The sequence below is a fragment of the Lissotriton helveticus genome, chromosome 1_1 (assembly GCF_964261635.1).
Source record: "Lissotriton helveticus chromosome 1_1, aLisHel1.1, whole genome shotgun sequence".
In the NCBI taxonomy this organism is placed as follows: domain Eukaryota; kingdom Metazoa; phylum Chordata; class Amphibia; order Caudata; family Salamandridae; genus Lissotriton; species Lissotriton helveticus.
The window spans coordinates 1,208,128,060-1,208,200,148 of NC_136057.1; positions in this window are offsets into that span (position 1 = coordinate 1,208,128,060).

Genomic DNA, 72,089 nt, shown 5'->3' on the forward strand with positions numbered 1-72,089 from the left:
ATTGGGACTTTGAAAGTATTAATGACATGATGTCTGACCTAGTGATGTCTGCTAAATTTACCAAACATGATTATTTGCAGGGTTCATCTAATTATGACAGTATGTACTGCTACAACCACTATGGTAACCATTTTTTACATAAATCAGCACAACCTAGAAATGTTTTAAATTATAATCAATGGGAACATTGTGCAACCCCTCCAAAAGGAAGCTCAAGAACCTTTTATGACAAATAATTCATATTTTTCAGGGTTCAATACAAGTAAAGCTGAAACATTTTATTTCAAATTGTCAAATAGGACAGGAACAAAAACCATGCTTACAAACATGAAATTGATATATTCTGACTCATTTTTTGAACAAATGAATACATTTGGTTTTGATTATTGGGACAAAAATGTTGAAGTAAAAAGTGTTTGGGGTACAAAAGAATGGCAAGTACAAGGTATAGAATCATTGTTTAGAGCCTGCATGATCCCAGAACAAATTATATTCTTGAATGAAACTATTCAACAAACTACCTGTCTTGGATTAGCCAAAATCAAAGACTTAAATAAACCGTCTATTCCAAAACCAACAATGAACAGCAATAACTCTGCAGATGAAGAGATAGACGTAAACTTTGTATTAAACCAAAACAGAACAAATCCTGATTGGAAACAATGGTTGATCTGGCCCACAGATACTAATAACTGTCAAGACAGATTCCTGAACAAAACACAGGGGTTCACATTGACCAGGCCAGACCCTAGATATTCCCAAAGACAACACCCAGGGATAATCACCACCTACAGTGTGGGCAAACTCTGCCTTCAATGGCTACAAACTTCCACACTGACAGAGATTAAGCAACACCTAACTTTACTTACTGATGGTGCTGACTTGCGTGATTTCATTATGGGACCGCGCAAACAGCGTCAAAAACGCTTCATAGCAGCCTCTATATATGCAGCTTACAACGAGGCCTGGAAGATAACTCAAATTGAGACAGCAGAAAGTATACGGGAAATTGACCGTATTAATTTGGAAAAATCGCTTTCTGTAGTGGACAATGGGTTAATGACTCTGTCCTCCAGAATCTTTTCATTGGACAGCATTGTGTCATCAGCAATCGACATAATATCGCAAGACTTACTGTTGTTACAACACGGTCAGTCTCAATTGCGTTCTATTGTACAGCTTGGCTGGACGTTACAAAATCTGCGTTCAGGCTATGTTCCTTGGCGTTTAATCAACACAACGTCACTATTCAATATCTTTAACCTTACTGATAAACAAATCAGTATGGCACAGAAGGGTGCTGATTATACAATCCTGAGCATTAAGAAACTCGAGAGATTACCATTGACAATGTCAGAACGACCTGTCATTGAATGGATAATACATGGGATAATTAATATTCCGATATCTACTTTCAGGTTTCAATACTGCCAAAAATATATACAGGCTGGCATGTACGAAAAATTGGGTAAAGGGTACATTAAGACAACATGGAACTTGCCCTATTCACATGCATGTGTCAGTAATAAAGGACAGAAAGTGTTTCTTAGTGGCAATAATTGTGCGAGGTCACTAAGCGGTACACTTCTGTGTAATGGAATTAGTTTGCATGGAGCCTGTGAAGGGAATTCAAATAACCTTTCATGTCACCAGCTAGGCACACCTGCAACAGAGATAGAACCATTCTTTAAAAGACTCTATAACGGGAGTTACATTCTAATTGTGGATCGCAGATGTTGTAGTCTACTGCCCGGGGTTCCTTATCTCGTTAGTACGACTGCGAAGGTCATGTGCTGTGGACGCTTATTGTTCCCCAGCTCCTTTCCAGACAGGGAGGCAAGGGCATGGCCTAACTTGAAAATTACTTCTATTCGAGTTGATACTTTAAGCAGAATGAAAACAGTGCTTCTTCAGACGCCGACCAGGCTCACGTCATCAAAAGAAACGTATGATCTCCTAGTCGCAAGGACGACTGCAGAGATTCACTCATTATTATCAACTAATTCCCCCATACATTTCGCAGAAATCCTGAATGAAATCTTAAATATTTCTGATACCAGTGGAGTCTCAAATGTATTTAAGACAGTATTTTCGATGGCATTAACACCATTCAAAGCCATACTGGGTATTTTTCCAGACTTCGTCCATTCGATTTTTGGAGGAGTTCCCCTCATTTTGGGACTAATTGCAGGAATCCTATTCTTAGTCCTTATATTTCGTTATGGCAAACCATGTCACAGACAAAACACCCGCGACAAGGGAAGAAACAATCCGAGCCATTGGATACCGGGACCCGATATCAAAAATCCTGGGGCTAACCCGGCTTAGAGACCTGAACATGACTTGGTTTCTTTCATTTCGGTCGATATGGCAAAGATGTGTTTTACCTGTATTAAGGTGCATGCTGTGCGGAGAAGAATGCGTGTTGGACACCTGTCTGACGCTACAATCGGATGCGCCAATGGATGCAGAAACATTGTTGGGTCCGGTAAAGGCTCATGCATTGTGCTGCCCTCAACGGCTGCCAATCCTGATGACGGCATTCGTGGAAACTTCACCACTACGATTAAGGGGTAGTGAAGATCAAGATGAAAGCAGCATCGATCAGGTACAACCTTCTGTCAGCAATACTACTCAAAACGTCAATGGAGACAATCATGCACATGAATGCATGGTTACATCCTTTTCCGAGTTAGTGGAACTCTCACAGGAAGCTGTTGACAGGCTTTTTCAGCAGTCTCAATGATATGATGTTCTCACCAGAGCAGAAATAATGACTCTTGAACAAGCTAGCACACGGCGTTCCCGACACCTTGAATTTGGCCTTCAACTTTAATAATAAAGTAGCAAGATCAACTTTTCCTCCAGTCCACGGACAGCAATTTTTTTAGCAGCCCCAAAATATTTTTTTACATTTTACGGGACACTTTTTCTTCTGCTTAAAGTAAGAACTATTCTTAGAGAACTAATTTCTATTTTTAGAAACTTCATAGACATTAGCTGCCCGCTGGTATGTTCATAAATATTTTTGAACTGTGATGAAGTGGTCTCGAACTTTTCTTCTGTATTAAGAGCCATTTCATGTGTAATTCTAATATTCAATTACTAATAATGTATACATATGCGTGATTATTTTAGCATTATTCTACTGCTTGAGTGCATATAGTACATATGACTATTTTTTTCCCGTATGTTACATAATTTCAAAATGCATTATGTGTATTTTGGGGTGGTAAGGTATACACGATACTCTACAGTATGTTTTACTGTGCCTAGATTCGTAAATATGGCCATAGTTAGCGTGGAGTGGGTGTGATGTATTCCTATAAGTTCTGTATCGATCCCCCTATTCCTGACCCTATTCTGGTTAACAAATTAACTAGCAGCCATCCCATGATGCAGAAACCGTTATCTGATTACGCCAGACCACGGCACAGGAGCGCGTTATCTGATTAGGTCATAACGCTTGCCATCTAATTAGGCAAGCAATATTCCTCCAGCCCCTGATAAGGCATACGGAGTTCTCAAAACAAATCAAACCTATGACAACCTGGGAAAATCCCTGCGGCCATTGTTTTGATTTCTCAAAGAACTTCAGTAAAAGAATGTGCTAACGACCAGCTTGTATGACATCCTTATTGACGTATCTATGTCCATCCTTACGTCAATCTCGGCACCTTACAGGTATAAATATTACCGATATTGCCTTAAGCAAACACACGCGGTGGTGACGAGATCGGAGCAGCGAGACTTGCCGAAGCCCAGCAGAGAGCGAAGCCACCGGTGCTGCCCCGCCTTCCTGACGCGCTGAGAACGAGACGCTGCTTTCTCCTGCCGAGAAATCCAGCTCCGGCGCTTCCGAGCAGCCCTCGCAGGCAGCTTGGAATATCGAGACCTCAGACGAGAGATACTATCCCTCAACCATCCTAGATCTCAGGTACAGAGCTGAATAACCCCTTACAGAGAATTCTTGAGTCAGTCACTTGGCAAGACAAACTTAACTCAAACTGCTACTTTCTACTCCAGCCCACGTATTAGGCTTAGGTCAGGTACACCGGGGTAGGCGTGGTTAGAAGCACCAGTTGAGTACGATTAGTCGAATGTATATGTGTATGTATATATTTTATCCATTTTAAATAGCATATGGCTTAGAAACCATATCAATGTTTTTACAGTATTATTTTATAATCCTGCTTTTATTGTATGCACTTTACTTAACCATAAGTATTGCGATAATATCGATCCATTTCTCTTGTACGAGAAAAGAGACTGATCAATAAATAACATCTTTTATTGAACACGCCCGTCGCATCCTTTTCTCTACAATCTGGTGAAACTAAGAATGCACGTACTGACTGAGTAAAATAAGTTGTCTTTTGTTTTCACACGACTCTAGAGATACACTCTTGATTAGGGGAGAGCAAAGTTGTCATGTTCTATGGTTGTCAGAAACGACATCCCTTCTTGTCTATCCAGGGAGGTTCAACTCCTCCTTGCCTATTCGAGAAAGTTTCTAGTGAACTCTGAGCTAGCTGACAAACCCAAAACTTTAAGTCTAATATCGACAGTAGAAGACCTAGTTAACGTCTGGTCTAGGTATATACTATTGGAGGTATTATTCCAATGCGCAGAGCCTATTGGGATAATAGGAACTACACGCGGGGATAATTCCCCTGCTGTGCTGGGCGTTCCATTGGAACGGGCGTGGTTGTGATGAGCTCAGCTCGTCATGAGCACAGCGCCACCGTAATGCGTGACGAGCCAAGCTCGTCATGAGCACCGCGGCCCTTCACGTGCTCCCCTGCCCCAGCACAGAGGGGTTATTAGCCCCGCGGGGAAGGGGTTAAATAAACAGAACATCCTACAGGGGCCTTTTTACAGGGGCATTACAATAGCCAAAACATACCATGCAGTGCAGGGGAGGCCCATAGGTGCTGTGGTACCAATCTGGCACTGTGCAGGGTATATTATCACCCGGCCCACTAGGTCATTATTGACTCCAAATTGTGGGGGCCACCCGCCATGTATGTTGCAGGATAGCGCATTCACATGTCATCAGGCCACAGGTTGCACAGGGTGTTTGGTTTACCCCCAAAATGGTCACACATATCTGTATACAATGAAATATTTTAATAATTTTCCGTATGAGCCAATTTGTTGCAGTTAGTGCATAGATCCATAGTTCATACCAATGACTTAGGCCCTCATTGTGAAGTAGAGCCGACTGCCACAAACAGCCCATCAGTGGCAGTCCTCCCGACATACGGGTCATCGGTCCGACCACCAAATTACGATGCAGGTGGTCGGACCATTGGTAGATGGGGACAGACCGCCACCTCCGACAGGATCTACTGATCCAAATGGGGAGGCAGTTGGAATTGTGATCCTAAATGGAGGCAGTGCCTTGCTCAGGCATCGCTGTCAGGAGAACACTGCATCTTTCCGACTGCCTGTTCTTGGCAGTTTGAACACCTTGAAAAGGCAGCCTCAAAGTGACTTTAGTGGCCCCAAGCAGGGACCCCTTCCCCGTGGGCCACTGTAATGGGACCCTGGGGAGCACATGCAGTGCCCTACATACATTCATGTACCTATGTGCCAGGAACCACATTGTGGGTGCCTGGCACATGGTTCATGAATGTGCACAAAGTGCTCAATAACACTGCAGTTTGTGGTGCAGCCCTTTTCCAGACCCACAACACAAGCAGCATGTTGTGAAGCACTACTCGTCCGCCAGCATAGTGGGCACATTGTCATTAGTCAGTGGGACTGTCAACATCTTGTTGGGCAGTCCCCTGCCCGCAGCTGTGGCAGTCGGATGCTTGTCCAACTGCCATTGCAATCAGGCCCTCACTTGGGTTCACCTCATAGCCTACATTCATCATGATATGGGGCCTCATGGGTACCTGCGCATCCCTGAGAGTACAGCATATCGGTGAAATGTTTGCTCGGGCGATAGAGGAGCAATTGCCAAAATGGCATGATGGTCTAAAAAGGATGTTGTCATGAAACTCTATGTGCACATAGAATTGAATGGATGAACTTCAATCTGCCTGTCTGATGCACATTGATAGTGTATGCGTGCACATAGCAATGCATGGTCAATGTTGTGTGGCAGGTCCACACGGGCCATGGTGATTCATACCCCAGTACAGACTGATTAGGTATGAGTTGATGTGGGACATACATACCAATGCAGTTATATGCCTGACTTATGTCCTCATATACCCAATGTCCTATAATAGACATGCATCCATACCTATGTGTTAAATATTTCGCTGTTGATAGGTGGGGATATGGTTGGGTAGATTATTAAGTGGGTGGGGGGTTAATGTTTAGTATGTGTATATAAAAACACACAAAAATACAACATTTAAAAAAAATAGAAAATATATATTCAATATATATTACCTACTGGCGGTCGCCAGTAGGTATATATAGTTAGGATTTTTTCTCTATGGGATTTTTGAAAATTCTATGTCTAATAACTTTGGCGTTTGTGGACGGAATTGGCTGAAAGTTTCAGGAAAATGGAACATTCTGTTTCTGAGCAGCCCCTGAAAATTTGGGGGGGGGTTCGTCAAGGGGGGGCCGAGAAAAAAGGGGGGTCCCAAAACGTGTTTTTAACATTGAGTTTTCCATAGGGCGGTTGGCCTCACTTTTAGCCCGAACGGCTGAATGGATTTGCACGAAACTTGGCAAAATTGTAGGGACTGGTAGCCCGATGTGCCTTTGCTAGGTCTCAATATATGTGCTCCAGTGGATTTTGAGAAATTAACGTTCCAAAAAAGATATATATCTGTAACAGCGGACCGGGCAGCGCTCCAGTTCGCGTACTTTTCGCGTTACGGAGCTTTGTGAAGCGAAGCTGATTGGTTCTCCGGCGTCTGTAAACATTCCAAACAGTCCGTAGCGGCCGCCATCTTGTCTCTCGGTAGGATCGAGAGACGAGAGGAGGCCAAAGCGAAGGGGCAAATGACCATAAGGGGGCATAGTAGATCCTCCCTGACCCCCTAGGTTTGATGTGGAGGTTTTAAAAGGGCCCCTCGGGGCAAAAAAAAATAAAATAATAATAATCGAACGGCTGAATGGATTTGCACGAAACTTGGCAAAATTGTAGGGACTGGTAGCCCGATGTGCCTTTGCTAGGTCTCAATATATGTGCTCCAGTGGATTTTGAGAAATTAACGTTCAAAAAAAGATATATATCTGTAACAGCGCTCCGCTTCGCGTACTTTTCGCGTTACGGAGCTTTGCGAAGCTGATTGGTTCTCCGGCGTCTGTAAACATTCCAAACAGTCCGTAGCGGCCGCCATCTTGTCTCTCGGTAGGATCGAGAGTCAAGAGGAGGCCAAAGCGAAGGGGCAAATGACCATAAGGGGGCAAAGTAGATCCTCCTTGACCTGTTAGGTTTGATGTGGGGGTTTTAAAAGGGCCCCCCGCGGGGCAAAAAAAAAAATAATAATAATAATCGAACGGCTGAATGGATTTGCACGAAACTTGGCAAAATTGTAGGGACTGGTAGCCCGATGTGCCTTTGCTAGGTCTCAATATATGTGCTCCAGTGGATTTTGAGAAAATAACGTTCAAAAAAAGATATATATCTGTAACAGCGCTCCGCTTCGCGGAGATAACATTATCTCCCTATTACCTAGCTGTTGCTAACACCAGTTAGCGACCGCTAGTAGGAGATAGCGACCATCTTGGGCTCCACTTTGCATGTCAGTGATATTTATCACTAATGACATGCAAAGTGGGCATGTCAAGATGTTAGCGACTGGAAACAGTCGCTAACATCGCTATCTTCTATTACCAACTTTTGGAGATATTCGTGCTAAGCGCGAATATCTCTAAAAAGTAACACCTGCCCTGAGCAGTTCTTAGCCATGTTATCCAATGGGAGGTGGATAACATGGCTAAGAGCATTAGCTCGGTAATGCATGAATATCGCTGACTTTTCAGCGATATTAATGCATTGCGGTAGTTTTTCATCGCATTTGCGATAAACCTTGATAATAGCAAGGTTTATCTGCGATAATTTCTGACGATGCTTAGCGGTAAAAAATTCGTTGCTAAGCATCGTTAGGGATAAATATCGCTTAACTTTGGTAATATGCCCGAACGTCTGTTAACGTTCGATTCGAAGGAAATCAGGAAGTGTTGAAAAACATTGTCTGCGCCATCTTGCCTTTTTTCAAATGCCACACTTTTGTCGTGCACGGCAGCCATTTTAGATGCCTTGACCAGACCCACTCTCTGTACGCTGTCGATCCTTAGCATGGCTCCCCACCCTCGCAAGCATCTCCCCCAGGCACTGGTCACCCCCGCTCTCTGTCTTATGCATGGGTAATAAACCTCCCCCCATCTGCGCTGCTCTTCCCTGAGAATCACACCCTGTGCCCACCCGACACCTCCCTTTCGCCCTATTCACTACCGCACCCTCTGACACTCCTTTTCCTCTGTGTCCAATTGTCCAGGCCGGTCCTAGGCTATCAGCTAGCCCTGCAGATGTAGTTTATGGCCCCAGCTGTAAAGAATCACCCCTCTTCAAAGGAGTTATAGTAGATCAAGGCCCACACCCGATGAGATCCGTCACAGCACACGCGTTCCTACTATCTGAAAACCATCCTGTATTGTGATTGGGGAGGGGACCGAGCCTGAAGCGGAAGATTCCAGGGATGACTCTTTGTACATCAAAGTTTTTACAATTATGTGTCACATTAAAAATATATAGCACTCCAACAAAGTAGTAAGATTATAAAACTTTAATAACTTATAAATATATACAACAAAACAAAAACAGTAAAAACATTTAAACATTTTTAGGGAAAATGAAGGAAGTAGCGGTCGGCTGTGCGAATAGTCCCAACGTAGCACAACGTCCAGATTTCTGGACGGCACCCAGGTGATGTTGCCTGGGTGCCGCACTGATTTCGGTATCCGGCGTGGGGCGTCGCGGGGGGTGGGTCATCAGTAGCGGTCTGTTGTGCGGATAGTTCCAAGGCAGCAGAACGATGGCACCAAGGTGATGTCCAGTAAGTTGCCGCCCTCCGAATAATGGCGTGGGGCGCCCCAGGGGGGGGGGGAGGCGGCGTGAACGGGCCTCTCCAGGTGGAGTTTCGTCTGCTGTAGTGGGGCGCCCCTTTACCGTTTCAGTTGCCATTCCGTCCGCTTTTGGTCCACTGTGTCAAAAGCCGCAATTCAGCTGAGTTGCGCCCACTCTTGCGGTGCAGCGATAGGCGGCTGTCACAGGACTCTCAAAATGGCGGCAGGCTCTTTCCTTTTTGGGCCTGGTCCACTGAAATGGCCCTGGGACACCTTGGAAATCGCACGCTTGTCTGCTAGGTCTTGGACCCCATTCTCGAAAGCGTCCCCTCCGCCTTGAGGATTCAACAAAAGTTTTGGGGGCCCCCGACTCCTGCAGGCTTCTGGTGGGGAGCGGCTGCCATGATTGCTCGCGGAATGACCACGACGGAGCCACGAGATGGTGGTGCTTTCATGTTGACGCCAGCTTCAGTCTGAAATATCCAGAAACAAGGTGGGGCTTTCATCGTTTGGGGAAAAAAAAAGTTTTCATCCAATGAAAAGTGTTGTTTTTAGGTCATATGATCAAGCCTTCCATCATTAGGAAACCAAAAGTAAAATGAACCAATGAAAAGTTTTATAAACAAGTCACATGACCTGTTATGCGGCATAGGGTATAAAATGCGGAGAAAATACGTTGGCACGTGAGGCGGCGTCAGTAGCGGAACAATGTGCGAATAGGCCGAAGGCAGCACAACGCGCCAAGATCCGGATGGCACCGAGGTGGTGTCTAGTAAGTTGCCGCACTGGTGTGGCCATCCTACAATGCTGAAAGTCGGCGTGGGGTGCCCCGTTGGCCTGTGAGATGGCGTCAGTAGCGGACCGATGTGCGAATGGGGCCAAAGGCAGCGCAACAATATTTTCTGAATAGAAGACACTACAAGGCGCTGAGATGCGAAGATCCGGATGGCACCGAGGTGGTGTCTAGTAAGTTGCCGCACTGGTGTGGCCATCCTACAATGGTAAAAGTCGGCGTGGGGCGCCCCGTTGGCCTGTGAGATGGCGTCAGTAGCGGACCGATGTGCGAATGGGGCCAAAGGCAGCGCAACAATATTTTCCGAATAGAAGACACCACTAGGCGCTGAGATGCCAAGATCCGGATGGCACCGAGTTAGTGTCTAGGTTGCCGCACTGGTGTGGCCATCCTACAATGCTGAAAGTCGGCATGGGGCGCCCCGTTGGCCTGTGAGATGGTGTCAGTAGCGGACCGATGTGCGAATGGGGTCAAAGGCAGCGCAACAATAGTTTCCGAATAGAAGACACCACTAGGCGCTGAGATGCCAAGATCCGGATGGCACCGAGGTGGTGTCTAGTAAGTTGCCGCACTGGTGTGGCCATCCTACAATGCTGAAAGTCGGCGTGGGGCGCCCCGTTGGCCTGTGAGATGGCGTCAGTAGCGGACCGATGTGCGAATGGGGCCAAAGGCAGCGCAACAATATTTTCTGAATAGAAGACACCACAAGGCGCTGAGATGCCAAGATCCGGATGGCACCGAGGTGGTGTCTAGCAAGTTGCCGCACTGGTGTGGCCATCCTACAATGCTGAAAGTCGGCGTGGGGCGCCCCGTTGGCCTGTGAGATGCCGTCAGTAGCGGACCGATGTGCGAATGGGGCCAAAGGCAGCGCAACAATATTTTCTGAATAGAAGACACCACAAGGCGCTGAGATGCCAAGATCCGGATGGCACCGAGGTGGTGTCTAGCAAGTTGCCGCACTGGTGTGGCCATCCTACAATGCTAAAAGTCGGCGTGGGGCGCCCCGTTGGCCTGTGAGGTGGCGTCAGTAGCGGACCGATGTGCGAATGGGGCCAAAGGCAGCGCAACAATATTTTGTGAATAGAAGACACCACAAGGCGCTGAGATTCGGTTAGCACCGAGGTGGTGTCTAGCAAGCTATGCAGCTGAGTTGCGTGCGCACTTGCGGCGAATAGGTCGAAGGCAGCACAACAATGTTTTCTGAATAGGAGACACCACAAGGCGCTGAGATTCGGTTACCACCGAGGTGGTGTCTAGCAAGTTGCTGCACTGGTGTGGCCATCCTACAATACTGCTCCGAATAACGGCGTGGGGTGCCCGAAGGGGGGGGGGAGGCAGCGTGAACGGGCCTTCCCAGGTGGAGGCTCGTCTGCTGTAGTGGGGCGCCCCTTTACCGTTTCAGTTGCCATTCAGCTGAGTTTCGGCCGCTCTTGATGCTACAGCGACAGGCGGCTGCAACAGGACTCTCAAAATGGCGGCCTGTTCTTTGGATTTGGGCCTGGTCCACTAAAATGGCCCTGGGACACCTTAGAACTCGGACGCTTGAATTTTTTTTCCTTTCCTCTACATGCAAAAAAAGGTAAATGCCCGGTACGTTACACGCTTCATCTGCCACGATGTACTCTCCAGAGGAACCGAAAATAAATATAGTTATGGTAACTATACCATGCATCGTCATATGGAGAGGTGGCACCGATTAATTATAGTGCTGCATAAAAGAGAGATTTGGAGAAGAACCCCCGACCTGGCAGTACATTCATCAAAGAAGTGGCACTGACAGCATCAGAGGCAAGGGAAACGGTCCCAAATATTTAGAAGAACTTTGGAAAGATTAAAATGACATGTTTAGATTGTGGCAAATTAATTTCATGTGGACAGATGAGTGTTACTCTAATAAATACAGCATATGAACATCATCATAGTCGATGGTTGGTAGAGACATTTTGACTATATCCTGGACCTGCCCGTCCTCGCCCAAAATGGCGCCGGAATAAATGGGACTCGTAACTCCTTGTTGTGTACTTGTTGTAAAACTTTGATATCACGAGATACGTATGCAGTTTTGAAGCACATGGCAGGCGGGGACGAGAATAGATTGAATATTTCGACATCTCTATTGATATTAAGTTGTGATGTGTTATTGATTACTGTACTATTGAAAGTTCGAATTAACGTCACCCATGGTACTTGCCCGCAAATGTATATCTAGATAATTTTATTGTAACTGGCCCTGTCGTATTTTAATTATAAAATGTCCGTCCACCGATTCCGCAACTGTTAGACACCTTAGTTCTTGCAACCTAATGGCCCGCCCGTAACGTTTCTCTACAGTGTAAATGTCTCCTCATCATATACGATTACAGTTTGCTCCGTGGCCGGCGCACGTGGTTATAGGCCCGTATTTGTATACTGACATTTTCACAATAAAGGTTTTTAAAAGAAAACATGGTAGTAGTATTTACATTGGTAAAGTTTTTAATAATAGTCACTGTTTTAGAATCAGTAAAAGGCAAGTGAAATAAAGCAGACCAATTACATGAAGGGTAAAAGGTATAATACGCAGGAACGCAGTAAAGATAAATGGTCAAGGGCTGTTGTGTTTTCTACTCCTGCAACATAAAGTGATCGATAAGAATCTCATATTCAAGCGTATCGGCGACTAAGACAGCAGGTCGACCCTCTTTTGCTCAACGGCTCTGTCATGGGACGAAGAAACGCCCTTTTTCTCGAAAAAAGAATATATTTTACTTGCAGGACAGTTGTAAATTTTCCGGGAAAGTACATTAGCCTGGAACATTATAACATATATGTTTAAGAAAAAATAATGTTCGGAAGTAATAAAAAGCGTAATTTTAGGTCATATGACCAAGCCTTTCATCATTAGAATAAGAAAAGTAAAATGAACCAATGAAAAGTTTTATCAACAAGTCACATGACCTGTTATGCTTACGTTACGCGCTGCGCGTCGCGCCCCGGATCACTTCCGGATGCGCTAACGCGGCGCGTCATATGACGCATTACGCGACAACGCAGGTCCAGAATATAGTCGAAATGTCTCCACCAACCAGCGGTCGGAACACAACCCTTTTCAGCAGGCTAAATAGTTCTGTTAAATGACAACAGAACGGACAGGCAAGAAGAACCATCAGTCAAAGAGGGGAGGGCTAGTTCTTCTCTACCGGGTTACGTTGGGGCGCTACCGGAACTGATCGAATTGGTAGTCTACAGTGTTTCTGGATGTTTCAGACTGAAGCTGGGGTTAGCATGAGAGCACCACCATTTCGTAGCTCCGTCGTGGCCATTCCGCGAGCAATCATGTCAGCCGCTCTTTATCGTTATTTTGGGCGGGGTGGGTGGCGGAGTCGAGCTGTATTGCAGCCATCATGGTGTGGAGTTTAGTTCATCTCACTAGTTTCGTATTTGTCATGAGGGGTTGTTCCTAATGTTTCTATTTTAGCGAGGTCAAAAAGAGATCCCATTAGTGGCCTACTGATTTTGCTCGATTCCTTATGTTTTTTTACACGATTTTTCGTTATCTGCAAAGACTAAACAGAGTATTGCGACTCTGTGTTTGTTTGTAAATAGAGAATGAACCAAAGAGAACCAATTCTAAAACAGTAAATGCTTGGATAACAATCAATCAAATGGAGAGAGAAGCAGGCACGACGTATTACAACGGGGGCAAAGGCCTGCGTTAACTACCTTTCACTATCTGCAAAGAGAGAGTACTCCTAATAGAAATGAGGGGGGGGGCAGCATTCAAAGCAGATCAGTGTGCATAAACACGAAAATGTTTTTACTTACCACGTATTTGACATTCGACAGCTTATGATATTTGCTATTAAAAAACCATTGAAATTCACTGAAAAAACCATAGGTTATAGACCATATATAGTTAGGAATTAGCATTTACAAAACCTTAAAAATTCACTGAAAAAACCATAGGTTATAGACCATATATAGTTAGGAATTAGCATTTACAAAACCTTGAAAATTCACTGAAAAAACCATAGGTTATAGACCATATATAGTTAGGAATTAGCATTTAAAAAACCTTATTTTACTCACACAAAACCATTGAAATTCCATATATAGTTAGTTGCACTAACTATATATCGCGCACCCGCAATCCACTGCTGATGATGTCACATATTACATCATTCATGACATGGTCAGTGACATCACTGATGACATCACTGATGACATCTCAAATGACATCACTGATGACATCTCACTTGACATCAATGATCACATCACTGATGATATCATTCATGTGATAATACAATGCATCTCCTCACACTCTAATATAACCTCCGTTACACCCAGTGTTAAATAGAGAGTATAATTTTTGAAACCATTGACACACCAATACTAGTTACTACATACGCACTCACTGATTCCTATGTCTACACACACATTCACTCATACGATCATTCATACATACAATCACTCATCTTTACAACACTATCATATGCACTCATACACCTATACAGACACTCACACTCTGCCACTCATCCATGGAGTTACTCACACACCTAGTCAGTCCTGAAAAGAATCAATCACACTTCCATTTTCTCATCTATACAGTTAAACACAGAACACCTTACATTTTTTAAACATATACTAACACATACTTACTCTCTTATAGAATCACTGATACAAGTACACATTGATCTGCACAGAGTCACACACCTCCCAGCCAGCCATACACACACTCAGTCTCCCATACAAATACTTGTGCAACCAATCAATAACCCATATAGCTACTTATATAGCTACTGATCAACACATGCAGCAGCTTGCACAACAACAGACATACTGATGCACACTTTCAGACAGTTTAGTCACTAACCCGTGCATTCAGTAAGACGCATTTAATCACTCCCTCATACAGTCAATCACACACCTACTAAAACCCTTATTCAGACACTTATACATCCACTCATTCTTCAATATGTAAAACATATTTAAACTTTACAGAAACACATAATCACTGGATGTTGTCATCAGTGATGTCATCAGTGATGTCACTGACCATGTCATGAATGATGTAATATGTGACATCATCAGCAGTGGATTGCGGGTGCGCGATATATAGTTAGTGCAACTAACTATATATGGAATTTCAATGGTTTTGTGTGAGTAAAATAAGGTTTTTTAAATGCTAATTCCTAACTATATATGGTCTATAACCTATGGTTTTTTTTACGTGAATTTTCAAGGTTTTGTAAATGCTAATTCCTAACTATATATGGTCTATAACCTATGGTTTTTTCAGTGAATTTTCAAGGTTTTGTAAATGCTAATTCCTAACTATATATGGTCTATAACCTATGGTTTTTTCAGTGAATATGTATATATATATATGTGTAGGCTTTAATGGTTAAGTAGTTTGTGTATAGGCGTAGTCTATGTTGGTTTCACGTGCAAATGTCTATTAAGGGGGGTTGATGTTTAAGCTGTCTCTTGTGGTATATGTGTAGAGTAGGATAAGTTAAGGTGAGGTTGGTTAGGTTTGTTTTATGCTAGGATAGTGGAAAGAAATTTAGCATAGGTTAGTCTAGGCATTGTTTAGATAGGAATAGTTAGTATAGGTTATTTATTTTTAGATGTGAAGAATTTTTATGGTGTGTTAAATAAATATTTTTTTGCACTTTCATAGCTGCCCACTTATTAACTATGTGGCAGTTGTCATATCTACTTAGGTTGGGTTAAGTACATGCTGCAGGAATTCCTGCCAGCGGTATTATACATGTGTTACTAGGTGGAGCACCTAAAGAATAGATGATGTCAAGTTTGCAATGGAGTCACTTAAGAGATCTTCCAACGTGATTTTTCACCAAAAGTGGCACTTTTGCAGTGAATGGGCACATAGCCCAAAACAGGTCTTAACCTACTATGTGTGTAAGTGATGCTACATGTTTTGTACGGATGATTATGTCAACCTATTGTGACAGATCAAGGATGTGTTGAGTGCCACACTGCTGCCAGCCACTTAAACACTCTTCCTTGCACCGTTTTGTTGTCTCTTTGCTGTTTTTTGCTGGCTAGTATGTATGGTAGTACCCACCACATGGGCAGACACTTAATTCAGTCTTTCCGTTGACTGATTGCTGATTGTAGCACTTCATGCATGTGACTTTGGGTAACTACTTTCTAGTTTAGATGCACTTAAGATCACATACACGATTTTGCTTGGCCTGTGCAGATTTACCCCTGGGTTTTGAAACATAACTCACTTTATATAGTAAGTAGTGTCTTTAGGGAGAGCACATCCACCATGGTCTACTTAGTCCAATCATGAACGGACATACAACACACTCGTTTCGGTAATTAACATGTGAACCAAGCAGCAAGTGGCAGTCCTCGCGGCAACAACCCCAACATAGTTTGTGAGCTAATGAATGTCCAGACAGAGTCCATTGGGGACACATGTCATGAGACATGTGAAGTAGAGGAAAGATTCAGTGAGGAGGAGGAACAATTTGGCATTGAGGAATATAGACCACATTTATAGTCTACAAATGGGTAAGATCAAAAGGTGGGAAACCAAATAGAGGACAGTACCAGTTGAGAAGTACACTTGCATGGCATAAGCATAGGTTAAAAGGGAAACTGGCCATGTGGCACAGAGAAATGCTACCGGCCAGCTTTTTGGTGGAAAGAGATGAAGTCCACATCTTCATCCTCTGATGTGTGTGGTGCGTCCCGTGTAGGTGCCAGAGGCAACAGAGACACACACACACATCAGGAGCTGATGATGTGGATACCCTGTCCCCAGCAGCATTTTTCAGCACCAACAAGTAAGGCAGCACAGCACTAAGAAGGGCCTGCTAGATTGCCAGCACAGCAACAATGTTCCAGTACAAGTCACCCATTGTTTCTACGTGTGCTTCCACTCCATGGACTCCAGCATGTTGTGGATCACCCCAGCTGGTTGGAAAACTCACTGGTGCCACTTTGGCATGGCATTTGCTCATGCCCCTGCCTCATGACTTCAGCAATGTTAGCCAGGGACCGATCCCAGGCATGAAGCGGAGGATAGATTTCGCTCGGCCCTCCGACTCGCGCTTGTGTTAGACTCCTTGGTCCGTGTTGCAAGACGGGTCGTGTGGGTACATACTCCCTCTAGGGTACCCATCATGGTTTCCATCCACGCCGCGCCGCATCTGTCAGCTCCAGGTAGACTCCTACTGCACAGCATTGGAATTCAACTTGGCCATTCTCCGAGTCCAGGGCTGGGGGTGGGCTGGCTGGTGGTGTTTGATGGGTGATAGGCAGATCCTCCGAAGAACAAGTGACGCTGTCAGACCTTCTTGCAGCCGGAGACGGTGTCTGAATGGAGTAAATGATTTGCTGGAGGGTGTCTTGGTCGAGTGTTTGTAGACTGTCAACATCAGCAGGATCCTGATCCTGGGCAGGCAGCTGGTCATGAATTGTTGGTACATCCTTTGCAATAAAATAGATGTATGTTGATAGTAACATGAGAAATGTGCTTGACAATCAGAATTCCTGCTAATTCACTTTCAGGTCAACATTGATGCTTAGGACATCTGTTCCTCATAGATTTAGAGGATAAGGTACACTGTAGTTGGCATTCAGATGGCAGTATCTCTGCATTATTCACACAACCACTGTGTGACAAGGCTGACTTGTTGTGTCATGACACATATTGCAACACAGTTACAAAGCTTGCTGGGCCTGCCATTCCTGCACATGTGATATGAGGAAAGGTCCACATCTGCCTTGGTGATTTGTTTTGTTTTTCATGATGCCTATACCGATTATGTTTTGATGTATTGACACCACTACTGTGCATATTGCACCTAGTCCCCAGGGTACCTGCATTCCCTGTAACCAGTGCTCTGCCCACAGCTCCTGTGAAGGTAATGTAGTTTTGGTCATAAATGTGATTGGATCCTGCTTCTGCCTTCTACACAGTACACCATGACACTCTGCCTTAATGTGCTGTCTTGCATACTCATTGTGCTATCATGTGGCCGAGGATTGAGTTTTCACACATGTCCTACACAGCTTCCAACCTTGCTATACTGCCGGAATGTGTGAGGGCATGCACTTACCATGGGTTTTGTATTTGTGTATACTCATGTGAAACTAGGTAAAGTGTTAGCACTGACGCTCTGCCCATTTCATCACTGCCAGAGTTGGTTATCTATAAAGGATCACACATCATTTGACTCAAGACCTCTCACTTGTATGTATACATGCCTCCTCTGTGAATCCTGATTTTGGCCCAGGGACTCAACTTACTGCCACACACTGATGGAACCCAAATAATACATTAACACTCATGTGCCAACAATACCAACAATATGCATGACCATATCCAATGGACTGACATGGCTGGCTGTTTTTAAGGGCTATGGGTAAAGCTGTAACCCACATAGTAGTAGTACTGCAATTGGTGACATGTACCTACCCAGGTTTCCCATACAACTGGGTCCATTCACCTCTCCAGCCATCCCTGACTCCAGTCCTTTGTGGTGGCAAAATAGCTAATCTTATACCTTGACGGATCCATGTTTCCCATCCTCCGAATTTGACGTATGTGGCATGGTGAGACAATTTGCCTTCTGAGTCCCTCCAGCCACATGCTGCATCTTCACCCAGGGCCACATCACATGTAGGATGTAGTCCCACAATGGTCTAATCTCTGTCATCTCTTCCCAGCTGTGACACAAGTGTGACACTGTCAGTGTGCACGTGTCTTTGTTAGGCTACCTTGCAGTACACATATCCCTTCTCACCGCTTTGCTCCCCATTCAGACACAGTGGCAGTCCAACATGCTCAGCCAGCACCAATAAAGCACTGAACTGCCAGGGGCCCACCAAGGCCACACACCATCTTTTGTTTCAACACACAAGGTCCTCTGGTTTGCATCACTTACATTCACCCCCACACCCATTCTGATGTAGTTCATGACAGGACATCGACTGCTCCCATGGCAGCTGACACATGTGAAAAAAAGCCAAAAGTACTTTATTCCTAAGAAATATAATATTATGTGAAATATTACACACATTTCGAGTTCATAAAAGGAAATAGCAGAAAAAGAACACAATGTTAGTAGTTTAAAACAACAATGCAATATTGTATCCTTCAGCACAACGTGTAGATTATATAATTTTAACTATATAAACATTAAACAAATAAATGTTCCCAACCCAATTCATTCTATAATCCAAGCCTCACATATATTTAAAATCTTTCACTAAAAATAATCAGTATAAAAACAATTCCTTCCTTCCTAAATAGCATGGTAAAGTGCAATGTGAGTTTAACCAATATCATCAAGTCATTTGCTCACCCCAATCGGGATTTTAAGATGCAATATGCATAGCAGCTTTTCACAACCTTCCTATTTGGGTATCCACTATTTTACTTAACATCACCTTGCTGAGTGTAATTACATCCATCCAGACCTAGATCTCCAACCCTATGGGGAAGATAATGCCAGTTGAGACTTTAGGATTTTACATAAATACTGACCTACAGCTATAGCTTCTTCTCGGAATTTAAGGCTGTAAATTGGCTCTAGCCCGCATCCCGTATTTTTTAAACACAGGTCAGAGGTTCTTCTTTCTTGCCTCCATGAATAATACACAATCCACTAGTAAATGGCTCACTGAATATTTCCTCTCTCTCTCTTACAAGGGCACTGACTATTGTTCTTAGCAACCTCCGTTTTTAATCCTTTAATGCATATTAGAACTGAGGGTCTCTATTTGCCAGAGAAATGTACCTTTGTCCAAGTAGGGGCCATAGCTTCTAGTCAGGGTAAGGGAGATACACATTTTTGATAACCCCTGAGCACCCTCTTGGTAGATTTGCACAAGCAGAAAGGGTTATCCCAAGGGCAATGTGTAAAGTATTTGTACTCAAAACACACAGTAACACAGTGATAACACCACAAATAGACACCACACCAGTTTAGAAAAATAAAGTATCTTTATCTAAACTCAACTAGACCAAAACTAAATAAATCCAACATGCATGTAGTAAAATAGCTCTTCAAAATAATAATTCCAAGAATAAAGCTTGGAGAAAACAAATATCTCCACCTGGAGTTATTACGACTTTGTGACAGCAATAAATCCAAAGTATGGTGCCAACCGTGAGGTGTGTAGCATTGGGCACGGAGTCACACGGACCCCCAAACAAACAGTAACTTCAGATAACAAAGTCTATGCAGGTGAGGCGTCAGTGCCGAGGTCAAGATCGGCTCCGTGGCTGCCATGTGGGAGGCAAGGCATCATGTTACGCGAGCAGGCGATGTGTCCAATCCAGGACACGGGAAATCAGCTGTGTCAGTGGTGAGGCATCCATACCGGTGCGAATTCAGCGAGTTTGTGGAGTTACCCTCTGTGGTTATCGGTGCCACGATAACAGGATGCAGGCGCTGGCGATGATGGAGTCGGTGTTAGCGCTGGTGTTGGGAATTGCTAATAACTGCACGCATCTGCAGGCTTTGGCGCTGCGGTGCAGGCTGGGCGGTGCATCCTTACTTCACGAGCGGTGCCCCTGGCCTCGGTACAGGTTGTGGCATCATAGTGGATTCGCTGACAGCATCAGAGACAGGTTTACTTGCCTCTCTGGAACAGGCACCTCCTGGCAGGTCAGAACACTCAGCAATAGAGTTCAGGGGAGCTGGGGGTGAAGTTTTTGTGTCACTGGAACTTCAGAACAGGATGCCAGCACACATAGACACTTGGAGATTCTTTTTCAAGCAGGTTTACAACAAAGTTCCAGTCATTGTCCTTTCCTTTGTCCTTTCCTTGGCAGATACAGCCCCTGCAGGCCAACCCCACACAGCACACAGCAAAGGGACATTACTCGTCCAGCTCTTCACCGTGGCAAAGGTTCCTATTGATTCCCGAAGTGATCTAAAGTTTTGGAGTTTAAGGTCCACTACTTATACCCCATTTTATCTTCGTTCTTCTTTGTCAAAGGTCTCTGAGCTCTGTCAAAACTAGTTCTGTCCACACTGGTGCAGTATGACCACAGGGTGTGGAGGCAGCATTATGAGAGGGAGACAGGCCCTATTCAGGTGCAAGGAAAACTCCTCCCACTACTCTAAATGAAGCCAAGCCCCATTCAGCTCAGCTCTGAGTCATCCAGCATGGGCCAGGCAAACCTCAATATCCCTAGTGGCTGTCTACATTGAATGCACATCCTTGGCTCCTGTCACTCCATACCCTGACAGTCAATTTTAGAAACAGGCACAGAGGCACACAGAATGGTTTAACAAGAAAATGCCTAGTTTCTTAAAGTAGTATAAAACCCACACGGTTGGTGTGCCACTGTTTTTTAGCTCACTGCACCGTCCCAGTTCAGAACCTGGCTACATGCAAATTAGCCTGTCCCTGGCACAGTGCATCATGGGAACAGGGCAGACCAAACTACCAAAACAATTCTTTACTGGAAAGGAAACAAGCTTCCGGGGACCGGTTTCTGGCATTGCAGCCGTCTTCGGCCCGGCTTGCTTGAATCCTGATGGTGCAGTGAGCAAGGGACTCATGTCTGAGCATACCCTTCCACTCCTATAGTGGCCAAAACGATTCAGAAAAGGGGGTGGAGATGGACAGAGCATCTGAATTAAGCAGAACACTCATACCCAGTCAAAAGATCAGGGCTTGATCCATCACGGTTTTTGCAGTGCAGTGAGCTAAAAAACGGTGATGGATCAAGCCCTGATCTCTTGACTGGGTATGAGTGTTCTGCTTAATGCAGATGCTCTGTCCATCACCACCCACTTTTCTGAATCATTTTGGCCCCTATAGGAGTGGAAGGGTATGCTCAGACATGAGTCCCTTGCTCACTGCACCATCAGGATTCAAGCAAGCCGGGCCGAAGACTGCTGCAATGCCAGAAACCGGTCCCCGGAAGCTTGTTTCCTTTCCAGTAAAGAATTGGCTTGGTAGTTTGGTCTGCCCTGTTCCCATGATGCACTGGGCCAGGGACAGACTCATTTGCATGTAGCCAGGTTCTGAACTGGGATGGTGCAGTGATGTGGGATGAATCGTTTTGGCCACTATAGGCACTAGCGAGACAGCAGTTTATCGAAAAAATCATCATTGAATACCCAACTGCAGTGCCGTTATTGTATGTTGTATATAAACTGCTGTCTCGCTAGTGCCTATTGCATATAACTGTGTGTATTCTTTGTGTTCACTGTACATATTTACATGACTCTCACCCATACTGTTTTCAATATTTTAGTGCTATAGACGGTCACCTGAGGAAGGCCATTTGGCCGAAACGCGCGTAGTGAACTACCCCGCCGCATTGCCTCCATCATCTGTATTGTCTAGTGCCAATTGTTTGTATGTTTTGTGATTTTAAGAGCTTAACTATATGAATTGTTAATTACTTTACAAGAACAAAGAAGTAGTTAAAAGATATAGGTTAAGAAAATGTTATAATCAGATATGAAACCATTTTTTGAATAATAAAATTGAATAATCAACTTACCATCTGGGTGGCGAGTCTTTATATTGTTGGACGATAATATCCCATATTCTTATTGTGGTTCTTCTACATGGAATTCACCTTTCACTTAGCTATAGACTGTTTTCTAAATAATGGATATGGGAATATTAAATCTAAAAATTCTTCAAATAGTGGAGAGTGCTTATGAGCCATGAACATAATAGTTGCAGGGCCATTGGGGGTATTCATAACAGATTGGTCATTTACATAAGCCCAATACCTATATTTAAGTAGTTTAATATCAGATTTTAAAATAGAGTTGTGCTCATCCAACAAGTTCTGCATACCCAGTTTGGAAAACCATCCAGAAACAGATTTAACCCAAGGATTTTCCCTAGCTCCTTGAAGGTTGATTACCTCTACTAGAGAGTCTTTAAAGACTATAAGTTCTGGTGTAGACCATGGTCAGATCCAATATATTAAAGTTTTCAAAATGGCCTGGTGAGCAACTCGTTCTATTCGAACATCAAGATACATGGGGATTAATAGGGTACTAGATGGTAAACCTAATAGCCTTCTAAAAAAGCTGTTCTTGCCAATGGTTAACAACTGTAAATTACCATAACCCCATATCTCTGCCCCATAAAGAGCGGCACCCTGAGCTGTTGTTCAGTAAACTTCCACAGCAGGGGAAATAACACTCGAGTTTGTTTAATTGTAAAACCTTAAAATGGCATTGGATCTGTGTTCAGTAATTAGTTTTGATTTCTCCAATTGGTTTGCCCTTCCTAAATTGTCTTTAAGTCTGACCCCCAAATAATCAAAACAATGTACTATGCCAAGGGCCTCGCCCCCGGCATGAATACTACAACTTCCTTTTTTCTTCTTTCCAATAACCATGAACTTAGTTTATTTCATATTCAGTTCCAAGCCTCTCAAATTACAAAATTTAAAAAATGTATCAATTAAATTTGGAGGCCCATCGGAGATTTAGATATGAGGAGGGAATCGTCAACAAAAAGTAAAATAGGTATCTATTTATTATTTAGAATTGGAGAATCATTTTTACAATGTTCTAGGGTGCCCACAGCATCATTATTATATAGAGAAAATAGGGTGGGCGCTAGCACACAGCCCTTGCGAACTCCTCGCTCTATGGGAATATGATCCGTCAATTCTCCATTTGGACCCCAGCGGACCTGTGCAAAATTATTTGCATGTAATTTACTTATTAAATGCAATAGGTTGGCCGGAGCACCCATGTTTATCAGGGCTTGCCAAAGGGCCAATCGTGGTATAAGATCAAACGCTGCTCTAAGAGCAATAAATGCCACGTAAAGTTGTTCTTTCTGAAGTAAAACATATCTCCAATATAAAACAATACATCTAAAAATTTGATCTATTGTACTAATTCTTGGCCTAAAACCTGCCTGGAGAGGAGATAACATCTCTTGTGTATCAACACAATCCAAAAGTCTCATCAGAATTTGTTTCAAAAAAATCTTTTGGGCATTATCAATAAGGCTGATAGGCCTATAATTAGATGGCTCCCCCCAGATCACCTTTTTATGTATAGCTATAATTTCTGCTCCAAGCCATGAGTCGGGTACATTTTCCCCAGCAGCAATAGCATTACGTAACATATTAAGGTAGGAGGACCATATCAAAGGTTTAGATTTATATAAGTCCCAGGGTATTTTATCTGGTCCAGGGGCTTTAGCAGATTTCTGCAAAATCAATCGCTCTAATTGTTTCGCCTAAGCTAAAGACGATAGGAGGAGTGGGATCTAGTATAGGCAATACATTTAGAAAGCTAGTGCTATCAGGGACATGGGAGTCACCAGAAGCATAAAGCATTGTAAAATGAGATATCCATTTATCCGGGGAAATATTATATTGATGTAAATTAGGGTTTTCTGACTTAGTTTGGGTAACAAGGCGCCAAAAAAGTCTAATGTCATTCTTTTTCCCGGCATCCAAAATATCTTACCATAAGTTATTATTCCAATTTCTCTTGGCTTTAATCAAGATTGATTTGTAGTGAGATCTTGCTGCAGTGTATTTGTCAATGGGGAGAGATATGCTAATGGAGCCATTCATCCGTTTATTTGTCTCCCACCAAGTCTTGAATGTACATCTTTAAAGTAAGAGGGGGATTGAGATACCACTGGGGGCCACTAGAAGCAATTAAAAACAAAGCTTCCTCTACTTTTAAAAGGCCTTGAATGATGTGAAGTATTAGAGTCCAGTCAGATAAGAATCTTCTGTGTCATGGAAACTGCATCAGCCGAGACTAGAGCACAGGAGACAGGTGAAGCATGGGGTGTGAAGCCCTTATAGTGCAAAGCATATTACAGCACTTGGATTCAGGAAAGGAGACATCTAGAATTTAAGTAAATGGTCCATTTAAACTTTATTTGTTTTTCAGTCCCTGTGCTTTTATTGGACTGAAAAACAACTGCATCAGTGTCTCTTTTGAACTTCATGTGTTGTTTGTCCCCATTGTCCCTCCCCCTTGTCCCCTGTGTCTTCCTGCCTCCAGAATCTTGTGGGGATAAATCCCCTGCCTACCTAACAGTTCCTATGCTGATGCAACTGACATATGGCATTTGCGACAATGAGTGACCATGTCTTGCAGTTTTGGTGAGCCAGTGTGGATGGTAACCATCAGGTCCCACAGATGGTCCAGCTGCAAATGATAATGCGCCACGTTCTCTCTCTCTTATCACCCTGTTAAAAGTCCTTGTATGTATGTTTTTCAGGTGTTTCCAAATAGAGGATGTGCTTTGAGAGTACTTCTTCACCATACCACTTAACAGATTTTTGCTGCAATAAATGTATCTGACACATTTTGGAAGAAATGTATTTTCAAACATCTGAGAAATTCTTTGGAGGTGGTAGCTGTGTGAAAAGTAGACAGGTTTCAGGATGGTGTAGCTAAGGGTGTCCCTACATGTAAGTTGTGCCGTAAGCTGAACTGTGATGCTATGTGAGTACAAAAAGGGGTAGGCCCTTGAAAACTCAGGACCTGGGTCCGTGAAACAGTACAAAATAGGGTTGGTCCGAGTTAGAAAGTATTCAAACAGTATTTAGAAAGCCAGTTATTTGGTTGAACACACAATCAACGACTTCAATGTAATTTCCTTTAAAGTGCGTTATTCACAGAATTAAACTATTCGTTTCAACTTCATTGGCATTTATTCATGCAAAGTTTCAGTCAAATTGCAGCCAAAAGTTCATTTTGAAGAGATAATAAACATTACCATGTAATTGTAACATCATTACATTCATTAATTCAAACAAGTGCTCTCGGTGAAGAGGGGAGGGGTGAGTGAAGTGAGGGGGACACGGTAAAGGTGTAGTGACATCTTTATAGCATCATGTTGCAATTGAAAAAACCTTTACAATCAGATTAGTAAGCAAAGGTTCCCAAAGTTCATCACACATAGAAAGCGAGAAACAATCTCATATTTGAATCCTATGGTGTGAGGAGAAGAAGGCGTAGTTCTACGTTTCGACCCCTGATTACGCTAAAGGGTTGCTTCAAGCCTCATGTTGGGGTCTTCATCAGGAAGGACGGAGAGCCTATGGGGCAAGGTAAAAACTTATTTTAATGACTATAGGTGATTGTGCGTTTAAAAGTGGTGAAAGCGGGGATGTGGTAGTACCTACATCAGAGGACGGTCGGCATCTGTACCGTCTTAGAAGGGGCCATGACACAGCTCCCAAGGTTATCTGAAACACATTAGCACTAAACATCAGGGCGCTAGTATTGGAAAAAATTGCCAGGGGTAAGAGGACGCTTAGGTCGGGACTTACTTGTGAGACGTGCTCAATAGCATAGTACCGGAGTGCGCTGTGGGATCATTCCTCACGCCCGGGAGAATCAAGTGCTTCTTACTGTGGGGACAGAAAAGTTGCACGCTGGAGTTTATGATTGCGGGCATAAGTGCTAGGCTTTTTTCGCGAAGAGAATTAGGCTATGGGTGATCAATCCAAACCAAGAAGAGACTACAAGAAGCTAAGGATTACTGCATTACCTTAAAAACGGGACCTCAGTGGGTAGGTTACCGCTACAACGGCGAACTGCATCCGTGTGTACTCGCGGTGCAGCCGCTGGATGCCCGTAATGGAGAAAGGGGCTCGACGTCACCGACCAATCAGAGAGTCGGAAAGGCGTGTGCGCTCCAAAGCTCAGGGAGCGTCTAAGATAAATACAGTTTTGAGTTTGGATGGCAGGGGGGGACTCTAAAGTTACCATATGCCGTTTATGCGCATGGAAGGCGGCCGAGGCTAGAGGTGGGCTCCGGAGTAGCTACGTGGTAGGTTAGACTGTGATATCGAATTAAGCCACAATTGCGCCAGAGGTACAAATGACAGTAATCACAAGGCAGTCATAATTGCACAACAATATAAAAACAGTTATATACGGATGGTCATGGCAGCAGGCATCAATTGATCAGTTTGGAATTGTAGGCATTAAACTATAGCAAAATGAATGTGAAAGACAATAAATAATGTAACTACAATACTCAAATTTTGCCCAGAAGGGCGCTTTCTGCACAGAGAGGGGGGGGGGGGGGTTTGAGAAGGAAACAGGCTCTATACTGATATTCCATGTTCATTCTGGACACAGTCCAGCCATCTGGGAGAAATTGGCGTCGAGTTCATTCAATCCTCTCCTTATGGTCTGAAATTTCTGCATCCACTTACATTCTCTGGTGTTGAGGATAGAGGTCAGATTGCCCCCCCGTGGTCCCAGAGAGACTTTTTCAATTACTAGCCAACGTAGCGATTCTGGTGTATGGTTTTTTTCTTGGAAATGTTCAACCAGGGGTGCCCCCGTCGTGGAGCACCGGATTCTGCTGCAGTGCTGGAATATGCGATTTTTGACTTTTTGTATGGTTTGTCCCACATACATGAGGTCACACGGGCACAGAATTGCATAGATAACCCCGCTAGAGTTGCAATTTGTCAGAGACTTGAGATTGATTGTGAAATTGTTATATTGTATTTGTTTGGTCTCCCAGCACATCGGACATGCTTTGCACGAAGTACATTTGAAATGTCCAACAATTTCAGGTAACTTCCATAGGCTCTGGATCGTTGGTGCCTGTGGAGTCTCCAGCAGTGATCGTACCACCATGTCTCTGACGTTTCTGGCCTTTTTGAAGGCGTGCATGGGGGGTTCAGGGACTTCGAGAATGTCAGCTACCAGGCCCCAATGTTTGTTGACACTTTTTCTTATAATGTTACTCTGAGTACAGAACGTGGTAACGCATATCATGCGTTCATGTGAGGATGTTCGCTTCTTGGGTTCAAGTAGGGTTGATCGGTCCTGGAACCAGGCTCTCTTGCGGGATCGCTTCACTAGACGTTTAGGATAGCCCCTGTCTATCAGGCGATTGATGAGTTCATCTGATTCCTTAAAGAAATCTTCTTTGAGAGAGCAATTTCTGCGAAGGCGCAAAAACTGTCCGAAGGGTAGGTTGTCCCTCAGTCCCCTCGTGTGGTGGCTAGAGTAACGTAGGAGGGAGTTTCTCTCAAATGGTTTGCGGAAGAGGGTGGTATATAAGTATCCATCTTTCTCCTTGATGCTAATGTCTAGGAAGTCAATCGACTCTTTATCCATATGCATCATGAATTTGATGTCTTGAGATTGGTTGTTAAGCCAAAGTAGAAAAGCATGGCGGTTGTCTTCATCACCAGTCCATACCATGAGAACATCGTCGATGTAACGATGCCAAGTTGTGATCATCTCCCTATGTGGGTTGTGTGGTGAGAGGATGCAGTCTTGTTCGAATTCTGACATATAAAGGATAGCCAGGTCCGGGGCGAAGGCAGCGCCCATGGCTACTCCTTTACTCTGTATGTAGTAATTGTTCTGGAAAATGAAAAAGTTCTTGGTCATTGCAATTTCCAGCAATTCAGTCAGAAATTCCGTGGGTACCGGCATAGGTTGTTCCCGTCTATTGAGTATTCTCCTCATGCACTCCAAAGCTGGTCTCTGTGGGATGCTGGTATAAAGTGAGACGATGTCCATAGTGACCAGGATTTGGTTCTGTTTGTCAAATGTTTTCTGGTCGATGAGATTGATGACTTGCATAGTGTCTCTTAAGTACGTTGGAGTGGTTTCTGCTATTGGCTTCAAGAATGCATCAATATACTTACAGAGTGGTTCTATCAATGAGCCACAACCAGATATGATGGGTCGCCCTGGTGGTTTGCTGGGGTTCTTGTGTACTTTAGGTAGCACGTATATAGTGGGTGTCCTTGGTTGATCAACGTTGAGGTACTCGAACTCTTTCTTGGACAGGAATCCCATTTCCAAGGCTTTTGTTGTAATAGTTACAATGTCTTTACGTACTTCTCTGGTGGGATCCCTTGTCGTCGGTCTGTAGCTGACACCGTCAGTAAGTTGGGATAGAATCTCAGCTTTATAGTCATCCACATCCAGTATAACTATTGAGCCACCCTTGTCCGCTGGCTTTATTACCACAGACTTGTTGTTTCTCAGAGCTTCCAGTGCGCTCCTCTCCCCACCGCTGATGTTCTGTTTCACATATTGTTTTTTGTTGATGGTTTTGAAGACATCCCTCATGACTACACTTTCATAGGTTAGTATCTCATGGGATACTGATGCCATTGAGGGCATAAAGGTAGACGGTGGTCGCAGATTTGTAAAAGCAGTCAAGGCTGGAGTGGGTTTATTTTTAAAGAAGAATTTCAGCCTTAGTTTCCTGAAGAACCTTGTAAGTTCAGTTTGTATGTTGAACTTGTTTCTAACTCGGACCAACCCTATTTTGAACTGTGATGCTAGTCATTGTTTGCGTTGTGTCTGTCAGAACGTAAGATGTTGGACACATCTCCTGGTGGATTGCTTTGACATGTGTCCGCTTTAATCTCACCTAGGAGGAGACCAAATGTGCATCATCCCTTCACAGTGCTGGCAGACATGGAGGCTGAGGTCATACAGAAATTCAGTCTGGATCGAGACACCCTCCAAGACCTATGTGCTATGTTGGAGCCCCACCTGCAACCTCGCTGGACATATCCGGATGCATTCACACCAATGTCTAAGGTGATGGCTGCCCTGCATTTCTTTAGCTTCTGGATCTTTCCAGTACACGGTGTCCAGCGCAGGTGGGATGTCACAACCTATGTTCAGCATGGTGCTACGTGATGTACTGTCCGCTATGATGATCTACAAGGACAGATATATCAATTTTCCCAGGAGGCATGAGTTGGCGGCTGTGAAGGGAGATTTTTATGCACTTGGGCATATCCCCAATGTTGTTGGTGCCATTGACTACACACATGTTGGCCTGGTTCCACCACAGGCACATGAGCACATCTACAGGAACAGGAAGCATTTCCATTCCATCACTGTGCAAGTTGTGTGCCAGGCGGATATGATCATCTCACATGTCTGTGCCAAATTCCCAGGCTCGACCCATGACTCGTACATCATGCGTAACAGCATTGTGCCCCGACTGATGGATAATCTGCTTCCGGAGCATGCATGAATTTTGGGTGAGAACGAAGAGTCCACTAGAGTGCTGTGTGTATGACATGCTTTCCTCTGCCACAGTTACATTACAAAGTTGCTCTGTGTATCTCACACCTAGGTGATTCAGCATATCCCAACCTTCCTTCATTGCTGAGCCCACTGCGGAATCCCAAGACCCTGGGTGAAGTCTGCTACAATGATGCCCATGAGAGGACACATCGTGTGGTGGAGCGTCCTATAGGTCTCCTGAAGTCACGTTTCCATTGCCTGGACAAGACCGGAGGTGCACTGATGTACTTGCCCAAGAAGGTGTGTCAGATTGTAGTTGCATGCTGTATGCTCCACAACCTGGCCTTCGCAAGGAGATCCACCTGCTTCTGGATGCTTATGAGCAGCCAAGGCCGCTGCCTGCAAACCAACCCATGTCCAGTGACGAGGATAGTGGAGAGGAGGAAGGTGTTGACCTGCGTCAACAGCTCATCAACCGCTATTTCACCTGAAGGTAAGTGACAATGTACAACTGAGCCATTGCCTGCTGATGTTGTTGGCAAGGTGTATGTGACTGCAGCCTATTGTTGACTCAGTGATGGCTGCCAATGTTTCTGGGACAGGGTAGTTTGTCAAATTTCCAGGATGTTTATGTTGGTACTGTTGCTCATTGTGTGCATATTGGAGTACCTTCATGACAAGTGTTGTGTAATGGCTGTGATGCCAACACCTGACTAGTGAATAATGTTCTGTTGCGTTTTCCTAGGTCCCGTCAGCCTCTGCTCGCCTACATATATTCCATACTCCAGGTACATTGTAATCATGGTGAAGACTGCACATCCTGGAATAAACATGGTGCAGACACAACAACATGGGTGGGTGTGTAAGGAGTGTTTATTTACAATAGGGTCATGTGTCAGGGGGTGAATATTTAAAATAAGGTGATTGGTGAGGCGGTGAGTTGTCAGAGATGGTACATGAGACAATTGAGTAGTCACCACATTGATGTGGTGACCCAGTCCAACAGACGGATGCCATTCACAAGGCAGTGTTTGGGAAGGACAGTCTAAAAAGTGAATGCAGTAGTGAAGAGGGTTGTCATCATGGCTGGCTCTGTGACTGGCTCTTGGCAGCTGATTTTCCATGGGAACCTCCCTGGGTTTTCTTGGGTCGGCCCTTTGATCGTTTGGCAGGGGGGCCTCTGCTGCAGGGCCAGTGGGGTCTGAGGAATGGCCACAGGGAAGGATAGTGAACTGTCATCCTGCGATCCACCAGAGGGAGGTGGAGGTGTTGTTTGTGGCGCAGGCCTGTCCCTCAGTACTGCCACTAGCTGGCCCAAGATGAGCACATGCGGGTGTCATGGACCTCATCAGCAGAAGGAGCTCATGTGAATCTTCCTCAGCCCGGCCCGTTCGTCCCTGGGCCTGTTCATAGGCGCCAAGGACTCTGTTGATGTTGTCCAGGGCTTCGGTCCAGTGTCGGGTTGTCTGTGACTGACCCTTGCCCTCCCACCTGCCCTGCCGCCACGGACCTGTTGCCTCACCACTGTTGGCACCTGCATCCTCTCCCTGCCATCCTCAGTTGTTGGTGGGTGGTGGTCATCCTCTGTGGCAGGGAGAGTGTTGCAGGCAACACTGATGGTGGTGGAGGCCGCACAGACCATTACAGCAGCAGTCTGCGTAGATGTTGGTGCAGATGTGGTAGAGGGACAATCGGGTCTTGGGACCTGTTGCACCCTGGCACACCAGATGGGCCGGCTGCGAGCTCCACGCCCGAGAGTTCCAGTGAGTCCTCATCCGAGAGTCCATGTTTCAGGGGGAGGGGGGGGGTCTGGCTCTTTTGGCAGCTGTTGTTGTCCTCTGCAGTCAGTTCTTGGTCAACAGTTGGACAGAGGGGAAATGGTCATTGAAGGGCACCCCTCTAGCTTGGTGTGAGATGTATCTTATTCACAGGATATACACCACATAGTTTACTAGTATCACATTGTTTATCTGCACACTACTGTGCATCCTGACATGATGTGGAGGTACATGCATTACTTGTCCATGGTGTGACATGTCAGTACATACCATGCGGCACATGCATATTTTGTGATTACAAGGACATGTTGTCATTTAACGACCAGCGCCACAACGACTTTATAAGTGGCATCTTTGTTGCTTACTCTGCCTGGCAGACATTTCATCTGAGCATGAACTAGCCATTGTTATCTCAAGCATACCTTTGTCATGTCATGTGCATTGCTTTATTTGTACTACAGATCATGCCTGCTTTGTTTTTCATATGGTCATTGATGCTCTGCCCACATGGCACTTACACATGGCATTCAGTGCTTTGCATGCTTGTGCACAGAATTAGTGATTCACACTTTGGATGGTGTGACAGTTACATTTGCTTAGCTGTCTGCACACTGTAAGTGGCAATTGGATCTGTGTGAATTGTTGTGGGATGAGAGGGCTGGTGTTGTCATATGGCACCATGTTTTTTTAGAGGAATGGCTGGGTGCATGACCTGTTCTGTTGTCAAATTTAGGTTTGAATTGTGACACATCTGTGTGTGTGTGGTGGAGGGCTCCATACTGCTCAGGGGTGGGACAAGAGAGCATGAGGTGACTACCTACCTGTTAGCTTGAAGTGAACAATGCAATGACTGCCACATGCTTCTGCGTGAGAGGGAGTGCTCCATCCTGCTCAGGGTGGGACAGGGGGCATGGTGGGAGTAGTAGTGCAGGCCTCCCACCCACAAACAGCCCTTCTTGTGAACATGGCTACCTACCTGTTTGGTGAAGGTGAACAATGCAATTGCTGCCACATGCTTCTGGGTGGGAGGGAATGCCCTATCCTGCTCAGGGGTGGGACGGGGGGATGGTGGGAGTAGTAGTGTAGGCCTCCTACCCCCAAACTGCCCTCCTTGTGAAAATGGCTATCTACCTGTTAGGTGAAGATGAACAATACAATGACTGCCACATGCTTCTGGGTGGGAGGGAGTGCTCCATCCTGCTCGGGTGGGACAGGGGGCATGGTGAGAGGAGTAGTGCACGCCTCCCACCCCCAAACAGCCCTCTTTGTGAAAATGGCTACCTACCTGTTAGGTGAAGACGAACAATGCAATGGCTGCCACATGATTCTGGGTTGGAGGGAGTGCTCCATCCTGCTCAGGGCTGGGACGGGGGATGGTGGGAGTAGTAGTGCAGGCCTCCTACCCCCAAACTGCCCTCCTTGTGAAAATGGCTATCTACCTATTAGGTGAAGATGAACAATACAATGACTGCCACATGCTTCTGGGTGGGAGGGAGTGCTCCATCCTGCTCGGGTGGGACAGGGGGCATGGTGAGAGGAGTAGTGCACGCCTCCCACCCCCAAACAGCCCTCCTTGCGAAAATGGCTACCTACCTGTTAGGTGAAGGTGAACAATGCATTGGCTGGCACATGCTTCTGGGTTGGAGGGAGTGCTCCATCCTGCTCAGGGTGGGACAGGGAGCATGGTGGGAGTAGTAGTGCAGGCCTCCCACCCTCAAACAGCCCTCCTTGTGATAATGGCTACCTACCTGTTAGGTGAAGGTGAACAATGCAATGGCTTCCACATGCTTCTGGGTGGGAGGGAGTGTTCCATCCTGCTCAGCTGGGGAACAAGGGGGCATGGTGGGAGTAGTATTGCAGGACTCTCACCCCCAAACAGCACAACATGGGAAGATGGCTACCTACCTGTTAGATAAGGGTGAACAATGCAATGGTTGCCACAGGCTTCTGGGTGGGTGGGGAGTGTTTCATCTTGCTCAGCTGGGGAACAAGGGAGCATGGTGCGAGTAGTATTGCAGGCCTCCCACCCCAAAACAGCACAACCTGGGAAGATGGCTACCTACCTGTTAGATGAGGGTGAACAATGCAATGGTTGCCACAGGTTTCTGGGTGGGTGGGGAGTGCTTCTTCTTGCTCAGCTGGGGAACAAGGGAGCATGGTGCGAGTAGTATTGCAGGACTCCCACCCCCAACAGCACAACCTGGGAAGATGGCTATCTACCTGTTAGATAAGGGTGAACAATGCAATGGCTGCCACAAGCTTCTGGGTGGGTGGGGAGTGCTTCATCTTGCTCAGCTGGGGAACAAGGGAGCATGGTGCGAGTAGTATTGCAGGCCTCCCACCCCCAAACAGCACAACCTGGGAAGATGGCTACCTACCTGTTAGATGTAGGTGAACAATGCAATGGCTGCCACATGCTTCTGGGTGGGTGGGGAGTGCTCCATCTTGCTCAGCTGGGGAACAAGAGAGCATGGTGAGACTAGTGTTGCAGGCCTCCCACCCCCAAACAGCCCTCCTTATGAAAATGGCTACCTACATGTTAGGTGAAGGTGAACAATGCAATGGCTGCCACATGCTTCTGGGTAGGAGGGAATGCTCCATCCTGCTCATGGATGGGACAGGGGGCATGGTCGGAGTAGTAGTGCAGGCCTCCCACCCCAAACAGCTGTCCATGGCAAGATGACTACCTACCTGTTAGATGATGGTGAACAATGCAATGGCTGTCAAAGGCTTCTGGGTGGGAGTGAGTGCTCCATCCTGCTCAGCTGGGGAACAATGGGGGCATGATTGGAGAAGTATTGCAGGCCTCCCACCCCAAACAGCCCTCCTTGTGAAAATGGCAACCTACCTGTTAGATGAAGGTGAACATTGCAATGGCTGCCACATGCTTCTGGGGGGTACTACATCCTGCTCAGATGTGGTACCGGGGTGCCGGTTGGGAGTTGTAGTGCAGGCCTCCCACCCCCAAACTGCCTTCCCTAGGAAGATGGCTACCTACCTGTTAGATGAAGGTAAACAATTCAATGGCTGACACTTTCTTTTGGGGGAGGGAGTGCTCCACCCTGATCAGGGGTGGGACAGGGCTGCATGGGGTGAGTTGTAGTGCTGGCTGCCTGTACACATGCAACCCTGGGAATTTTGCAGGCTACCTTTGGGGTGATTTAGATGGAGTGGATGTTACATCTGTGAGACCTGTGTTGGGTATTGTGGTGCATATGAATGTACTTGGACTTAGGGGGTGTAGCTTTGTAGTTGTGCAAGACAGTACATGGCAGTGTAATGGTTTACATTTCTTTGTCCTTACCAGCCTGCACGCACCCGGCTATCCCTGTGAGACTCTCTGGATGCAGTATGGCAAGCACCTTCTCCTCCCATGAAGTGAATGCTTTTGGTGGGATGGGAGGGCCACCGCCAGTCCTCTGAGCCAGCTCATGGTTCTTCTTCCTCTTTTCTTTCACAACCCTCTTCAGGTTATGCCACCGCTTCATGATTTCATTTCTGGAGCGTGGGGTGGTCCCTACTGCATTGACCTTGTCGACTATCCTTGCCCACATTTGTGCTCTTGTGACTAATGGTGTCTGTTGGACTAGGCTACCAAAAACGTGTGGTTCTACTCTGATTATCTCATCTACCATGACTGACAACTCACTCTTTGTGACTTTGGGCATTTTCTATGGTGCCATGGTGTGTGATGTGCTAATGTTTTGGGGTGTAGTGTGAGAGTGGTGGGGGTGGTGTAGGTGGAGTTTGTGTGTGGTGTGCTCGTGTGATGTGTGCAGGTTAGCCTCTCCTTTGTCCTCTGGTGTTGAGCCCTTCAGTTGTGGAGTATTGCAAAGGATTCTGGTCAGGGAAGCGGCTGGTTTTATGCTCCGCTATGTGAGTAAGTCAAGATGGGGTATTCCCGTCAGGTATGTTGTGTGGGTTGTCCTGGGAATGGTACTTTTTGAATTTGCCATGGGGGTGTGTCTTAGGGATGTGTTTGGTGTTTTGGGGGCAAGGATAGTTTGCTGTGTGCACTTGGTGGCCTTCTTGTTATTTTTTTCTGTTGACCGCCATTTTTTTCATGGAGGGTCCGCAGTGATGGTTATGCTACAGGCCTTCGGTCAGGTCACCCATTCATCCCTGTTTGAGACCGTGGTGGTCTTATACAGCGGTTGGATTTTTTTGGTGGCTGATCCTAATTGGACAGCCAGTTTTGCTGCGGGACAGGTGGATGGTTGATTTCCGCTACCATGGTGGTCGGGGTGGTTTTCCGACCACCATCATAATATACCCCTAAGCTCTGACTGTTATAGCCCATAGCCAGTGATTACTAAACAATTTTTGCAAATGGTCCAAAATGCTTCAGTTAGACTTGTTATTACAAATCCTGAACTGTTTGGTATCTCAGGGACTCAAAGAATTGAACCAGCTTCCTGTTCAACAAGCAGATCCCGTTAAAAGCCTTGACCTTGGCTTTCAGAACATTTTATCTTAAAGGTCCTAGGACCCAAAGGACCTTGATATGCTCTGATTCAAACTTGCTAGCAATCCCTTCTTTCAGGCTTAAAACAAGAGGAGGAACATATTTTGCTGTGTTTGGTGCTAAAGCCTGGAACCAGCTTCCCAGATCACTGAGATTCATGGAGATTGAATCTGCTTTTAAAAATGTCTGAAAACCTGTCTCTTTACCTTACCTGATAAGGTATGTAAATGGCTGACTGAATGATTTTAGTTTTGGTTCAACCCTGGTCTGTGAATGTTCATGTTCTTTTTACCAGTAGGTTTAGTAAATTGGTCTGGTATCTTAAACAGCACTAGGATGCTCTGTTCTGAGTGACAGTGCGCTTTATAAATACCTACCTTGTTTGGGTAGAAATAAATTCTTATTAGTAAAGTGAAAGCTAACCACTGTGTTACCTTGTAAATCCTGAGTTTGTGCTTCTCCAGACCAAGCACTCTTAAAGAAGGCCTACCAGTGTGGATGACGGGTCTTACTTACAAGCTCCATTGCGCCGCCAGTGCGTCACTTTTAATATGGGGAAAAAGTGATGTACAGTGGCGCAAGGGGGTTTTAAATAAGCCCAGACATGTGAATCCTGTATCATGTAGTCCCCTTTGTCTTATGTAACATTTTCAATAGACTTATTTACACATGTATGAGTCATTGGGGCCCATTAGCATGTCGGGCAGATCGCCACCGCCCGCATGGCATTGCGGTGGTGATCCGCCCGACATTTATGCCTGCCTGCATGCCAATTCCCCCGCCATATTACTATGGCGGGGGGACCCGGCATACGGAAAGACCGTCTGCCGGTTTGCCGCTGGTAGGCAATCCGCCCGATTGCCTACCGGGCGGAAAAACAGTTAATATGGTGGCGGTGTCAGGTAGACACTGCCATCCATATTATGATGCATGCGGGATGTTGCCTTTCCGTGGCGGCAATGCCACCACGGAATGGCAGGCGGTTCTCGCCATTGGGGGCCCGTAGCGGGCCCCCAGGGATTCTGGGGGATGGGGGTGCACATGGGGGGTACCTTCCATGCACAACATGGCAGGCATCGCGCGGTGCCTCTAGACCAAAAAAGGAAGGTACGCAGTTCCCCAGGTTAAAAGGGAAAGGGACGGATAAATCAAAGTGAGTGGAAGGCAAACAGGAGGGGAGTCCTCCTTGTTGGAACTAGAGGCCTCACACACCCAGCAAGCTAGGTGTTATGCTTCATCATATGGGCTCGCTCCTCGTCGGGTCGGTGGTGCAATACCCTTCGGGCACCCATAAAGGGGTTCTTTAGCGGAGATCTTTTGTTCCTGCCGTATGGTGCCGTGAATGTGAGGGCCCTAGTGGAGGGGTGGTGGTTTAGTTCGTGTGTGTAGATGTGCGTTAGTGGTTAAAAAAGGTTGGGTTGAGGTGAAAAGGATTGAGAGAGAAAGGTTGTCTATAAAAGCTCTAACAAATGGATGAATAGAAGTGTGTAAGTGCCTTGAGGCCTATATTTAGACTATATTGGTGCAAGCACTCTATTTCAAGTACTCAAAAGGCCCATCGGTTCACCCAATCACCCATCGGTTCACACAATCACCCAATCAACCTCAAAGCAGCTTTCGGAGAAGGAAAATGCGACATGCACTTACAGTGCAAGAGGGCCTATAGCACCTTCAATACACCTTGTTAAACACAAAAACTACCTTGAAAATAGAAGAGAAGTTGGACATGGATGGCTGAGCCATTAGATAAAATAATTCATAGAACCAGATGACAGAATATAACTTTTTTCCATTAAAGATTCTGTTTAAATAGTATCTTATGAATGGTTTCAAGGCACTAAGAACATAAAAAAAAACTTAACATGTATATTCTATCATAAATATTTATGTTACAGCTGCAAGGGAAAGTGCTACAGAAATGCCAAAATAATAATACAATGTAATGGTGTTGCTCATTTATATTTTAAAGGAAACTTGCATGACCTCTCCTTTGTAGTAGTTAAGTGTGTGACAAGGTACCGCTGCAGTCTATTTGGCAATGGGGAGAGATATGCTAATGGAGCCATTCATCCGTTTATTTGTCCCCCACCAAGTCTTGAATTTACATCTTTCAAGTAAGCGGGGTAGTGAGAGACCACTGGGGGCCACAAGAAGCAATTAAAAAAACAAAGCCTCCTCTACTTTTGAATGATGTAAAGTATTAGAGTCCAGTCAGATAAGAATATTCTGTATCATGAAAACTGCATCAGCCGGGACTAGAGCACAGGAGACAGGTGAAGCATGGGGTGTGAAGCCCTTTTCGTGCAAAGCATATTACAGCACTTGGATTCAGGAAAGGAGACATCTAGAATTTAAGTCAACAGCCCATTTAAACTTTATTTGTTTTTCAGTCCCTGTGCTTTTATTGGACTGAAAAACGACTGCATCAGTGTCTCTTTTTGAACTTCAGGGTTGTTTGTCCCCCTTGTCCCTCCCCCATTGTCCCCTGTGTCTTCCTGCCTCCAGAATCTTGTGGGGATAAATCCCCTGCCTACCTTACAGTTCCTATTCTGATGCAACTGACATATGGCATTTGCGACAATGAGTGACAATGTCTTGCCGTTTTGGTGAACCAGTGTGGATGGTAACCATAAGGTCCCACAGATGGTCCAGCTGCAGATGATAATGCACCACCTTCTCTATCTGTTATCACCCTGTTATACGTCCTTGTATGTATGTTTTTTAGGTGTTTCCAAATACAGGATGTGTTTTGTGAATACGTCTTCACCATACCACTTGACAGATTTTTCCTGCAATACTTGTATCTGACACATTTTGGAAGAAATGTATTTTCTTCTGAAGGGATGGAGAAATATTTTCAAACATCTGAGAAATTCTTTGGAGGTGGTAAGTCTTCTTCTTCGTCCTGCTCTTTCCCTTCTCTTCTCCCTTCAGCAGAAGACATCTTAACTTTCAAACTCTCTTCTTTTGAAGGAAAGCCAGATAAATGATGGAGCTGTCATTTTTAGTCTATCTCCAGAGAGATGGTGAAACCCAAATAACTGATTTAGGGCGTGGTTTGCAATTTGGATGGGTGGAGACTTACTGTATCCAATGAGAAGTTGAGGTTTGGGTATGCTCCTGGAATTGCAGTGGATTTGTGGTGGCATTGCAGCAGATCTGCTGATCCATGAAATTAATATAAAAAAGAGAAAGACATGCTGTATTGCATTTATAGAATGTTTGCAAAAGTTTGCTTACGTTGATTTGTTAATTGTTAGTTTTTAAATGTATAATAAGAATAAATGTGTTAATAAAATGTATTTATAAACTTATAAAAATGTATATTACTAAACATAGAAATTCACTGAAAATACACAAAGGTTATAGGGACGTTATAGTTAGGTTCAGAATTTACCCATATGAAACTATAGAATTTTAGCAGTTATAGTTACCTGAGTTAGCTATAACTTAAAACCCCCACAATGCACTGTTTCTGACCTCCCATATTACATCACTCATGACATGATCAAACATCTCAAATGACATCACTGATGACTTCATCCAGCAAAGTAAACTCCAACATACTTCATAAAATACCATTTACATTTTAATAAGAAGATGATACGGGTGAGAGATGTACAGCACAGAGCCCACTGTAACATTATCAACTACTACACTCACTTATCACAGACATTTCTTAGTGGACAGTCATGTCTCTTCTGAAACTCCACTTTAAACACTGTTCAAGCCCTTATGTGTTCTCATGGTTTGCAGGATGTTTGGGGGAGCAAACTACCTTTCAATGACGGCTATACATATTTTTCTAATCCAGCCCAGAGATATACAAAATTGGATTATTTTTTTATTTCTTCATCTGAACTATCAAAGGTTGGAATTACAAAACTCCCCAGATTAGTTTCGGATCCCAATCCTTTAATATTATCTTATGATTGTGGTAGTATGGAAAGGAAAATAATTCCCTGGTCTTTTGAGAAGAAATTACTTACAGATAAAAGGTTTACAGATCACCTTAAAAAATTGACTATTGAATTTTTTGCAGCAAACAGATATAGCACTTCTAGAAACATGGTATGGGAAACATTTAAGGCGGCCTTGAGGGGGAGACCATCAGCTGCTCTGTAAGGCTTAGAAGAGAAGATCGGGAACAGGTGGATGCCTTATTATTGAAGCTTGGGAAAGCGGAAGAACAGCATGTAAGGGATATAGCCACTGGAGGGGAGAGCGACGAAAGTCAAAATATACTCTTAGCAGTGAAAGCCGCACTTCAAAAGGAGGTAACCCATAAAGCTATAGGGGAGTTCCAGACCGCCAGGGCTAAGAGATACGAAACCGGGGAGCAAGCAGGGAGAGCTCTCGCCCTCCGACTAAAGCAGGTAAAGGCTAAGAACGTAATTGCCCATATTGAAGAAGATGAGAATGAGTACACTGAAGTTAAAGACATAATTAGGGTTTTTGAAAACTTTTACCAAAGGCTTTATGAATATGAAATACCAGGTAGAAAACCGGCGGAGGAATGGCGAGATAGAGGCCCCGATTGGATGAATTAACTAAAGAAGATCTAGATCAAGACATTTCATCTAAAGAGGTCAAAGAAGCTTTGCGGGAACTAGCCCCAGGAAAGGCGTCAGGCCCAGACGGGATCCCCCTGGAAGTCTACAAAGCTATTGAAGCCGAAATTTCACCACTTTTAGTAGATCTATTTAACGGGGTTTTGTATTCAGGGGTGGTTCCGAACTCCTGGAAAGAAACAAATATAATAATTTTTCATAAGAAGGGGAACCGACGGAAAAACCAGGATCTTACCGCCCTATAACCCTGATAAACTCAGATATAAAACTATATTAAAAAATTTGGGCCAAAAGATTGAGCAGGGTCATTGGCGGTCTCGTATCCCCATGGCAGCATGGGTTTGTCCCTGGTCGTGGTACCACGGACCATATAAATAGGGCAATAGCATTGTTTGACGCCCAGGCTGCCACGGGGGGTGAGATTGCCATGATCCTGCTCGATGCAGAGAAGGCCTTTCATCGCGTCGCCTGGAGCTTTCTCTGGGATGTCTTGGCCGGGAGAGGTTTTGACCCTAGAATTATTGATTATTGGAGCTCTCTGGGCAATGTACGTTGATCCTGTAGTAAGGGTAATGGTCATGGGCTAGAAATCGGGGGTAATTAATATCAAGAGAGGGACACGTCAGGGCTGCCCTTGCTCCCCTATTCTTTTTGCCCTGTACATCGACCCTCTTATGCAGGAGATATTGGCAAACCCTGAGATAACTCCGATGATTTGTAATGGCTATTCTAATAAAATTTTTGCTTACGCCGATGATCTTGCTGTGATCACCACCAATCCACAGCAGGCTCTTCCTATCTTGGAGCAGATGGCTAAAGTTTTTGGCTCGGAATCGGGTTACTTACTAAACGAATCTAAAACGCAGATCATCTGCTCTAAGAACATTATTAAATCTGATTATCGATTTGTGGATTCTGCCATGTATTTAGGAGTTAAGATCAACGCTTAGGTGGAAAAAATAGTTGAGGAGAATTACCCCCCACTTATAAAGGTTATTGAAAAAGAACTTAAGAGAATTGATGTGCTGCATCTCTCTTTAATAGGAAGGGTGAAGACCCTAAAAATGCTAATGTTTCCCAGAGTGCTGTATCTGTTTCGTGCCATCCCACTCGTAATAGAGGATAAAATAATGAAAAATCTAGAATCCACCTTTATAAGATTTGTTTGGCAATACGGCAGGAAAAGACGGTCTACCAACCTCATGTCCCTTCTTAGGGAAAAGGGTGGGCTGGCCCTCCCGAACTTAAGATTATATCATTGGACCTGCCTCCTGATTCAAATGTCTATCCTGGTTCAATCCGATTTTGATATCGGGCTCGAGGCTCAAGACGGACAGGGCCCGCCACCGATCTTTAGAATGTTGTTGGGTGGCAAGGCACCTAGTCTTTTGCTTTGTGAGATTGAATGGCGATTTTACAAAAAAGCACGTTTAAAGACTCTATCTCCCGCTTGGCTAGTCTGGAAATCTATCTTGAGATTTTTTAATGTTCCAAAATTGAACCCTTACTTACTCTTGTGTAACCCTAAAAATTTTTCCCCAACTTAGAACAGATAGAAACTTTCAGGCTTCGAAAGGAATGGGGATCATTACCTTGGGAGATATCTTGGAGGGCGATAAGATATTGGGGTTCGAGATATTGCAAGATAGATTTGGCATCCCTGGGAGCCATTGGCTCCTATATGGCCAAATATCTCGTACTATGGCGGCTTTAAGACCAAGGGTGCCGTCATCTGTCCACTTCCCTTTGGTTCAGATATTAGCAAGAGGCTGTAAGAAGATCAAGACTGTATATAATTGCTTAGCTGAGAGAATTCAGGATGACATTGAGAAGATGGAATCTAACTGGGCCTTAAAATTGGGAGATTCAGACGTCGATCAAGACCTGGCCCTCTTACTGAATAAACAGGGGGCATATTACCAAGCAATAGCGATAATTATCGCTATTGCTTGGTTAGAGACAACATTTTACCGCTGAGCTGCGGCCATTTTTATCGCAGATAAACCTTGGTATTACCAAGGTTTATCGCAAATGCGATTAAAAACGGCCGCAATGCATGAATATCGCTGAAAAGTCAGCGATATTCATGCATTACCAAGCTAATGCTCTTAGCCATGTTATCCATCTCCCATTGGATAACATGGCTAAGAACTGCTCAGGGCAGGTGTTAGCTTTTGGAGATATTCGCGCTTAGCGCGAATATCTCCAAAAGTTGGTAATAGGAGATAGCGATGTTAGCGACTGTTTCCAGTCGCTAACATCTTGGCACGCCCACTTTGCATGTCATTAGTGATAAATATCACTGACATGCAAAGTGGGGCCCAAGATGGTCGCTATCTTCTACTAGCTGTCGCTAACTGGTGTTAGCGACAGCTAGGTAATAGGGAGATAATTTTATCTCCGCTTTCTTGGCTTTTAAAGCCAAAAAAGCGGAGTTAAGCCCCCTTGATAATATGCCCCCAGGTTTTTAGAGCCTCCAATCTTCGGGCACAACATTTTAAAACAATATTTAATCTGTACCATACACCGGCTAAGCTATGTGCCTGGGGATTAAGGGAAAATGATAACTGCCCCAGATGCAACGAAGGCCAAGCAGATATTGTGCATATGTTCTCGCAATGCAATCGGTTGGATCCTATCTAGAGAGAGATAATGAAATTATGGATTCTGCCATGTATTTAGGAGTTAAGATCAATGCTTAGGTGGAAAAAATAGTTGAGTAGAATTACCCCCCACTTATAAAGGTTATTGAAAAAGAACTTAAGAGAATTGTTGTGCTGCATCTCTCTTTAATAGGAAGGGTGAAGACCCTAAAAATGCTAATGTTTCCCAGAGTGCTGTATCTGTTTCGTGCCATCCCACTCGTAATAGAGGATAAAATAATGAAAAATCTAGAATCCACCTTTATAAGATTTGTTTGGCAATACAGCAGGAAAAGACGGTCTACCAACCTCATGTCCCTTCCTAGGGAAAAGGGTGGGCTGGCCCTCCCGAATTTAAGATTATATCATTGGACCTGCCTCCTGATTCAAATGTCTATCCTGGTTCAATCCGATTTTGATATCGGGCTCGAGGCTCAAGACGGACAGGGCCCGCCACCGATCTTTAGAATGCTGTTGGGTGGCAAGGCACCTGGTCTTTTGCTTTGTGAGATTGAACGGCGATTTTACAAAAAAGCACGTTTAAAGACTCTATCTCCCGCTTGGCTAGTCTGGAAATCTATCTTGAGATTTTTTAATGTTCCAAAATTGAACCCTTACTTACATATGTTCTCGCAATGCAATCGGTTGGATCCTATCTAGAGAGAGATAATTAAATTTTGGGAGGGGCTGCTAGGTCTTGTCATCGATCTATCCCCTACATTGATGTTACTCGGTACAGATTCAAAGCTAAGTCTGGGGAAGGATGAAGAGGCATTAGTTTTTATATCAGTTGCCGTACTCCGGATCCTGATTTCTGCAGGGTGGAAGGACGTTGTTGCCCCGTCCTTTCAGATGTGGCTCTCCAGATTGTTGGGGGTTCATAATATTGAGTCTTTGTCTTTATGAATTTAAAGTGTTCTGAATTTAATTATGGTACCTCTGGCCACCCAGTTGTTGTGACGTAATGCTCCTTTTATTCTCCCCCCGCTCAGAACTTTTATTGTTGAATATTTATTGCAGATTACTTGTAATTATATGAACTTGTTGTGTGAGCTATTAACATTCTGTAATATTGAATTCTTTATGTCCTTTTATTGTACCTCAATCCCAATAAAAATATATATAAAAAAAAAAGAAAATACCCAAAGGTTATAGGGACGTTATAGTTCGGCTCAGAATTTACCCATATGAAACCATAGAATGTTAGCAGTTATAGTTACCTGAGTTAGCTATAAACCCCCACAATGCACTGTTTCTGACCTCCCATATTACATCACTCATGACATGATCAAACATCTCAAATGACATCACTGATTACATCATCCAGCAAAGTAAACTCCAACATACTTCATAAAATACCATTTACATTTTAATAAGAAGATGATACGGGTGAGAGATGTACAGCACAGAGCCCACTGTAACATTATCAACTACTACACTCACTTATCACAGACATTTCTTAGTGGATAGTCCTGTCTCTTCTGAAACTCCACTTTAAACACTAATGACCAAAGTAAAACGTCCAACTGAATAGACTAGCCTATTTCAAACCTCAACAGCCACCTTTCGTGAACCTGGATAGAGTTTTTTGTGCGAATGCCAGATTTACACAACCCACTACAACATACAACCAGTAAAGAGGTCTTAGAGGACAAGCCACTGTGCCACAAAACACTAGTAAAATATATTTACTCTAACATTGAAGAACATGGGTATATATGATTATGATTTGACAACTCTCACTGTTTTGTTAGGAAGAAAAATTCTGAACAATTCAAAAGTAAAGAGCCTCATCACTTCCTTCTTGATATTCTCATTGCCACTTTACTCATCATTCTCGGAAACAGCAAGCATAAACGTACTGTTGGTGCTTTTACTTTTGCCAAAACATTATATGATGCACATTATTAATTGTATTGACATATATAAGACAACCACAATAAAAATGATTGCAATAATTGATTTAAATAGTCTCATTCCCATGGTCTGAAGATTACCACCAGCAATGCCCAGATGTTGCCGGGACTTAGATCTAGCCCACTCAGTATCTCGTGTAGGGTTTGGGCCTTTTCTTTAATGGCATCTATCTGCTTATGTATTCTTAGGGAAGTGTTAGGAAGATGAGTGTAATCTTAAGTACCTACAAAAGTGCAACCACCCACCCCATTGGCTGGCAAAATATAATGTAAAGCCATTTTGTTCTAAATTAGCATCTTGACAGGCCATATAGTTGCTCTGTCCCCTGTCCCTAGTCCATAAGCTTTTGCAGTAGATTAATCAATTTCTTTTAAAATCTTTGAATATCTTAGTACTTCATTGAAAGCAGTCATCATCCTGTATATATTGCAAGGCAGACAAAAACATAATATCAGTTTTCAAACAGCTCACCAACCCCTCCTTTGCTATAAAGGATGATTCATAAAGGGTTTCATATCAGGAATAATTTGTCCTGGATAGCAAGCCTCAGTTCAGTCTCAGTCCAACCAAGGTAGGCACGTGACCCACATATGAAATATGCATGCCCTCCTTACTGGTGACACTTATGAAACAATAGTCTTTGTGGGGAACGGTAATCAAAGGGAGGACATTTGAATGGAATATTCTTTAATGTTAAGTCACTGGAGACATTTGCTTTTGTGTGCTAGCAAATAAATCCTCGCTCATTCATTGCAAGATGATTCATATCTGGCATGTTCTGATTCAAAGGACTGTTAAACTTTTCACTTTTCAGCACCTGGTTAGGAAGTGGGGGAGATGCTAGCATATTCTGGCAATTGGTGTCTATTGGAAATGAGCATCATTTGCATGGTATTCCCCCAGATTTTTTGCTTACTTCTGTTGAGGCTCACTGACTCTGAATATCGACCACCAAAATATTCCCATACACAAATGTCGAGTTTTTAATATTGATGTAAAAAATATCGACATCCTATATTTATTATTGTAAGTACAAAAGTATAGTTGTACAAAATATCGATTTAATATGTATATAAAAAATAATATTAAATATATAAAAAATAAAATTAACTTTATAAAAATACATTAGATTTCATATACAGTTTAATAAATATAACAAACAAATTGAATACAAATAAATTAAACATTCGGATATAAAATGTAATATATATTACCTACTGGCGGTCGCGAGTAGGTATATATAGTTAGGATTTTTTCTCTATGGGTTTTTTGAAAATTCTATGTCTGATAACTTTGGCGTTTGTGGACGGAATTGGCTGAAATTTTCAGGAAAATGGCACATTTTGTTTCTGAGCAGCCCTTGAAAATTTGGGGGGGTTCGTCCAGTGGGGGCCGAGAAAAAAGGGGGGTCCCAAAACATGTTTTTAACATTGAGTTTTCCATAGGGCGGTTGGCCTCACTTTTAGCCCGAACGGCTGAATGGATTTGCACGAAACTTGGCAAAATTGTAGGGACTGGTAGCCCGATGTGCCTTTTGTAGGTCTCAATATATGTGCTCCAGTGGATTTTGAGAAATTAACGTTTAAAAAAAGATATATATCTGTAACAGCGGACCGGGCAGCGGCCCAGGACGCGTACTTTTCGCGCAACGGAGCTTTGTGAAGCGAAGCTGATTGGTTCTCTGGCGTCTGTCAACATTCCAAACAGTCCGTAGCGGCCGCCATCTTGTCTCTCGGTAGGATCGAGAGACAAGAGGAGGCCAAAGCGAAGGGGCAAATGACCATAAGGGGGAATAGTAGATCCTCGCTGACCCCCTAGGTTTGATGTGGAGGTTTTAAAAGGGCCCCGCGGGGCAAAAAAAAAAAATAATAATAATAATCGAACGGCTGAATGGATTTGCACGAAACTTGGCAAAATTGTAGGGACTGGTAGCCCGATGTGCCTTTGCTAGGTCTCAATATATGTGCTCCAGTGGATTTTGAGAAATTAACGTTCAAAAAAAGATATATATCTGTGACAGCGCTCCGCCTCGCGTAACGGAGGTTTGCGAAGCGGATTGGTCATTCTGTCACTGGGCTATAGTTGGGCTACATCTGGCTGATATTTGGGCTACATTTGTTTTTTTGTGTGTCTGGCGGCCATCTTTGGGCTACATTGGGCTACATTGGGCTTCATTGGGCTACATTGGGCTACATTTGGGCTCCAACATATATATAGGCCAATGTAGCCCAATATATATTTTTCAAAGTTAATTTTTGTAAAAACCACTGGAGCATATATCTTGAGACATAGCAAAGGCACATCGGGCTACCAGTCCCTACAATTTTGCCAAGTTTCGTGCAAATCCATTCAGCCGTTCGAGCTAAAAGTGAGTCCAACCGCCCTATGGAAATGAAGGAAATGAATGGGTAATTTGTAATTAGCAAATAGCTAATCGCAAACTAGGAATGGTAAAGAATCGCTATTTATTCCTTAAAGTTCGCTATTTAGGAAATGCAAAAAACTTTGATGATACATATGGCGGTTCATCTCTAACAAGATAAGAAGCATAGGGATACATTTATGATGACTGGCGCATCACCAGGGATGTGTTAGTCATTCTGTGCCGCTGTTCCGTCACCTATGGTGTGCTGCATTTACAATGCGGCGCATCATGGGGCAAAAACAGCACAGATGCGTGATGTATCTGTGCCGTAAAGGTGGCGCATTGCTGGAGTTGTATCGCAAGTGTGATGAAGCTCCAGCAAGGGTCGGGGGTGCCCCTGTCGCAGGGTTTCTGTTCTCACACAGAACTGTGGACAGAGGATTGGAACCTCGGCGAATTAGGGTGTCCCAAAACTCACGTTAGTAATCAAAAACTCCTTAGCAAGCTAGGTACAGTGTCACATTGGATATAACAAACTCTCAATGTTTAGACAATCCAGAATATGAACTTATAGTACCTCAGGATACGTGGAACTCATGAACAGTCGGTCGTTATATATTTCTTAGAAACCAGAACATGGAGTTAAGAAGAACACATGTGTATTTGAAATGTTTATTTACTAATGCCGTCTTCTGAGGCGTAGTATCTTAGATTATACAAGTACACATATTATCAGTAGCAAAATTACCAGCATAGTCAGTAGTACATAAAAAGCGAATGGTGACAGTATGTTAACATGCTGTAAATGAATAAGAGTTAGCAACACTTATAAGCAGCCGCGGGCCGTGGAGGGAGTTACGGTGAGGCAGGGAGGCGGGGAGGGGGAGAAGCAGGGTGGAGAATACAAGTACACATATTATCAGTAGCAAAATTACCAGCATAGTTACTAGTACATAAAAAGCGAATGGTGACAGTATGTTAACATGCTGTAAATGAATAAGAGTTAGCAACACTTATAAGCAGCCGCGGGCCGTGGAGGGAGTTAGGGTGGGGCAGGGAGGCGGGGAGGGGGAGGGGCAAGGTAGAGAGGGCTCCACCCTGCTTCTCCCCCTCCCCGCCTCCCTGCCTCACCGTAACTCCCTCCACGGCCCGCGGCTGCTTATATCTCACCCTCCCTAATACACATATTATATTATTTGCTAAGAAGGTCTCTTTGTGTTGGTTTAGGGCGTGCCCATACTTTAGTGTCTTAGATTTGAAGGAATCACATCAGCATACACCAGCTCTCTCTTCATGTGAACCGCATCAACTGTTGTGTATGTGTGTTCGGCAAAGCAATATAAAACCCGCCTCATGCCCAGAATTGGCAGAAGTTGCACTTATGTTATGAGTATGAAGTCGTGGAGATCAGACCTCATAACAATTCTGTATCGTGTTGTTCTTGAAACTTTAGCACTCGCTGTACAGATATAGTTTAACAAGCAAAGCAGATAGTAGAGCAACAACATATTATTCTCATGTAAACCACGATGAACTACTAGGTGGAAAGCTAAAGCAACAACTAAGTGTCGTGTGCAGAAGTTGCAAAAAAGGAAAAATGGCGTTTAAACCGGTAATGAGCCCATGCTAACTTAACACGGTGTAAAGATATCCAGGACCTAGATGACACCTCCCCATGATCCGGAAACGAACTGAATAAGATAATAGAAGTGCCATCTCATGAGAGCAGATTGCAAGTTTATATGTGGACGGTCCGCAAGGTAAAGCATTAAAAACTAGGAAAATTTAATGCTAAAGAAAAATAAAACAGCCAAGTACTTTATCGAGTCTTAAGCCAATAGGCAAGGTAAATAATAAAAACTTGACAAATAAGTCAATGAATTGTCAATGAAATGCTAGTACTCAGCATATCAAACATGAAAAAGGTCTATGACATAACTGTGTATGCAAAATAAGCTGCAACAGCCTCCAATAGGAAGTCACCGTCTTCATCCGAAAACAGTTCAGCCATCCAATTTAAAAGCGGAAAAGAACATACGTGCTCTCCCAGCACCGGATCCTCTATCACCATCAGAGGACAGCTCGGTGGGTTTTCAAGAAAGCTCTGTTCCAAGAAAGACTGTGCTGCCGCCAGTAAATTCCAGGGACCAAGTAGTCCATGCATCAATGCCACAGCCATAATCCTTTCGCCAGGACAAACCAACTCGTGAGTAATGATAGGAGTCATCAGCTGATTAAAGTCGACGTCAGGAGAAACCGGTCCGCAGAGACACAAATCAATGGCCCAATCGAAATCACAGGTCAGGCAGTGAAATACAGGCTGGACACAGGTGAAGTAGGAGAATCGAAAAGATAATCCATATGCCGTGCTTAATATCGCCAACGGCATTGTGCCATAATATTCTAGCATGCGATTGCGGAACAGTGTCAGCAGCTGCAGGGTGGGAGGTTGCATAGGAGGGACATCCATATTTAAAAATGTAAAAAAGCACAAGAGCGTCCGCTGGTAATGCAAGTAAAAATGCCAATCCACGAACCAGAGTGGAGAAAATAGAATGAAAGGAAGCAGGGATGACTCCAAAGATTTTCTCAAATGAAGTCACGAGACCACTGGTAACAACTTTAAAAAAGTGCGCCAGGGTCTTTGTGGAGGATGCGTTAAAGATAGTCGGAACCATCTTGCTGAAATTGAAAGGCAAATCTGAATTAAAAGTATTCCTTTTATCGTAACAGTAAGTGAACGGGTTATTTGCTGCAGAAATGTTCTATTTCCTCCCACACATGAACATAGGGAGTTTTCAATCTGGCCACAAATACCAACCTTGGGACAGATTTCAACGGCATGGCAAGAATAAGAGCTCTTTTGTCTCAGAGAGAGGTGGCCTTGAGTTCGGCCCGTGAAACTTTCGTGCTTCACATAGAGAACACCCGTACAGAGGTGCAGACCCTTTTCAATTAACTCAGAACAATCTTCATTATTGAGCATCAAATAACTACCATTTTCCAACAACTTGAACGTGGGGATGATAGCAGGAACTGGCGTGCCTTGCAACACGCAAGCCATATTTGGTCGGTGTTTGTTGCATGAACCGTGTAACTGTATGTGCCTACACATTAGTGAATGATCTGGCGTCTCAGTGCATTCCTCTCCATTCAGATAAACTTCTTGATCATCTTTGAAACATCTGTATGTGTATGGAAGCGACCAGACCTCATGAAGAAAAGCACTACCTAAAGGTTCATAACGACCTATTGGTATATATTTCATACAATTTGAAAACTTATATAAAGCAAAAGGCAGCGTTATTAAACCGTGGATAAGGCACGTTGCCAAAAAACCCGCAATCCTCTGCTGATGATGTCACTGAGCATGTCATGAATGATGTAATATGTGACATCATCAGCAGTGGATTACGGGTAATAGTATCTCTAGTTTACTCCCCTATAGCTGTCTTTCTTTTAACATAAGTGTCTGTTTCCTTCCCTTATACTTACTGTTTTTGGTTCGCTTCCGGTTCGCGTACCGGCGAGCGAACTGGGAAGCGAACTAAGAGAAATAGAGGTTGGCACAGTTCCAAATATTGTACCAATTTTTTAATAACGGGGAGGTAGTTCTGAAAAGAACTTTTTTTTTATTGTTTTTGTTGTTTTATATTTTTTTTATTATTTTTCGGAACTTTTTTTACTTTTTTTTTACTTTTTTTGAATTTTTCTGAACAGTTTTATATTTTTTTGGGTTTTTCTTGGAGGGGGCAATGAAAACGATTCATTGTAAAGGGCTCAACAGGAGCAACAAAACAAAAAAAGAAGTATTTATTATTTTGGGCGTTTCGTACAAACTTGCATATGATAGTCAATAGCTCTGTTGATCAGAGTGATGCTTCTTTCTCCGTAGGAAATGAATCCATCGCAAAATACGCAGATGTGTTTTACTTCACCAAATTTCATTTGTATATTTGGCACCATCTCCCTGCCCTCTGGTCCCGTTACTTCCGGTACAACAGATCTTCTGGCCATAATAGGGAGATTATCTAGGTCGTTCCGAAACTGTGCAGCACTGTAGTTGTTAGGATGCCACCTAGTCATATGGCGATGCATTGTGTAGTTTCCGAAACTGTATTTTTTCTCGGTTCCTCTGGACAGTCTATCTTGACATATAAGGCAAGTTACGTATCTTGCATTTACTTTTTTCTGACCTTTGGGAATTTTAAAAAATTGCCAAATGAAGTTTTCTTTCCGGTGAGACGTCTTGGGCTGCTCAGGCAAAAACTGCCTCTCTTCGTGCTCGTCGTCCTGTTCCTCTTCTTCCTCTTCTTGTTGAATTATAACTTGAGCAGGTGGTCCACTCTTCCTTGGATGTGGTGGAGGTGGTGGGGAAGCACCAGCTGAAGCTACTAAAGAAGCCATTGCTCAGTGATCACAAAGGGTCTTTCTCTCACAATGATGAAAGTCAGAGTGAGGAAAGAAGGAGGGATTTTCATCATTTGGGAAAAACAAGAGTTCTCAACCAATCAAAAGTGTTCATTTTAGATAATATGACCTAGTCTTACATCATTAGGAAACCAAAAGTGAAATGAACCAATGAAAAGTGTTATTACCAAGTCACATGACTTGCTGTGTTTACGTTAAGCGCTTTGCAGGGCCTCACGGTTTGCTTCCAGAAACCTGCGCTTTGCGACTCGCTTCGCGTACCAGTTCGCTAACGTAGCACGTCATATGACGTATCACGCGACAACGTGGAACGTCATGCGGACGGGAGGCGTCACGATGTTGTTTTCTAACGCGGCACTCGCGGTCTATTTCGCGGCATCAAGGTCAGCTAACGGGAAGCTTCCCGATTCGCGAAGCGGGAACGTAGAAAAAAAAATATTTAAAAAAAAAATTATTCATAAACATATAAAATATATTTTTGGATTTAAAGAAGAATACATTTTACAGCTACAGATATTAGCTGTTAAAAAACCAATGAAATTCACAGAAAAAACCATAGGTTATAGACCATATATAGTTAGGAATTAGCATTTACAAAACCTTGAAAATTCACTGAAAAAACCATAGGTTATAGACCATATATAGTTAGGAATTAGCATTTAGAAAACCTTATTTTACTCACACAAAACCATTGAAATTCCATATATAGTTAGTTGCACTAACTATATATCGCGCACCCGCAATCCACTGCTGATGATGTCACATATTACATCATTCATGACATGGTCAGTGACATCACTGATGACATCACTGATGACATCTCAAATGACATCACTGATGATATCTCATTTGACATCAATGGTCACATCAATGATGATATCATTAATGTGACAATACAATGCATCTCCTCACACTTTAATATAACCTCTGTTACACCCAGTGTTAAATACAGAGTATAATTTTTGAAACCATTGACACACCAATACTAGTTACTACATACGCACTCACTGATTCCTACGTCTACACACACATTCACTCATTCACCCATACAATCATTCATACATACAATCACTCATCTTTACAACACTATCATATGCACTCATACACCTATACAGACACTCACACTCTGCCACTCATCCATGGAGTTACTCACACACCTAGTCAGTCCTGTAAAGAATCAATCACAGTTCCATTTTCTAATCTACACAGTTAAACATAGAGTACCTTACATTTTCAAACATATACTAACACATACTTACTCTCTTATAGAATCACTGATACAAGTACACATTGATCTGCACAGAGTCACACACCTCCCAGCCAGCCATACACACACTCAGTCTCCCATACAAATACTTGTGCAACCAATCAATAACCCATATAGCTACTTATATAGCTACTGATCAACACATGCAGCAGCTTGCACAACAACAGACATGCTGATGCACACTTTCAGACAGTTTAGTCACTAACCCGTGCATTTAGTAAGACGCATTTAATCACTCACTCATACAGTCAATCACGCACCTACTAAAACCTTCATTCAGACACTTATACATCCACTCATTCTTCAATATGTAAAACATATTTAAACTTTACAGAAACACATAATCACTGGATGTTGTCATCAGTGATGTCATTTGAGATGTCATCAGTGATGTCATCAGTGATGTCATCAGTGATGTCACTGACCATGTCATGAATGATGTAATATGTGACATCATCAGCAGTGGATTGCGGGTGCGCGATATATAGTTAGTGCAACTAACTATATATGGAATTTCAATGGTTTTGTGTGAGTAAAATAAGGTTTTCTAAATGCTAATTCCTAACTATATATGGTCTATAACCTATGGTTTTTTCAGTGAATATATATATATATATTTACTTTAAAACAATTAATAAACTATTTATTCTAATTTATTTTATAAATGTATTTATAAAATGTATAAATATATATATATACATATATATTGCGTGTATATATATTCACTGAAAAAACCATAGGTTATAGACCATATATAGTTAGGAATTAGCATTTAAAAAACCTTATTTTACTCACACAAAACCATTGAAATTCCATATATAGTTAGTTGCACTAACTATATATCGCGCACCTGCAATCCACTGCTGATGATGTCACATATTACATCATTCATGACATGGTCAGTGACATCACTGATGACATCACTGATGACATCTCAAATGACATCACTGATGACATCACTGATGACATCTCATTTGACATCATTCTTGTGCTAATACGATAAACCTCTTCAGACTCTAATATAACCTTAGATGCACTCAGTGTATACAGACACTCACACACTGTCACTCATCCATGGAGTTACTCACACACCTAGTCAGTCATGCAAAGAAACAATCTCACCTCCATTTCTTCAACTATACAGTTATACACACCTTACTTATTCAAACATATACTAACACATATTTACTCTCTTATACAATCCCTGATACAAGTTCACAATGATCCATACAACCACTCACACATTCAGTGGCTCTCATGCACAGTTATTTATATATGCCAACTCTCACATGTACTGTGTTTTACATATGTACTTACTATGACATGTAGCATTGAGATATCCATTCACTCATCAATACACTCATGCACACAGTCAACTGCCCATGTAGCTGTTTCCACATGCACTCTTGAACTCATACACCTAGTGAATCAACTGCTCACACATCTATGCACAGAGTCACACACCTCCCAGCCACCCCCACACAAACTCAATCTCCCATACAAATACTTGGGCAACCAATCAATAACACATATAGCCTCTCGTATAGCTAATGATCAACACATGCAGCAGTTTACATCACAACAGACATAATGATGCACAAATTAAGACAGTTTAGTCACTAACCCATGCATTCAGTGAGACACATTTAATCACTCACTCATACAGTCAGTCACGCACCTACTAAATCCTTCATCCAGACACTTATACATCCACTCATTCTTCAATATGTAAGACATATTTTAACTTTACAGAAACATACAGTCACTGGATGTTGTCATCAGTGATGTCATCAGTGATGTCATTTGAGATGTCATCAGTGATGTCATCAGTGATGTCACTGACCATGTCATGAATGATGTAATATGTGACATCATCAGCAGTGGATTGCAGGTGCGCGATATATAGTTAGTGCAACTAACTATATATGGAATTTCAATGGTTTTGTGTGAGTAAAATAAGGTTTTTTAAATGCTAATTCCTAACTATATATGGTCTATAACCTATGGTTTTTTCAGTGAATTTTCAAGGTTTTGTAAATGCTAATTCCTAACTATATATGGTCTATAACCTATGGTTTTTTCAGTGAATTTCAATGGTTTTTTAATAGCAAATATCATAAGCTGTCGAATGTCAAGTACGTGGTAAGTGAAAACATTTTCGTGTTTATGCACACTGATCTGCTTTGAATGGTGCCCCCCCCCCTCATTTCTATTAGGAGTACTCTCTCTTTGCAGATAGTGAAAGGTAGTTAACGCAGGTCTTTGCCCCCATTGTAATCCGTCGTGCCTGCTTCTCTCTCCATTTGATTCATTGTTATCCAAGTATTTACTGTTTTAGAATTAGTTCTCTTTGGTTCATTCTCTATTTACAAACAAACACAGAGTCGCAATACTCTGTTTAGTCTTTGCAGATAACGAAAAATCGTGTAAAAAAAAAGAAAAAGAATCGAGCAAAATCAGTAGGCCACTAATGGGATCTCTTTTTGACCTCGCAAAAATAGAAACATTAGGAACAACCCCTCATGACAAATACAAAACTAGTGAGATGAACTGAACTCCACACAATGATGGCTGCAAAACAGCTCGGCTCCGCCACCCACCCCGCCCAAAATAACGATAAAGAACGGCTGCCATGATTGGTTGCGGAATGACCACGACGGAGCTACGAAATGGTGCTGCTCTCATGCTAACCCCAGCTTCAGTCTGAAACATCCAGAAACACTGTAGACTACCAATTCGATCAGTTCCGGTAGCGCCCCAATGTAACCCGGTAGAGAAGAACTAGCCCTCCCCTCTTTGACTGATGGTTCTTGTTGCCTGTCCCTTCTGTTGTCATTTAACAGAACTATTTAGCCTGCTGAAAGGGGTTGTGTTCCGACCGCTGGTTGGTGGAGACATTTTGACTATATTCTGTACCTGCGTTGTCGCGTAATGCGTCATATGACGCGCCGCGTTAGCGCATCCGGAAGTCATCCGGGGCGCGCAGCGCGTAACGTAAGCATAACAAGTCATGTGACTTGTTAATAAAACTTTTCATTGGTTCATTTTACTTTTCTTATTGTAATGATGAAAGGCTTGATCATATGACCTAAAAATTACGCTTTTCATTACTTCCGAACATTATTTTTTCTTAAATATATGTTATAATGTTCCAGGCTAATGTACTTTCCCGGAAATTTTACAACTGTCCTGCAAGTAAAATATATTCTTTTTTCGAGAAAAAGAGCGTTTCTTCGTCCCATGACGGAGCCGTTGAGCAAAAGAGGGTCGACCTGCTGTCTTAGTCGCCGATACGCCTGAATATGAGATTCTTATCGATCACTTTATGTTGCAGGAATAGAAAACACAACAGCCCTTGACCATTTATCTTTACTGCGTTCCTTCGTATTATACCTTTTACCCTTCATGTAATTGGTCTGCTTTATTTCACTTGCCTTTTAATGATTCTAAAACAGTGACTATTATTAAAAACTTTACCAATGTATATACTACTACCATGTTTTCTTTTAAAAACCTTTATTGTGAAAATTTCATTATACAAATACGAGCCTATAACCACGTGGGCCGGCCACGGAGCAAACTGTAATCGTATATGATGAATAGACATTTACACTGTAGAGGAACGTAACGGGCGGGCCATTAGGTTGCAAGAACTAAGGTGTCTAACAGTTACGGAATCGGTGGACGTACATTTTATAATTAAAATACGACAGGGCCAGTTACAATAAAATTATCTAGATATACATTTGCGGGCAAGTACCATGGGTGACGTTAATTCGAACTTTCAACAGTACAGTAATCAATAACACATCAGAACTTAATATCAATAGGGATGTCGAAATATTCAATCAATTCTCGTCCCCGCCCGCCATGTGCTTCAAAACTGCATACGTATCTCGTGATTTCAAGGTTCTGCAACCAGTACACAACAAGGAGTTACGAGTCCCATTTATTCTGGCGCCATTTTGGGCGAGGACGGGCAGGTCCAGGATATAGTCAAAATGTCTCTACCAACCATCGACTATGATGATGTTCATATGCTGTATTTATTAGAGTAACACTCAGATGTCCACATGAAATAAATTTGCCACAATCTAAACATGTCATTTTAATCTTTCCAAAGTTCTTCTAAATATTTGGGACCGTTTCCCTTGCCTCTGAAGCTCTCAGTGCCACTTCTTTGATGAATATACTAGCAGGTCAGGGGTTCTCCTCCAAATCTCTCTTTTATGCAGCACTATAATTAATTGTTGCCACCTCTCCATATGACGATGCATGGTATAGTTACCACAACTATATTTTTTTTCGGTTCCTCTAGAGAGTTCATCGTGGCAGATGAAGCGTGTAACGTACCGGGCATTTACCTTTTTTTGCATGTACAGGAAAGGAAAAAAAAATCGAGCGTCCGAGTTCTAAGGTGTCCCAGGGCCATTTTAGTGGACCAGGCCCAAATCCAAAGAACAGGCCGCCATTTTGAGAGTCCTGTTGCAGCCGCCTGTCGCTGTAGCATCAAGAGCAGCCGAAACTCAGCTGAATGGCAACTGAAACGGTAAAGGGGCGCCCCACTACAGCAGACGAGCCAGGCCCAAATCCAAAGAACTGCTATCTCACAGGCTAATGGGGCGACCCACGCCGAGTTTCAGCATTGTAGGATGACCACACAAGTACAGCAACTTGCTAGACATCACCTCGGTGCCATCCGGATCTCGGCGCCCCACTGCAGATGAAGTGCCTCTCAACTATGAAACCACCACGGTGACATCCGGATCTTGGCGCGTTGTGCTGCCTTCGGCCTATTCGCACATCGGTCCGCTACTGACGCCATCTCACAGGCTAATGGGGTGACCCACGCCGAGTTTCAGCATTGTAGGATGACCACAGCAACTTGCTAGACATCACCTCAGTGCCATCCGAATCTTGGCATCTCAACGCCTAGTGGTATCTTCCATACAAAAAATATTGTTACGCTGCCTTTGGCCCCATTCGCACACCAGTCCGCAACTTAGACATCACCTCGGTGCCATCCGGATCTTGGCATCTCAGCGCCTTGTGGTGTCAGTCAGAAAATATTGTTGTGCTGCCTTCGGCCTATTCGCAAATCCAAAGAACTGCTATCTCACAGGCTAATGGGGCGACCCACGCCGAGTTTCAGCATTGTAGGATGACCACACAAGTACAGCAACTTGCTAGACATCACCTCGGTGCCATCCGGATCTCGGCGCCCCACTGCAGATGAAGTGCCTCTCAACTATGAAACCACCACGGTGACATCCGGATCTTGGCGCGTTGTGCTGCCTTCGGCCTATTCGCACATCGGTCCGCTACTGACGCCATCTCACAGGCTAATGGGGTGACCCACGCCGAGTTTCAGCATTGTAGGATGACCACACCAACTTGCTAGACATCACCTCAGTGCCATCCGAATCTTGGCATCTCAACGCCTAGTGGTATCTTCCATACAAAAAATATTGTTACGCTGCCTTTGGCCCCATTCGCACACCAGTCCGCAACTTAGACATCACCTCGGTGCCATCCGGATCTTGGCATCTCAGCGCCTTGTGGTGTCAGTCAGAAAATATTGTTGTGCTGCCTTCGGCCTATTCGCACATCGGTCCGCTACTGACGCCATCTCACAGGCCAACGGGGCGCCCCACGCCGACTTTCAGCATTGTAGGATGGCCACACCAGTACCACAACTTGCAAGACACCACCTCGGTGCCATCCGGATCTTGGCATCTCAGCGCCTTGTGGTCTCTTCTACACCGGAAATATAGTAGAAAATATTGTTGCGCTGCCTTTAGCCCCATTCACACATCAGTCCGCTACTGACACCATCTCACAGGCCAACGGGGCGCCCCACGCCGACTTTCAACATTGTAGGATGGCCACAGAAGTGCGACAACTTACTAGACACCACCTCGGTGCCATCCGGATCTTGGCGCGTTGTGCTGCCTTCGGCCTATTCGCACATCGGTCCGCTACTGACGCAAACTCACAGGCCAACGGGGCGCCCCACGCCGACTTTCAGCATTGTAGGATGGCCACACCAGTGCGGCAACTTCCTACACACCACCTCGGTGCCATCCGGATCTTCGCGCGTAGTGAAGCTGCAGCAGCTGCAAATAAGCTTCAGACAGTGTTACAACCGCTGCTCAGAACTCTCAACTATGACACCACCTCGATGCCATCCGGATCTTGGCGCGTTGTGTTGCCTTCGGCCTATTCGCACATCGGTCCGCTACTGACACCGCCTCACGTGCCAACGTATTTTCTCCACATTTTATACCCTATGCCGCATAACAGGTCATGTGACTTCTTTATAAAACTTTTCATTGGTTCATTTTACTTTTGGTTTCCTAATGATGGAAGGCTTGATCATATGACCTAAAAACAACACTTTTCATTGGATGAAAACTTTTTTTTCCCCCCAAACGATGAAAGCCCCACCTTGTTTCTGGATGTTTCAGACTGAAGCTGGCGTCACCATGAGAGCACCACCATCTCGTAGCTCCGTCGTGGTCATTCCGCGAGCAATCATGGCAGCCGCTCCCCACCAGAAGCCTGCAGGAGTCGGGGCCCCCAAAACTTTTGATGAATTCTCAAGGCGGAGGGGACGCTTTCGAGAATGGGGTCCAAGACCTAGCAGACAAGCGTCCGATTTCCAAGGTGTCCCAGGGCCATTTCAGTGGACCAGGCCCAAAAAGGAAACAGCCTGCCGCCATTTTGAGAGTCCTGTGGCAGCCGCCTATCGCTGCACCGCAAGAGTGGGCGCAACTCAGCTGAATGGCGGATTTTGACACAGTGGACCAAAAGCGGACGGAATGGCAACTGAAACGGTAAAGGGGCGCCCCACTACAACAGATGACACTCCACCTGGAGAGGCCCGTTCACGCCGCCTCCCCCGGGGCGCCCCACGCCGTTATTCGGAGCAGCATTGTAGGATACCAAAACCAGTGCGGCAACTTACTGGACATCACCTTGGTGCCATCGTTCTGCTGCCTTGGAACTATTCGCACAACAGTTTGCTACTGATGACCCACCCCCCGCGACGCCCCACGCCGTTATTTGCTGGGTGGCAACTTACTAGACATCACTTTTGTGTCATCTAGATTTCGGCGCGTTCTGCTGCCTTGGAACTATTCGCACAACAGTTTGCTACTGATCACCCACCCCCCGCGACGCCCCACGCCGGAAATCTGGACGTTGTGCTGCGTTGGGACTATTCGCACAGCCGACCGCTACTTCGTTGTTTTTCTCTAAAAATGTTTATATGTTATTACTATTTTTGTTTTCTTGTATATATTTATAAATTATTAAAGTTTTATAATCTTACTACTTTGTCGGAGTGCTATATATTTTTAATGTGACACATAATTGTAAAAACTTTGATGTACAAAGAGTCATCCCTGGAATCTTCCGCTTCACGCTCGGTCCCCTCCCCAATCACAATACAGGATGGTTTTCAGATAATAGCAACGCTTCTGCTGTGACGGATCTCATCGAGTGTGGGCCTTGATCTACTATAACTCCTTTGAAGACGGGTGATTCTTTACAGCTGTGGCCATAAACTACATCTGCAGGGCTAGCTGATAGCCTAGGACCGGCCTGGACAATCGGACACAGAGGAAAAGGAGTGTCAGAGGGTGCGGTAGTGAATAGGGCGAAAGGGAGGTGTCGGGCGGGCACAGGGTGTGATTCTCAGGGAAGAACAGCGCAGATGGGGGGAGGTTTATTACCCATGCATAAAACAGAGAGCGGGGGTGACCACTGCCTGGGGGAGATGCTTGCGAGGGTGGGGAGCCATGGTAAGGATCGACAGCGTTCACAGAGTGGATCTGGTCAAGGCATCTAAAATGGCTGCCGTGCACGACAAAAGTGTGGCATTTGAAAAAAGACAAGATGGCGCACACAATGTTTTTCAACAATTCCTGATTTCCTTCGAATCGAACGTTAACAGACGTTGGGGCATATTACCAAAGTTAAGCGATATTTATCCCTAACGATGCATTGCAAAGATTTTTTTACCGTCAGAAATTATCGCAGATAAACCTTGCTATTATCAAGGTTTATCGCAAATACGATAAAAAACGAGCGCAATGCATTAATGTCGCTGAAAACTCCGCGATATTCATGCATTACCGAGCTAATGCTCTTAGCCATGTTATCCACCTCCCATTGGATAACATGGCTAAGAACTGCTCAGGGCAGCTGTTACTTTTTGGAGATATTCGCGCTTATCTCGAATATTTCCAAAAGTTGATAATAGGAGATAGCGATGTTAGCGACTGTTTCCAGTCGCTAACATCTTGGCATGCCCACTTTGCATGTCATTAGTGATAAATATCACTCACATGCAAAGTGGGACCCAAGATGGTCGCTATCTCCTACTAGCCGTCGCTAACTGGTGTTAGCAACAGCTAGGTAATACACATATAATTTTATCTCCGCGAAGCGGAGCGCTGTTACAGATATATATCTTGTTTTTGAACGTTAATTTCTCAAAATGCACTGAAGCACATATATTGAGACATAGCAAAGGCACATCGGGCTACCAGTCCCTAATATTTTACCAAGTTTCGTGCAAATCCATTCAGCCGTTCGATTATTATTATTATTATTTTTTTTTGCCCCGCGGGGCCCTTTTAAAACCTCCACATCAAACCTAGGGGGTCAGCGAGGATCTACTATGCCCCCTTATGGTCATCAGCCGTTCGATTATTATTATTATTTTTTTTTTTGCCCCGCGGGGCCCTTTTAAAACCTCCACATCAAACCTAGGGGGTCAGCGAGGATCTACTATGCCCCCTTATGGTCATTTGCCCCTTCGCTTTGGCCTCCTCTTGTCTCTCGATCCTACCGAGCGACAAGATGGCGGCCGCTACGTACTGTTTGGAATGTTTACAGACACCGGAGAGCCAATCAGCTTCGCTTCGCAAAGCTCCGTAACGCGAAAAGTACGCGAAGCGGTGCGCTGTTACAGATATATATCTTTTTTTGAACGTTAATTTCTCAAAATCCACTGAAGCACATATATTGAGACCTAGCAAAGGCACATCGGGCTACCAGTCCCTACAATTTTGCCAAGTTTCGTGCAAATCCATTCAGCCGTTCGATTATTATTATTATTATTTTTTTTTGCCCCGCGGGGCCCTTTTAAAACCTCCACATCAAACCTAGGGGGTCAGCGAGGATCTACTATGCCCCCTTATAGTTATTTCCCCCTTTGTTTTGACCTCCTCTTGTCTCTCGATCCTACCGAGAGACAAGATGGCGGCCGCTACGGACTGTTTGGAATGTTGACAGACGCCGGAGAACCAATCAGCTTCGCTTCACAAAGCTCCGTTGCGCGAAAAGTACGCGTCCTGGGCCGCTGCCCAGTCCGCTGTTACAGATATATATCTTTTTTTAAACGTTAATTTCTCAAAATCCACTGGAGCACATATATTGAGACCTACAAAAGGCACATCGGGCTACCAGTCCCTACAATTTTGCCAAGTTTCGTGCAAATCCATTCAGCCGTTCGGGCTAAAAGTGAGGCCAACCGCCCTATGGAAAACTCAATGTTAAAAACACGTTTTGGGACCCCCCTTTTTTCTCGACCCCCCCTGGACGAAACCCCCCCCAATTTTCAGGGGCTGCTCAGAAACAAAATGTGCCATTTTCCTGAAAATTTCAGCCAATTCCGTCCACAAACGCCAAAGTTATTAGACATAGAATTTTCAAAAAACCCATAGAGAAAAAATCCTAACTATATATACCTACTGGCGACCGCCAGTAGGTAATATATACATATATGTATATATATATATATATATATATATATATATATATATATATATATATATATATACACCAATAACATAAAATCTAATAAACAAAACATTATATTATAAATGAAATCATTAAACTATTAAAAGTGTTTAAAATGTAATGTTCAACTTCAGTGAATGCATCAGTAGATAAAGTGATGGACAGTGGAGGGGTACAAATTACTATTCCCATTCCAGTGAGTGCAACAGTAGAGAAAGTGCTGGATAGCGGAGGGGTAAAAATTACTATTCCCACTCCAGTGTGTGCAACAGTAGGGAAAGTGCTGGATAGCAGAGGGGTAAAAATGACTATTTCCACTCCAGTGAGTGCAACAGTAGGAAAAGTGCTGGATAGTAGAGGTGTAAAAATGACTATTCCCACTCCAAAGAATGCAATAGTAGCGAATGTGTTGGGTAGCGGAGGGGTAAAAATTACTATTCCCACTCCAGTGAGTGCAACAGTAGGTAAAGTGCTGGAGACCATAGTAAGAACAATACTATTCACATTGAAACACTTACAAAAATATATATTAAAACATCAAAAAGATAATAAAAGTGTATAATCAATATTTTAAAAACGAAAATTAAATGTTTAAAACATATAAAAAGAACAGATATAACAATAGTAATTACATATAACAAAAACTTACAAATACTATATACAGTAAAATAATGAATACATTTACCAATAAATATTTATTTTAAAATACTAAATATTTACAACAAAAACATTAATGACAAAATAAATGTATTTTTTTAATATACTTTCCTATAACACCACACCAATAATAAAACACTTCACATTTCTTACTTAAATGTATTGATATATTTTACATTATTAATAAACAATTCTTACTAATAAAAGGTATAAACATTAACTACTACACACACTTTAACACTAAAATTTGCACAACTCAAACTAATTTAAACTATCAAATAATAAAACACATTTAAAACTTATCTTAAAATTACAATCAATACCTAATAACAAATAATAATTACATTATTAAAATGTATTTAATACCCACCCTTTACCCCTTTTAAAAATAAATATAACAAACAAATATTTAAAAATGACAGAAAATATGTATCTATTAATCACCATTAACAACTATATAATAATTATACACAAATTACTTCAAACCATTTACACCTATAAACACCACAACATCTATTTAAAATTAATTACACAATTACCATAATCAATTAATTAATTAAAATTAATTAACAACCAATTATTAATTCATAAAATAAAAATAAATAACTTCCAACCATTTAACCTAAAAACACAACAAACCAAAAATTAATTACACAATTACCATAATTAATTAACAATTAATTATTTAAAATTGATCAACAACGAATTATTAAATTATAAATTAAAAATAAATAACTTCCAACCATTTACACCTACAAACACCACAACACACACCTAAGATTAATTAGACAATTTCCATAATTAATTTACAATTAATTAATGAACAACCAAGTATTAATTCATAAATTAAAATGAAATTACTTCCCTCCATTTATACCTACAAACAACACAACACACACCTACAAACTTTACATAATTACCATAATTAATAAATAATTAATTAATAAAAAATCATTAACAACCAAATATTAATTAATTAATAATACATTAATTTATACATTTGAGGTAGCCAGATCAGAGGACCTCTTTCTGTCTCACATTCATCCTGCAAGGCTATTATTCACATAAGGCATAAGGCAAGGCTGAGGACGATGGCAGCAACACCACACTCCCATTAGAGTTTCCACTACACTGTTTTTCCTACTTGCGCAATGCAGCACAGCAAATTAGTTTCAATAAAGACCTTTGTAAATGTGACATTTTTATGGGTGGATATTCAGTCATGCTCGAGGTATCTCAGCAGTGGAACCTATTATCACCTGGGATTACCTTGTGCTTTGAAAGAGAATGAAGACATGGCTGTTTACTCTTTAGAACTATAATTTGCAATGACATCTATGCCTCTGTTCATGTGACAAGAACCCCATAGGCCATTTCGAAGGGGATAATGTGCTTTACAAAAAAGATTGGCTACAAAATCTACGGGCCTGATTACGAGGGCTTCAGTCCATCAGACTACCAAAACCACCTGGGACCACCTCAACCAATGGGTATCATTGATCTCATGGTGGTGGTGCGGCAGTCAGAAGCCTTAGTATCCTAGTGGTGCCACTGCTGCACTGTCAAGAATATTAGGAGTTTCCTCACTGCCACAGTTTTCCTAGCGGTGAGGCCACCACGAAAACTGTAACTGCAAACACAACAATGATGGACAGAATGTGGATCAATGTCACACATTCTCCCCAGTCCAAAGATCTGGGCCCAAATCCATCGTTTTTCCACTCCACACCACCCTGGGTTAGACAATGGCGATATGCAAATCAGCGCTGACCCTGTGCCCCATGGGAACAGTCCAGTCCGAACTACAAAAGCCATGTCCTTCCCAGAACGGAAACAAGCATCCGAGGACCGGCCCGGTTTCGAGGTAACACCTCTCTTCAGCCCGGCTAGCTTGATTCCAGTGGTGTGGAGTGCCTGGGACTCACGTCTGAGCATCCCCAGTACACTTGGAGCGGTAACTGCAAACACAACAATGATGGACAGAATGTGGATCAATGTCACACATTCTCCCCAGTCCAAAGATCTGGGCCCAAATCCATCGTTTTTCCACTCCACACCACCCTGGGTTAGACAATGGCGATATGCAAATCAGCGCTGACCCTGTGCCCCATGGGAACAGTCCAGTCCGAACTACAAAAGCCATGTCCTTCCCAGAACGGAAACAAGCATCCGAGGACCGGCCCGGTTTCGAGGTAACACCTCTCTTCAGCCCGGCTAGCTTGATTCCAGTGGTGTGGAGTGCCTGGGACTCACGTCTGAGCATCCCCAGTACACTTGGAGCGGTAACTGCAAACACAACAATGATTGACAGAATGTGGATCAATGTCACACATTCTCCCCAGTCCAAAGATCTGGGCCCAAATCCATCGTTTTTCCACTCCACACCACCCTGGGTTAGACAATGGCGATATGCAAATCAGCGCTGACCCTGTGCCCCATGGGAACAGTCCAGTCCGAACTACAAAAGCCATGTCCTTCCCAGAACGGAAACAAGCATCCGAGGACCGGCCCGGTTTCGAGGTAACACCTCTCTTCAGCCCGGCTAGCTTGATTCCAGTGGTGTGGAGTGCCTGGGACTCACGTCTGAGCATCCCCAGTACACTTGGAGCGGTAACTGCAAACACAACAATGATGGACAGAATGTGGATCAATGTCACACATTCTCCCCAGTCCAAAGATCTGGGCCCAAATCCATCGTTTTTCCACTCCACACCACCCTGGGTTAGACAATGGCGATATGCAAATCACCGCTGACCCTGTGCTGTTGTAGTTCGGACTGGACTGTTCCCATGGGGCAACAGGGTCAGAGCTGATTTGCATAAAGCCATTATCTGACCCAGGGTGGTGTGGAGTGCAAAAAAACGATGGATTTGGGCCCAGATCTTTTGACTGGGGGAGTGTGTGACATTGATCCACATTCAGTCCATCACTTGTTGTTTTTTGCAATTGCCGCCCTAAGTGCGCTGGGGATGCCCAGACGTGGGTCCCAGGCATTCCACACCACTTGGAGTCAAGCTAGCCGGGCTGAAGAGAGGTGTTACCTCGAAACCGGTCCGGTCCTCGGATGCTTGATTCCGGTCTGGGAAAGATATGGCTGTTGTAGTTCGGACTGGACTGTTCCCATGGGGCAACAGGGTCAGAGCTGATTTGCATAAAGCCATTATCTGACCCAGGGTGGTGTGGAGTGCAAAAAAACGATGGATTTGGGCCCAGATCTTTTGACTGGGGGAGTGTGTGACATTGATCCACATTCAGTCCATCACTTGTTGTTTTTTGCAATTGCCGCCCTAAGTGCGCTGGGGATGCCCAGACGTGGGTCCCAGGCATTCCACACCACTTGGAGTCAAGCTAGCCGGGCTGAAGAGAGGTGTTACCTCGAAACCGGTCCGGTCCTCGGATGCTTGATTCCGGTCTGGGAAAGATATGGCTGTTGTAGTTCGGACTGGACTGTTCCCATGGGGCAACAGGGTCAGAGCTGATTTGCATAAAGCCATTATCTGACCCAGGGTGGTGTGGAGTGCAAAAAAACGATGGATTTGGGCCCAGATCTTTTGACTGGGGGAGTGTGTGACATTGATCCACATTCAGTCCATCACTTGTTGTTTTTTGCAATTGCCGCCCTAAGTGCGCTGGGGATGCCCAGACGTGGGTCCCAGGCATTCCACACCACTTGGAGTCAAGCTAGCCGGGCTGAAGAGAGGTGTTACCTCGAAACCGGTCCGGTCCTCGGATGCTTGATTCCGGTCTGGGAAAGATATGGCTGTTGTAGTTCGGACTGGACTGTTCCCATGGGGCAACAGGGTCAGAGCTGATTTGCATAAAGCCATTATCTGACCCAGGGTGGTGTGGAGTGCAAAAAAACGATGGATTTGGGCCCAGATCTTTTGACTGGGGGAGTGTGTGACATTGATCCACATTCAGTCCATCACTTGTTGTTTTTTGCAACCACGAAAACTGTGGCAGTGAGGAAACAAAGGGGACCATGTGCTTTGGGCCATGGGGTGCCTGCTGGGGAGCACATGTTTTGTCCCCCTGTGTGCAGTCACCCCCATTCCTGCACGGCATAGCCTTTCAGTCCATGAAGAGGAACGGGCTTTGGCACTCCCATTGAGGTGCCTTTTTAATAGGCACTGTGTGGGAACGCCAAAGGACTGACCGCCAGACTACAAGATTGCTCATAATCTGGCAGGCAGCTGGCGGTTGATTTTGGCAGTTTTGGAGCTGGGCGCTGGTGTGGCTGCCCGCTCCAAGACCACCAAACTCGTAATCAGACCCTAAGTGTTTGTTTCACAAACATGTCTTCCATGAGTAATTGGGACTTTATCCTTAAAATTCAGGACACAGTCACACTTCTTCATCAGATGACCTTTCTGTAATTTAAAATCATATTTCTCACTTTATTACTGTAGCTTTTCCTTAGATAGCCGACAGGTTAGCATTGAGACTTTTTTAATAATCTGGAATAATCTTTTGTCTATACCCTGTTTTTAGCTCCAGTACTACACCAATTTCCTAACCTCAAATTATGGAGATTTACAGATTTTCAGTTACAGATGACTGGATGCAGTATTATTTGCAGTTCAAATGGTGACCTGGCAAGTATGACCTCAATCATCTTCACTTCCATTACCACTACGTGCTAGTGTAAAGCATTCTATAACTGTAAAAAAACAGACTTTTTCTCTCTAGAATGTTTATTTCATATTTTTTATATCCTAAACAGAATATATTTGTAATGTTGGCCGATGACCATTAAAAATCACAATTATAGAACATAAGAGCAAACTAAGATGCCATCAAGGAACCATGGGTGAACATAAACATTATAAACAGCATAAAATCTTGTCCAGTAAATAGGTAAATGGCTGACAAAGGAGTCTGTGGCGAACTACTGTGCTGATATTATAGCATTAAATTCACACTCATCTTCCATGGCACACTAGAACCCTGTGAGCAACAAGGTCCATGCAGGTAGGATGTAGTTCAAAATGTTTTATTGTAGTAAGTTACAGGTTCTGTAGATCAGCCCCACCAGGAGCAGCCAGCCTGCTGCTCAGCCCATTCTCTACTGTGACTTCTACTCACAGGCTACCAACATTCCGAAGCGCATCATTACTCCAACATTCCATGCAGTACACAGCACAAGCACACTGGCTGAACAGGAGGTGTAAATGGCATAACATTAACAAAGGTAGGATACCACACATGTGTCTACCTCAAGGCCATTCTTTCCTGCTAGAGCCAACTTTATAGCAAAGGAGAATGCGCCATCTTAAATATTTCCCAAAGAGGTGAGTTCTTTACACTCTTGTGATGCTAGGACTATATTATTTTGAAGTCGAAAGCTCTACCGAGGGAGTTAATAATACCAAGGGGCCGATTACGATGGCAGGCGGACTTGAGTCCGGCCGCCATCTTCCCGGGATCGGGACCGCCCGCCTGCAATGTGGCAGTCCGACACCGCTAATTATGATGTGACCGCCACCGCAGCGGTTGCATCTGGCAATTTAACATTGCGGCGGGTGCTGCTGACTGCAGCACCCGTCGCAATGGTGAATGGCCGTGTTGTGATTTTCCCTGCACAACGTGACAGGCACCGGGTGGTGCCAGCCACCTTGTGCATGGAAATGTATGGAGGTACCATGGGTAACCCCCAGTGCACAACTGCCCCCCCACAGAGGAGGCCCGTATCGGGCCCCCCGAAGCCAGCCTCTGCCAGTCTTTCCATGGCGGTTCCACCTGCCAGGTATTCTGCCAGGCAAAATGCCTGTGGTGGAAGCATGGCGGGCCATCCTAATGTGGTGGGGAGAAATTGGAGGCAGATGGCAGAGGGACCGCCACCGACGGGTCGGCTGTGGTGGTCCCTCCGCGATTGTAATGAGCCCCAAGATTCCTAAAAACCTAGGACTTGGGATATCACAGACATTAGTCTAGATCCCTTCTGCTTGGCCTATTGGGTGGCAAGAGCTCTCTTAAAGCTATAAATAGATACTTTTACGTTTTTCCCTCCACCTCTGAAATGTTGGCCTGGATAAGGAACTTCCCAAAGAACAAGCAGCCAGTGCAAAGAAGAACAACAACCTGGAGATTTTGGCTGCTAAAAGCAGTCAAAGTCTCTGTATGAAAGCCCACAGAGAATGGATAATTGTCAGAAGAATTAACAATTATCTGTATATTTCCTTATTTCTCAGTGTACCTTCAGGGTTCAACTCCCACCCGAATGTTACTGGTACCCCCACGTGTTCTTTAATTGTTACTTCATAAAACGTGTCAAGCATAAAACTTCATAAACAACATGTGAATTTTTCACATTGGTGGCATTATTCAGATGCTCTTCCTGCTTAGAAGAGGAAGTTAGAATGTGAGTATATTTTTCATGCAATCTGTTTTTCTTTCAGGAAAACAGGTTGCTTTTTTTCTAAATTCTTTATTTTATAGCAATCACAGACATGGTGGTCTGTTGAACTCAGCAGGCCACCATCCCTGTAATGGCTGTGATTCAGAGTTGGTTACAATTTGAAAACTATCTAAATACTATTCATGAGGTAGATCGAACTGCAACACACAAGGAATTAGTCATTTGTGTACCGACTTATTAGTACATAGATCAGTTCGCAAATTACCACACTGGTCACAAAACTACTGGTTGAAAATTGACATGTAAGCAAATCTGTATTAGATTTTTTAGAAATGCATATTATCATTAGTGTGTTTTGCGAAGAATAATTAAACATACTCCTGGGGATAAAGAGAAAAGCAAATATACAAAATATAAGACATGCCATTGTGAAGGAGAAAAAATACTAAGGGGCAGATTTACTACTTCTGGCACATCTCTGCTAATCAGCAGGGATGCGAAAGAAGAGTTGCGATGCATCTGCCCACTCGTGCGCCACCACTGATGCGCTGCATTTACAATGCGGCGCATCGTGGCGCATGGATGGGCAGATGCGTGTCGCATCCCCCGTCAGAAAGGCGGCGCATTGCTGGAGTTGCGTCGCAAGCGTGACTCAGCTCCATCAAGTTTAGGGGGTGCCCTATCCGTAACATGCTGCGTCAATCCTTTCGTCTGCTTCAAGCAGGCGCATGGTTTTGAAGCAGCATGGCCTTAAAAGTGACTGAATGAAATCTTGTAGATTTCACTGAGCCACTGTTAGGAGGCGTTCCTGTGCCAGAACGCCCCCCCAGCGCCAGAACGCCTACATGTGGCGCAGGGCTTTACAACATGACGCATCTCCCAGATGCATCACGTTGTAATTACCCCACAGCATGGCGCTGGCTTTGCATCGCCACTGTGTCACAAAAGTGAATCAACTGCGGTGTAAAAGAGGCCCAGGGGTCTTGTAAATCTGCCGCTCATTGTTCCCTGCACCCCTACACATCTAAACACTTTTCTGTGTAGTTTAAAAATACTGTTTTTTCAGATTACATTATTGGGCGAAGAACTGTTGCAACTTTGAAAAATAGTCAAACTTTTCTATTGAATTTCATGACATGTGCAAAAGTGAAATGCAGAAACTTCTCATACGGTTACATAATGAGTGAGAAAGGCCTTGTATGTCACACAAGGCCAGCGGGACATGGTTGCAAACGCAGATGCACATATGCTCAGTGTTTCAAGTAAGGATACTATCAAAAGACAGATGGGCCGGTTAGTCAGGTCAATATATGTGTTCATAACAGTTCAACGGGAAATATGCTTAAATGTTGATAGCTATCACAGATTCACAAAGAAAACGACCAAAGACACCTCACAGAGAACACACAAACATGGACAGAAAACAGATACTGAGGTAAGAGTCTAGCAGATGGGGCTTCAGAAGACAAGGTCAATTCGGAAAGTGATAGATTGAAAGTCTATGTTGTGGAGAAATAAATGCAGGTATATCAGGAGACAGAAAGAGAGTCCGTATGTTTGGTGAAGGCAGACACAACGTAGTAGGAGGCAAAATGTATCAATGTAGTCAAATGAGTCCCACGATCTGTGATGGAGAGAAACACCCCACTGGAGGATGAGACACACCACACAAGAAAATATATAAATCCTGAGGAGGTGTGAATAGTGCGAGACAGTGTAGGATAACTTAGTGTAGGAAAACTTGGTGCAAGACTATGTGGCCAGAAAATGCCTGCATTTTCTCTTCTCCTCTGGTTAGCAGGATGGCCCATTGACAGGGCATGGCAAGAGGTATACTCTGATGCATCTGGTTAGAGATCATGATGAATCAAAATGGGCATCCTATAATCCATAGCCATACATAAATAAATGCAGATAGGCAGAAATAAACTATAATGACTCAGTGAGTAATTTTGACAGATGGGGTCAGTAGGATCACTAACGTTGTCTCTGTTCACCGAATGCATGCTGTATGTGTATAGCT